At 42.7% G+C, this 66,561-nt stretch overlaps 1 pseudogene; it reads right to left on the reverse strand.

Moving 5' to 3' along the window:
- Positions 1-21,215: 21,215 nt before the first annotated feature.
- LOC119522529 lies at positions 21,216-49,044 on the reverse strand (annotated as a pseudogene).
- Between the last annotated feature and the right edge of the window lie 17,517 nt (positions 49,045-66,561).

A 66,561-nucleotide genomic window follows, 5' to 3' on the forward strand; every position in this document is an offset into this window, starting at 1 on the left:
CAGTTCACCATCCTGTTCATAGTGGATGTAACCTTAGGTCACCTCCGTCCATTGCAAATTGTGAATACTGTGACCATAAACACAAGTGTGCAAATGTCTATTTATGTCTCTGCTCTCAGATATTCCAAGTATATACCCAATAATGAGGTTTCAGGACCATATGACAACCCCATACTTAGCTTCTTGTGGAACCACCACACTGTCCTCCAGATGGGCTTCATCATTCTAATTCCCCACCAACAGTGAATAGGTACATCCCTCTCTCCACATTTTCTCCAGCAATTGCATCCCTCTGTTTACTTTTCCCCTGCAATTTTATAGAGATATATTCACATACCATACAATCATCCATGGTGTACAATTTTTCACAGTATCATCATATAGTTATATATTCATCACCACAAAAAGCATTTGAACATATTCATTACTCCAAAAAATTAAAAAAGAATAATTAAAAAGATAAAAGAAAAAATAAAAATAAAATACAATAATAAAGTCAGACAACACCACCACCACCAAGAATCCCATACCCCTCCTTTATATCCCCCTTTCATAGACATTTAGCTTTGGCATATTGCTTTTGTTATATTTAATGGATGCATACTAAAATGTTACTGTTAACTATAGACTCTAGTTTGCATTGATTATATTTTTCCACAATACCATCCCCTTTTCAATACCTTGCAAGGTTTGCATTCATTTGTTCTCCTACATGTGAAAACATTTTTATATTTGAACATTTAGTCATGATCAGTGACCAATCTAGGTTTCACTAAGTTATACAGTCCCAGTCTTTATTGTCTATCTTTCCTTCTGGTGTCATATATGCCCCTAGCCCTCCTCTTTCAACTTTACTCACAGACATCTTTGTTCAGTGTACTTACAATATTTTTCTACCATCACACAGTATTGTGCTATCCATTACAGGATCTATACAATCAATCCTGTTGAACAATCTATACTTCTGCATTAAATGCCTGATCTCTACCCTCTTTCTATCTCCTGATAACCTGTGTTCTCAGCTTTAGCTCTCAGAGTTTGCTCATTAATGTTAGTTCATATTAGTGAGAACATACAATATTTGTCATTTTGTCTCTGCCTAACTTCACTCAACATAATGTCCTCAAGGTTCATCCATGTTGTTAAATGTTCCATGACTTTGTTTGTCTTACAAATGTATGATATTCCATTGTGTGTATATACCACAGTTTGTTTATCCACTCATCTGTTGATGGATATTTGGGTTGTTTCCATCTCTTGGCAATTGTGAAAAATGCTGCTATAAACATCAGTTTATAAATGTCCATTTGTGTCTTAGCTTTCAGTTCTTCTTAGTATATACTTAGTAATGGAGTTGTTGGATCATATGGCAATTCTATAATTAGCTTCCTGAGGAACCACCACACTGTCTTCCAGAGTGGTTGCACCATTCTACATTCCCACCAGCAATGAATAAGTGTGCCTCTTTCTCCACATCCTCTCCAGCACTTGTGATTTTCTGTTTTTTTGGATAATGGCTATTCTGGTAGGTGTGAGATGTATCTCATTGTGGTTTTGATTTGCATTTCCCTAATAGCCAGTGAAGTTGAGCTTTTTTCCATATATTTTTGAGGCATTTGTATTTCCTCTTTGGAAAAGTGTCTGTCCATGTCTTTTGCCCATTTTTGAATTGGGTTGTTTGTCTTTCTGTTGTTGAGTTGTAGGATCTCTTTATATATTCTGGAAATTAAACCGTTATCTGATATGTGTTTTCCAAATATTGTCTCCCATTGTGTGGGCTGCCTTTTTACTATTCTGACAAAGTCCTTTGATGTACAAAAGTGTTTAATTTTGAGGAGATCCCATTTATCTATTTCTTTTTTCATTGCTTGCACTTTGGGTGCAAGGTCTAGGAAACCACCTCCTATCACAAGATCTTTAAGATATTTCCCTACATTTTCTTCTAACATTCTTATGGTCTTAGCCCTAAGATTTAGGTATTTGGTCCATTTTGGGTTAATTTTTGTATAAGGTTTGAGATAGGAGTCCTCTTTCATTCTTCTGGATATGGATATCCAGTTCTCCAAACACCATTTATTGAAGAGGCTGCTCTGTCCCAGTTGCATTGGCTTGACTGCTGTTCTGGCTTGCTAATGCTGCCAGAATGCAAAACACCAGAGATGGATTGGCTTTTCTAAAAGGGGGTTTATTTGGTTACACAGTTACAGTCTTAAGGCCATCAAGTGTCGAAGGTAACACATCAGCAATCAGGTACCTCGCTGGAGGATGGCCAATGGTGTCCGGGAAACCTCTGTTAGCTGGGAAGCCACGTGGCTGGTGTCTGCTCCAAAGTTCTGGTTTCAAAATGGCTTTCTCCCAGGATGTTCCTCTCTAGGCTGCAGTTCCTCAAAAATGTCACTCTTAGTTGCACTTGGGATATTGGTCCTGTCTCAGCTTCGCTGGAGCAAGAGTCTGCCCTCAAGGGCCATCTTCAAACTGTCTCTCATCTGCAGCTCCTGTGTTTTCTTCAAAGTGTCCCTCTTGGCTGTAGCTCCTCTTCAAAATGTCACTCACAGCTGCACTGAGTTCCTTCTGTTACATCAGCTCCTTTATATGGCTCCACTGATCAACTTAGACCCACCCTGAATGGGCAGAGCAACACCTCCATGGAAATTATCCAATCAGAGTCATCACCCACAGCTGGGTGGGGCACATTCCAAACAATCACTCAAAGAACTACAATCTAATCAACACTGATAACATCTGCCCACACAAGATTACATCAAAGATAATGGCATTTGGGGGACACAATATATTCAAACTAGCACAACTGCCTTATCAAATATCAATTGTTATAGATGATAAGGTCTATTTATGAACACTCAATTAGATTCTGTTGGTCAGTCTATCTATCTTTACACCAGTGCCATGCTGTTTTGACCACTGTAGCTTTGTAGAATGCTTTAAAATCAGGTAGTGTGAAACCACCCACTTCAATCCTCTTTCTCAAGATATTTTTCACTATTTGGGGCACCCTGCCCTTCCAAATAAATTTGGTTATTGCTTTCTCTATTTCTTCAAAGTAAGTTGTTGGGATTTTAATTGGTTTTGCATTGAATCTATAAATCAGTTCAGGTAGAATTGACATCTTAACTACATTTGGTCTTCCAATCCATGAACACAGTATGTCCTTTCATTTTTAAAGGTCCTGTTTGATTTCTTTTAGCAGTTTCTTTCAGTTTTCTGTGTATAGATCTTTTGTGGCCTTGGTTAAGTTTATTCATAAATACTTGATTCTTTTGGTTGCTATTGTAAATGGAATTTTCTTCTTGATTTCCTCCTCCTGTTGGTCATTACTTGTGTATAGCAACACTACTGATTTTTGTATGTTGATCTTTACCCTGACATTTTGCTGTATTCATTTATTAGCTCTAGTTGCTTTACTGTAGAGTTTTCTGGATTTTCTACATATAGGATCATGTCATCTGCAAACAGTAAAAGTTTAATTTCTTCCTCTCCAATGTGGATGCCTTTTATTTCTTGTTCTTGCCTAATTGCTGTAGCTAGAACTTCCAGCACAATGTTGGCTTGACTGTCTTATCAAATATCAATTGTTATAGGTGATAGGGTCTATTGGTGACAGTGGGCATTCCTGTCTTGTTCCTGATCTTAGAGGAAAAACTTTTAGTCTTTATCCACTGAGTATGATGTTAGCTGTGGGTTTTTCATATATTGCCTTTATCATATTGAGAAAGCTCCCTTCTATTCCTAGCCTTTTGAGTACTTCCATCAAGAAAGGATATTGAATCTTATCAAATGCCTTTTCTGCATTGATTGAGATGATCATGTGGTTCTTCTACTTTGATTTATTGATGTGGTATATTACATTAATTTATTTTCTTGTGTTGATCCAGCCTTGCATACCTGGAATAAATCCCACTTGGTCATAGTGTATAATTCTTTTAATGTGCTGCTGGATTCAATTTGTGAGTATTTCATTGAGGATTTTTGCATCTATATTCACTAAAGAGATTGGTCTATAATTTTCTTTCTTGTAGTATCTTTGTGTGACTTTGCTATTAGGGTGATTTTGGCTTCATAGAATGAGTTAGGTAGCATTCCTTCATTTTAAATGTTTTTGAAGAGTTTGAGTTGGTGGAAATATGGGCTCTAAAGATACTTCTGATGAGGCCATAAACAGAAATGATGAATGTGTCATTGCCAACTAGAAGGCCATCCTTATTTGAAAGTGGCAGAGAATTTGGCAAAATTGTGTCCTGGTGTCAGATGGAAGGCAAAATTTGAAAGCGATGAGCTGGGATACTGAGCTGAAGTGATTTCCAAATTAAATATGGAAAATGTAACCTGGTTTCTCCTTGCAATTTATAGTAAAATGTGAGTGGAAAGGGATAAGCTGAGAATTCAATTAATGGGTAAAAAGAAACCAGAAATTGATGATCTGGAAAATTCTGGACTTCCTGAAATTGAGACTCCAGAGGATAGTATCCAACATGAACATTTGACCAGCCAGCCATTTCAGTATGAGACAGGATTGGGAGATGGAGTTATCGAGGAAGTATTTCTGGAAAGTGCTACTGTCTGATAGTTTTGACCCCTGTATGCTCCATGCAAAGCCAACAAAATTTTTGAAAGATCTGTATAAACGGAACCACTGCCAGTCTGGACTGGAAGGGACAGAAAAGGGACAAATTGGGGGAAAGATGATTTCAAAGCAGAACCATTGAAACTAAGCTCTGGAGTCAAGAAATCTCAGGCCAGGGGAGTAGACCTACCCATGCACATGGAAAGGGTGAGTTTGCCCTGGAGGCAGAGGGCAGGTCTTCCACCTCAATGCTATGGAAGAGTGCTGCCACCCCAGGCATCAGAGAGTGTGGAACACATTCCTCAGAGACTGGGGAGAGAGTGGCCACCCCACTACAATTCTGAAGGGGTTTAGCATGTGCCCCAGTGATGGCAGAGATTCTGGGTGCCACCCAGATGTTTGAGGAAGGAAGAGTAGTGAACAAGGTAGTCTCCCCAATGCATGAGTATATTGGAGCAATCACCCCAGTGTTTGGAGAGAGCAAGACCACTGCATAAGCATTTGTAAATGGTGGGACTGCTGCTCTCTAAGGCCCCCAAAACAAAACATCATTCTATACATGACTCTCAGACTTTGAAACCTAATAAAGTTTGCCCTGTGGCTTTTAGTACCTGTTTTGGTACTGTGAACCCTGTTTGAAATTCAGTTTCACCCAATGTCAATGGGAATGTTTATCCTATGACTGTCTGTCCTTTGTATATTGGAAGCAGATAACTTGTTCTCAGTTTCACAGCCAGAGGGGAAATTTGCCTTAAGTCAAACTACACCTGTAACTGATTTTGATAAGACTTTGTACTTATCTATTGTTACTGAAATTATTTAAGCTTTTTTGATATTGTGATGGAATGAATGTATCTTTCCTTTTAGAAAAACATGTCTTTTTGGGGACCAGGAGTTGGAACATGCTGGTTTGAATCTATTATGTCACCCACAAAAGCAATGTTCTTTAATTTAATCTTGTAGGGACAGACTTATTAGTCTTTGATTAGGGTGGAAATTTTTGATTGAATATTTCCATGGAGATGTGACCCACTAAACTGTAGGTGAGACTTCTGTTTAGGTCATTCCCATGGGGGTGTGATCCTGCCCATTCTAGGTGGACCTTAATTAGATCACTGGAATTCTTAAGAGTGCAGAGAGCCCATACAAACCCAAATGCTTGGAAACACTCGGAGATGCAGACAGAATGACCTTTGGAGATGCTTAAGCTAGAGATGAATCCCAGAGTTTGCCCTGGAGAAGCTAAGTGAGGACACCCAGATGCTTAAAGGGAAACAGCCCAGGAGAAGCAAGCAGAGAGCTGAATGGAGCTAAGAGAGATAGAAGCCCAGAGACATTTTGGAGAGAGCCATTTTGAAACTGGAACCTGGAAGCAAAGGACCAGCAGATGCCAGCTATGTGCCTTCCCAGTGGACAGAGGTGTTCTGGATGCCATCGGCTATTCTTCAGTGCAGGTGTCCTCTTGTTGATGCCTTAGTTTGGACACTTATTGCTGTAGAAGTGTATATTTGTAACCTAATAAATCCCTTTTATAAAAGCCAAACCATTTGTGGTTTATTGCAAAATGGCAGCTTTTCCAAGCTGGAAGAGTTGTGCTGTGCTTTTCACCTGGGTTTGTTTTAGGTCACTGCTTTGACAGTTAGGTTCTCTGTATTTCTCAGCTAAAATAGGGTTGGGTTCCCATACAGGGTGTAGAGAACAGCTCCATTGAGTCTGGGATATTGTCTGGAGAGGATCTGAGAAGCCCTGCAATTCCCTTGCACTTTCTGATCTGCCCAGCAGATGGCTCTGTTCCATGACTTTATCATCCTCAGAAGGCTTTTACCTCATGGAGCCGGGGCTGCATCTGATCAGGCAGGACTGGATTACCTCTTGGAGCCCCACCTGTGTGTGACTGGGTGGGGCTGAATTACCTCCTGGAGCCCCACCTGTGTCTGACCAGGCAGGGCTGGATAACCTCCCTCGGCCCAGGCAGCTCTTGTTCATGCAGGGCTGAAATTCCCGGATTCCTGTGTCCTCACTTTGCTGGCCTAAGTTTGACTCAATATGTGGTGTCTCCCCCACTTTATCTGTGGCAGAGGACTCCCCTAGCTGCCACAGATTTTCGGCCAAGGTTTTCCTAGGCAGTCATCAGGCAGCTTGCTGCCTCCCCTCAAGGTTGGATGTTTTGGAACAAGTGCTGCAAACAGAGGCTCTCTCTGTTTTGTCAGACTCTTCAAATCACCCTGATCTGAGCCTTGACATGTCCTCCCATGGCCTCTGGGTGTGCAGATGTTGGGGATCTCTCTCACTGCTGTGAGAGATTTTATATTCTGTGACCAGGTTGTGAGGAGGGAAGACCCCTGGCTTCAGTTTCTGTGCACTTCCAGCACTGTGTGAGACAGAGTGATGGGGAAAGAGGACAGGGCAGTCCAGGATGGGGTTTCCCCACCTGATATTTTTCTCTGTCTTCAATTCAGCATTGATGGGATCCTTCTGCAGTCTAAATTTTCCTCCACAGTTTGGAAGAAGTCAGAATTTTCCTTTTATTCTGCTGAATATCTGTAGAGAAGTTTTCAGTGGCTATTTACTTAACAATGCTGATGACATCAGTCATCATTGCAGGATTTTGAGCAGGGGAGTGGCATGATCTGGCTGAGGTTCATGGATGCTGTTCATATTCTTGTCCCGTTTATTTTAATCTATTTCTTCACTATTGTAAATCAAACTTTTCCTCCCAAATATGTAGTTATGGACCCCAACCCATTTCTGGTATTATTTATTTTCATCCTCTCTCTTTTTTTCTTTGTCAGCCTAGCTTACAGTCTGTCCATTTAATTGATTTTCTCAAAGAACCAACCTCTCGTTTTTTAAATTCTCTACTGTTTTCATGTTTCCAATTTCATTTATTTATGCTGCAATATTTGTTATTTCTATCCTTCTGTTTGCTTTGGGGTTAGTTTGCTGTTGTTTCTCTAGTTTGTTACAACCCACCTTAACCCCCAGACTGAAGAACATGCCAGACACAGAGTTAGCCATGAGTTTAATAGGACATAATTCCAAGAGAAGATTTGTTCCAATGTAGTGGTGGATCAGGAAAGATGAAAGTTCATGTTGTGAAAAAGCAGGGGGTGTCAGGGGGTGATTTATAATGGGTAGGACTGGGAGGGTGTGAGAACACAGTTTTGGCAGGGTCTTATGACACAAGAGATTTGTTTCAACAGTGACCAGGGGAGGGGGAGTTTCATTGCTCCATTTACAATACATTTTTTCCTCCCCTGGGGAGGTCTGATGACTTTTAAGTTCTGCCTAGATCAAGTAGGCAGCTACATGAAATCACAATGGAGGGGAGGGGGCCCAGGCCCTGGGTCCCCACTATCCACCCCCATGTAGCAGACCTCATTGGCCATAGGACAGACATTGAATCCATAGACCACAGAACCCTAGAAGTCCTCCCCACCACAGAGATAACTTCACGGAGAGATGCCACCATGGCCAAGAAAGAGAATTAAACCATTTAGAGAAGGGGTATACTGATAACTGCTGAATTCTGTCAGGCCAGCAGGGTATTCCACACAGTCCAACTCACAGGGGTCACAGTCCAAGAAGGCTGGTAGCACTTGAAGATGGCAAATGCAAGCCAACCTAATATTAGGTTCAATTGTGGGCATGAGTTACTGAAGCCCACTGTAGGAAGGTGTTTGCTAGACCAAAAGAAAAGATGTTTATGGGGAACAAAATGGGGTAATTACACACTAGAGATCTATTGGTTGATAACAAAGTACCAGACATAGGAACATTATGGAGAGGTTTTAAATACCAGATATTCTCCCTCTGCAAATTTTGAGTTTTTTTACTCTTACATTAATTGGTAATCTGAGCATAAATAGGGTCCACAAAGTTATGCATAAGGTTCCTGTGGGAATAGAAGGCCCTGGATTGGTATTAAAGATTTTCACAGGTATTTATGTCTTATCACAATATTTTGGGTAACACATCTCCCACAGGGAGGGTCATAGGATACCTAACCAATGCAGCTGCATAGGCCAGCACCTAGGCCAATCGATCTCGTTTTCCCCCTTTTGTATGGTCTGAGGCACAGGCAGCAAGTTATTGCTGTATTGTTGTATTCTCCATGCTTGCATTGTTCTCCCATTAGCATTTCAATAGGAGCTGGGGCTGCAGCTCTTGGTGTGGAGTTCAGGCTGTTTAGGGCCTGATAAAACCTTTCCCTTGCAGAGATTTTATAGTCCATAGCCCATGTTTGAGTCATTTGTTCAGTGAAAAGGTCCCCCGATCACTGTCTATTTGTGAAAATATGCCACACACAGTGCACACACTTTCCAAACAGCTGATGGTGGTCTGCTGATTCCCCTTCCCCACCGGAAAAACTAATAAAAGTTCTGTATCTGTGTCCAAGCAGTAAAAGCACACCTCAAGAACAGAAGGGGACCAATGTAGTCAATGTGTCCCATCTGGTGTAGTAGCCTATGAAGTTGACCCCGGGAGCATGAAGACTGCTCTTTAGTGATGTCCACTAGCTGCTGGCAATAGTTACCTCTCATCGTTGGCAGGTATCCCAGATGTCTTTCCACAATTCTTGTCATTTCAGCAGCTACCTCAGGTGCAGCATCTTTAGCTATTGAATCCTCTATATAGGCTGAGAATCTCATGCATTTCTGCATTCGGAGGGCTTGTATTGAAAGTGCTACATGGTAGGGGGTAGGCTTTCCATTTAATTAGTATGCTCAGTTGGGTACTGCCAGAACATGGTTTAGTAGCTGCATCAGTTATCCATCCCTGAATAGGGATGGCTATTTCTAGGGTGACTGGGCATCATTGTATGAGTCCCTCCACTTGCAATAAGGCATATGCAGCACACAATTGCTTTTTTAGGAAGCTGTATCTCAGTTCTGCCCTTTTCCATAATGGTGACCAAAGCCAAGGGGCATTGGTTTAGAATGTAGCCTCTGCCACAGACCCCACCCAAAGCCAATATTAGTGCTGGCTACATCCAATTCACAGGGCAGGTCTGGATCTATGCCTCCCAGTGCTTGTGCCTGTGCTATTCCCCTCTTTGCCTTCTTAAACACAATCTAATGGAAGGTGTTCCATTCCCAGTGATAGCTTTTCCTAATCAAGACATACAAAGGTTTTAACATTTGGGCTGAGTGAGGAAAAAATGTCTCCAGGACCCCAACAACCCCAAGAAAGCCATTAGATGCTGTGGCATTTGCAGTGCAGGCAAACATTGCATCTTACAAAGAGTTATTGGTTAGTGAAACAGAGTTGCACTTGTGGGACTTTTTCACTTGGCTCATTTTTTTTTGTCTCAACACTGTGGGAGATGGTTGGGCTATGTACATAGCCTTGGGGAAGCACAGTAAAAGTCCACTTTTGGCCTACTTAAGAGAAGGTGAATGCACACTGGCTTGATGTTCCTAGGGAGATACTAAAAAAAAACATCAGCAAGATCCAATACAAAATGGCACTGACACCATTGCATACTAATTTCTAATAATAAACCAGCAATGTTGAGGACTGCAGCATATAGTGGTGATGTTACCTTGTTTAAACCACACCTCCCCCCTGTCTGCACCCAGCCCTTCCCTCATAGCTGCCATAGGTGCTTAGGCCTTGGCGGCAGGGATAGGTGAGACAGAAAGAAAGAGGCTAATCTTGTTGAACTTGGATTTACAAGTTTTAAATCATTGTGGTGGGATTTGGGAGTTTCGACACCCTACTTTTAATTATTTCCAATTATTAGATCTATTTAACTTAAAGTAGTAATCCCAACAATTGTGAAAGGTCTTTGCTTTTTCCTGATGCTGCCCTTTGGCAGCCTTCTGCTGCCTTAGGAAAATTCCAGGGATGGTTTTTTTTTAATGCCCAGGTTTGTTTACAATAATTACAGAACTAAGGCTTTGAAGACTGCTGCAAAGAGAATTTTTTTTCCTTTTCTCCTTGTGACTCCAGGAGTACTAATATATATATATATATATATATATATATATACATATATATGTGTGTGTGTGTGTGTCCATATATATATATATACACTTATTTACTTTTAAGCAATTCAAATAGAGCTCTTTAAGAATTTTTGACAATTTGTTATTACCATCTGGAGGTATAAGAATATACATTAAACACGTGGAAAAGACAATACATTGAACAGGCAGGCAAGACATAAATAGAAAGTCACAAGAAACAGAAACACAGAAATACTTTTGAGGGGGACAAATGCAGGATTGAATATACATCATTTCATCCCATTTCTACCCCTTTTCAGAACACTTCTAATTATAATAGAATGTTCTTTCCATAGAGTCATTTCTCTCCTGATTTCAAATCCTACTGAGGCAATATTGTGTTAAGAAATAAACTTTTTCTTCTCATAGGCTCATAACCAAAATCTTTCCATTTTAAAATTCAGACAAAACGTTCCCAATCTTCCCCCCTTTCCCCTCCTGAGGAGGAGTCTATGGGGGTTTCCATGCTTTGAGGTCCTTTCCCAGAGTAGCTAAAATTCTCCATACTCAAGCCCAAGGCAACTTACGGCCTTTGACTTAGGCATATCTGCATGCCAGGGTCTCTAGCTGATCATCGACTCAGAGCAGGTGATCAGTCAGAGAGTCTTTCATTTCTGCCCGGGCAAGGTGCATATCTCTTTCTAGTTTTACTTTCTCTTCTAAATGGCATGCAGTAGCTTTCACCAGTTGTTCTGCCTCAGCAGCCATCTGCAAGGCTCCTAAAAGGGGCCATGCCATGGCTGCTGCTATTTGGTGGTCCCTTTTCTTCTTTCTCAAATCTAGTTGTCCTGCTATGTGTTGCAAAACACTTAGCAACTCCACCAGAGTTTTCAGCACATCCCCATACTCTCGTGACTGACCCCATTTGTCCAGGAGGGCAGTCACCCCTCTGCATGTGGATGATATGGGATAATTTGGGATTCCTGCCACAGATATCCCTCCCTAGAATTCATGTCTGCTCTGGCTGGTGGCTTTTCTGTCCTCCTGACTGTGCTTGCCAATTGGTACAACCCAGCTTAGACCCCAGATGAAGAACATGCCAGGCATGGAGGTAGACATGAGTTTAATAGGACTTACAAGAGATGATTTAACCTTGTTTGCAAACTCTCTGTGTCTGTTTATCTGCAAGTATTTTTAACTCTCCCTCATTTTTGAAGGACAGTTTTGCCATATATAGAGTTCTTGGTTAGCAGTTTTTCTCTTTCAGTATCTTAAATATATATCATGCCACCCACTCACCGCAGGGCCTTTGCTCATGCTTTGAGGGCTGCCAATGTAAATGAATAACCCTACTGCAATAAACATAATATATGTATATATATATACAACATATAAAACCCTATGGGATGCAGTGAAGGTTGTACTGAGAGGGAAATTTATAGCTCTAAAGGCCTACACTAAAAAGGAAGAAAGAGCTAAACCAAGGACCTAACTATGCAACTGAAGAAACTAGAGAAAGAGCAGCAAACTAACTCTAAAGCAAGTAGAAGAAAAGAAATCACAAAGATAAACCCAGAAATAAATAAATTAGAGAAGATAAAATATCACAATAGAGAGAATCAATAAAACTAAAAGTTGATTTTTTGAGAAGATCAACAAGATTGACAAACCCTTAGCTAGACTGACAAAGTAAAAAAGAGAGAAGATGCAAATAAATAAAGTCAGAAATGAGAGGAGGGTCGTTACCATGGACCCTAAAGAAATAAAAAATTCATGAGGATAATATGAATAATTGTATGCCAACAAACTAGACAACTTAGATGAAATGGACAATTTCCTAGAAACACATGAACAACCTATACTGACTCAAGAAGAAATAGATGACCTCAGCAAACCAATCACAAGTAAAGAGATTCAGTCCATCATCAAAAAACTCCCTAGAATGAAAAGCCTAGGGAGAGGGCATCACAGGGGAATTTTATAAAACATTTCAAGAAGAATTAAAACCATTTCTGCTCAAACTCTTCCAAAAAAAATTGAAGAAAAAGGAACACTCAGAATTCATTCTGTGAAGCAAACATCACTCTAATACCAAAACCTCATAAAGACACTACAGAAAATGAAAACTGCAGCCCAATCTCTCTAATGAATATAGATGAAAAAATTCTCAACAAAATATTTGCAAATCAGACCCAAGGACACATTAAAAGAATTGTACAACATGACCAAGTGGGGTTTATTCCAGGCATGCAAGGGTGGTTCAACATAAGAAAAATGAATCAGTGTAATACAACACATTAAGAAATTGAAGGGAAAAATCACATGATCATCTCGGTTGATGCAGAAAAGACATTGGACAAAATTCAGCATCCTTTCTTGATAAAAACACTTCAAATGGTAGGAATCAAAGGAAACTTCCTCAGTATAATAAAAGGCATATGTGGAAAAACCCTCAGCCAGCATTGTATTTATTGATGAGAGACTGAAATCCTTCCCCCTCTCATCAGGAATGAGACAAAGTTGCCTTGTGTCACCACTGTTATTCAACATTGTGCTAGAAGTTCTAGTTAGAACAATTAGGCAAGAAAAAGAAATGAGGCATCCAAATAGAGAGGAAGAAGTAAAAACTCTCATTATTGAAGATGACATGATCCTATATTTGGAAAATCCTGAGAAATCTATGACAAAGCTACTTGAGCTAAAAAACAAATTCAGCATAATGGCGGGATACAAGATTAATGCACAAAATTCAGTAGTGTTTCTATACACTAGTAATGACCTAACCAAGGAAGCAATTAAGAAAAAATTCTATTCACAATAGCAACTAAAAGAACCAAGAATCTAAGAACAAACTTAACCAAGGATGTAAAGGACAGAAACCTAAAAAGAATTGCTAAAAGAAATCAAGGAGGACCTACATAGGTGGAAAGATATTCCATGTTCACTGATAGGAAGGCTAAAAGTTGTTAAGATGTCAATTCTACTCAAATTGATCTACAGATTCAAAGCAATACCAATCAAAATTCCAACAATCTACTTTGCAGACTTGGAAAAGTTATTATTAAATTTGTTGGGAAGGGAATGGGGCCTCAAATAGTCAAAGCATCCTAAAAATGAAGAGCAAAGTGGGAAGACTAACACTTCCCAACTTTAAAGCTTATTATGAAGCTATAGTGATCAAAACAGCATGGTACTGGCATAGAGATAGACATATTTATCAATGGAATCAAATTGACCGTTCTGAAATAGACCCTCTGATCTATGGTCAATTGATTTTGACAAGGCCCCCAAATCCACCGAATTGGGACAGAATAGTCTCATCAATAAATGGGTGTAGGAGAATTGGATATCCTATACAAAACTCCACACAAAATGAATAAAAGACCCAAATATAAGAGCCAGTAACATAAACCTCCTAGAAGAAAATATAGGGAAACATCTTGAAGAGCCAGTGATAGGAGGTATCTTCTTAGACCTTACATCTGAAGCACAAGCAATGAAGGAAAAAATAAATGAAAACTCCTCAAGACTGAATACTTCTCTGCTTACAAGTACTTTGTCAAAAAAGGTGAAGAGGCATGCAACTCAATGGGAGAGAAGATTTGGTAACCATATGTCTTATAATGGCTTGATATCCAGTATATATAAAGAAATCCTACAACTCAACAATAAAAGGACAAACAACCCAATTATAAAATGGGCAAAAAATATGAATAGACATTTTTCCAAAGAGGAAATACAAATTACTAAAAAGCACATTAAAAGATGTTCATCTTCATTAATGTTTCAGTTTGCTAAAGCTGCCAGAATGCAATATACCAAAATGAATAGGCTTTTAACAATGGAGCTTTATTACATTACAGTTTATGGCACTTATGCCATGAAAATGTCCAAATTAAGGCATCAATAGGAGGATACCTTCTCTGAAGAAAGGTCGATGGCATCCGGGACAGCTCTGTCACATAGGAAGGCCTATGGCCAGTGTCTGCTAGTGCTTGGCTCATCGGTTCCATTGCTTTCAGGTTCTGACTCCAGTGGTATTCTCTCTCTGCATCTGTGAGTCCTCTCAGCATCTCTGGGGCTATTCTCCTAAACTCTCTGGTGGTTTCTCTCTCTGTGCTCTCATAAAGGATCCCAGTGAAAGGATTAAAACCCACTTTAAATGGGCTGGGTCACATCTCAACTGAGCAAAAAAGTTCCACCCACAATAGGTCTGCACCCACCTGGATGGATTAAAAGAACATGGCATTTTCTGGGGTTTGTAACAGCTTGGAAACAGCACAATTAGCTATTAGGAAAATGCAAATCAAAACCATATGAGATATCATCTGACACCTAATAGAATGACTGCTATTAAACAAACAAGAAACTGTAAGTGTTGGAGAGTGCATTATTCAGGTTTCTCTAGGGAAACAGAAAAACAGGAGATATCCGTAAACATGAGATTTTGTAAAAGTGTCTCACACAATGTCGGGATGCATGAGCCCAAATTCTGAGGGGCAGGCTGGCAGCTGACAATTCCAATGAAGGTGTTCAGTGAATTCCCCAGGAGAGGCTGGCTGGCTGAAATAGGGATGGAAATTCTCTCTTCTGACTGCTGAATTCATCACCTCTCCCTTTTAAAGGCTTCAACTGATTGGATTAAATATCTCTCATTGCGGAAGACAATCCCCTTGGTTTATTATACATACAATCAGCCATAGACATAATCAACATACTGATAATTTATGTCCATGAATTGTCCTCACACTAATAGGCCAGTGCTTGCTTGACCAGATAACTGGGCACCATCACCTGGCCAGGGTGACACATGAACCTAACAATCACAGTCCACCCCTTGTCAACTTGGCACCTATACACATCACCCTAAACCACACTTAATATCTAAATAAAAAATAATATAACAGGCATATGTTTCACTGAACAATACTCTGTTGTCCTGTGTACAACCAAAAATGCACTAAATCTCTCCAGAATAGTGTGCAAGTCCTTGGGTAATATTCACTCTTAAACTTGATATCCTATAATTTAAATACTATGACATGAACAATATGACTTATATGATAAGGGGGTAAGATAGAGAAGAACAAAGGTATTTGTTTTATGTACAAATATAAACCTACTCATAACAAAATAAGGAAGAAATATTCCTACCATTACAGTCCTCATTTCTGTAACTGGTCTCATGGTAGTAGTTCATATTTATCACGACCTTCTTCCACTCCATGTTCCCTTTTCCTTCAGGAAACACTTCAGCTGGCCATGGTTCTTTGCCTAGTGGGGTGACCCAAACCTTCATTCCTGAAGTTTCTGGGCCATTGGTAGTCCTGCCTGGATTGGGTTGTTGCAGTTACCCATTGACTTTAATCACAGGGCATGGTAGTTCTAAGAGATACCCTAGGGGATCTCCTGTATTCCAGGAAAATTCTTCTTTACCTCCATTGTGTAGCTGTAGTGCTATTTCTCCTAGATAGGATCAATCACCCCAGCCAGTACAGTAATCAGCTTCCTTCCCTGTTGATTCAGAGGCATGAGAAGCCCAAAGTGGCCTAGTGGCAGACTTAAGTTACAGTTCAATGAAACCAATTGTTGTGTCTCCTGGTGGGGGCATTTCTCTTTTTGGAACTAAGACTTGTAGACCAGCAGAGCTTAAGCTTGCAGGGACAGGAAGCAAAAATTTACCTAGTGGATCACTGGGAGTGATAGTGAGTGGTGCCACTCCTGTTTCCACCCCTTGATTCCTGGACCAATGAATCCTGGCTATGGGAGAAACAGCACCATAGAGTGGACACTGATTCAGAGCATACACAGCCTCCTGGAGAACACTGCCCCAACCCTGCAAGGTTTTGCCACCTAGTTGGTGCCATAATGGAGTCTTCAACAGGCCATTCCACCGTTGTATCAACCCAGCTGCCTCTGGATGATGGGGAATATGGTAGGACCAGAGAATTCCATAAGCATGTGCCCATTCCCTCACTTCATTTGCTGTGAAGTGGGTTCCTTGGTCAGAAGCAATGCTGTGTGGAATACCATAACAGTGGATAAGGCATTCTGTAAGTCCACGGATGGTAGTTTTGGCAGAAGCATTTCATGCAGGGAAGGAAACCCATATCTGGAGTATGTGTCTATTCCAATAAGAACAAATTGCTGCCCCTTCCATGATGGAAGTGGTCCAATGTAATCAACCTGCCACCAGGTAGCAGGCTGATCACCCTGGGGAATGGTGCCATATCGGGGACTGAGTGAGGGTCTCTGCTGCTGGCAGACTGGGCACTCAGCAGTGGCTTTAGACAGGTCAGCCTTGATAACTGGAAGTCCATGTTGCTGAGCCCATGCATAACCTCCATCCCTACCACAATGACCACTTTGTTCATGAGCCCATTGGGCAATGGCTGGAGTGGCTGGGGAAGGAGGCTGGCTGATATCCACAGAACAGGTAATCTTATCCACTTGATTATTAAAATCTTTGCTGAAATCATCCTGTCATGCATTCATCTCTTTACACCTCAAACCTATGATCTCTGTTAGTGAAGCCTGAGCCTAATCAGGTCATTATTCAATGGGTTGGGGCTTCATCAAGTAACCTCCCACTCAATTAAGAGTATAGGGACAGATAATAGCTTAAAAGTCAGGAGAACTCAAGACAATAATTCACCTTTAACACATTTTCACTAAAGGAGTGCTTAAGGTAAAAGGAACAAGTTTACAATGTAAAAATTAATTGATACATTACCAAGCCTAGGAACCACTGTTCCTCCAGATGCAGCTGGACATGAGATCAGAGAGCTCCCCCTTGTCTCAGTTACAGAGAATTTATAGCAATTTTGATTTACATTCAATCAAATTATATTCTATTTTTACATTAAATTATGCTTTATGAACATGAATGTCTCATGAACCAAAGTGCTTTGATCCATGAGTGGCTCAAGATCAAAGGAGGGTATCCACGTTACCAGAGACTTAGCCTTGAATGCCTGTAAAACTATACTGATAATATTCTTACTAATTAAGCTATGACTTCTGTAAGAGCAATATAACATACTTTTACTTGTATAAAGTCTAAAAATTAGAAAAGAGATTACTATTACTTGTCTCTAGCTTGTTAATATAGTTTTTTCATTTTATTCTATGGTTAGTTTAGCTATGATATATTGATAAACATACATTTGATTTGGACTGTATTCAACCTTGCTACATTTTTTATGACTTATTTATGATTAAAGTAACAGCTGCAGCCCCATTCTGTTTTCACAGAGGACCAGACAATTACATGTTATCTATATCTAAGAAGGTTGAGAAGGCCTTTCTGCGTTCTTTAAAATATTCACAGCTTTTTAAACTATTTAGATTCTCCTTCAGTATAATCTTTTAATATGGGACTTGAAGGATATGAATCATCTGTCCCAGTTATTATAGTAAGGCCTTTCCACTTTTTATAATTTGGAAATTGTACTTGAGTGTTTTTAGGTAAAAGTTCTGTTAAATATGCTTCTATATCAGAAGGAATAACTCATTCCTCACTACCAAAACAGAAAACATCAGGTGGTATATGAGAGCAGCATAGAGAGAAGGAATCAACATTCTCATTATCAGATTCCTCAGTGGAGATATTATTCTGTGATAACCCTCTGGTGAGCATTCACATGGGACACAAATATCTTCATGTTTTTTGCCCACTCAGAAAGTTCTATCCACACACCTCTTCCCCAGGCCTCTTTGTCACTCCAATCATGTTCCTTCCAAGTCCCAGCCAAACCATTAGCAACAGCCCATGAATCCTTCCAAACAAAACAAACAACTAGGTGCACTGCTCAAAGTTCTGCCCACTGGTAGAATTATCCCTCACCATTGTCCTTCAGGAACACCCCAGAAAGGGGCTACAGTGCTGTAACTGTGTCCATTTTTTGGGTAGTACCTACATGTCATGCAGAACTGTATGTAAACCAGACCCAAGTTTTCACTTCTTCAGTCAACTGACTGTAAGGAACTCCCAAAGAGGCCATAGAACTGGGCTGGGAAAGAGAAGGCAATGTAGCAAGAGTGGAGGCCATAGGCTTTTGGGCCACTTCCTCATGTAACTTTCTTGTGCCTTCAGGACACACTTGAGCCCTATGTTGTCTATATCATTTCCATTTTATGATGGAGTGCTGCTGGGCACATCCAACTTTATAGCTTGCTGGATCAGATAACACACAGCTCATGATAGGCAGCTCATGGTAACTTGGTGGCCCATGGTTAAGTGCTCTGTCTCTACCAAGGCCCAGTAGCAGGTCAAAAGCTGTTTCTCAAAAGAAGAGTAGCTATCTGCAGAGAATGGTAAGGCTTTACTCCAAAATCCTAAGGGTCTGCATTTTGATCCTTCTACAGGAGCCAAGGCTCCAAACAGCATCTCTATTTGCCACTGACACTTCCAGCACCATTGGATCAGCTGGATCATATGGTCCAAGTAGCAGAGCAGCTTTCACAGCAGACTGGAATGGTCACAGAGCCTCCTCTTTTTCCAGTCCCCACTCAAAACTAGCAACTTTTCTGGTCACTCGGTAAATGGGCCAGAGTAGCACACCCCAGTGAGGTGTATGTTGCCTCCAAAATCCTAAGTGGCTAACTAGAGGCATTGTGCCACTTTTTTGGTAGTAGGATGGGCCAGATGCAACAGTTTATCCTGTGCCCTAAAAGGGATACCTCAATGTGCCCCACACAACTGGACACCTAGAAATTTCACTGAGGTGGAAGTCCCCTGTATTTTTGTTGGATTTATCTCCTATCCTCTGACACACAATGCCTTACCAACAAGTCTAGAGTAGTTGCTAATTCTTGCTCACTAGGTCCAATCAACATATCATCAATATAATGGACCAGTGTGATGTTTTGTGGGAGGGAGAAATGATCAAGTTCCCTGCAGACAAAATTATGACAAAGGGCTGGAGAGCTGATACACCCCAGAGGTAGGACAGTGGAGGTATATTGCTGGCCTTGCCAGTTGAATGCAAACTGTTTCTGGTGGTCCTTACTAAAAGCTATTGAGAAGAAAGCATTTGCCAGCTCAACAGCTGCATACCGGGTACCAGGTAATATTTTGATATGCTCAAGCAACAATACCATATCTGGAACATCAGCTGCAATTGGAGTCACCATCTGGTTAAGTTTAGGATAATCCAATGTCATCCTCCAAGACCTATCTGTTTTCTGCACAGGCCAAATAGGACAGTTGAATGGGCATGTGGTGGCAATCACCACCCCTCATCCTTCAAGTCCTTAAGAGTGGCATTAATTTCTGCAATCCCTCCAGGAATCCGGTATTGTTTCTGGTTTACTATTTTGCTAGGCAGGGGCAGTTCTAGCGGCTTCCACTTGGCCTTTCCTACAAAAATAGCCCTCAGTCCACAAGTCAGGGAACCAATGTGGGATTCTGCCAGTTGCTGAGTATGTCTATACCAATTATGCATTCTGGAACTGGGGCAATAACCACAGATTGGGTCCAGCAGACCCACTGGACCCACTGTGAGATGGACCTGAGCTAAAACTCCATTGATCACCTGACCTCTATAAGCCCATACTCTGATTGACCAGAGTGATGCTTTGGGTCTCTTGGAGTCAATGTCACTTCAGAGTCAGTGTCTAATAATCCCTAAAATATCTGATCATTTCCTTTTCCCCAATGCACAGTTACCCTGGTAAAAGGCCATAGGTCCCCTTGGGGAAGACTAGAAGGAAGATTAAAGTATAAATTTTTGACAGTGTAACAGAGTCCTTCCCCAAGGGTACCTGGTCTTCCCCTCACTCAAGGGGCTCTGGGTCTGTAAACTGTCTCAAGTCTGGGAATTGGTTAAGGGACCGTGACTCTGTTTTTGTAATTCAAGTTAGACTTTGGTTCTCTTTACCTAGAACTCTTCTCCTTATACAGATCAAACAAGATTTAGCAGACTGCCATCTATGTTACATCTAGTACCCCATGATCTAGTAGCCAATGCCACAGGGCTCTGCAAGTCAGATTATTTTGACTGCTGCTTTCAGTCTGCTACTCATTATGGAAGCCACACCCACCTTGTCTTTGGCAATTAAGAGCTGCCTCGTGGCTTTTGCCAACTCAAGATCCAATTATCCCCACTGAGTTTAAAGTTTCCAGCTCAGTGACAGCAGTTCCCACAGTAATATCTGACCTACAGAGAAGGGCAACAACAGACCTCTTCAGGGATGATGGAGCTAGTCTCACAAATTTATTCCTCACAGTCCTGGTAAAAGGTGTGTCCTCTGGACAATCCAGGGGCGTGTGAGCAGGTCTTCCATGATAAATCCACTCTAACATTCCAATCTCTCTAAGTCTTTGAATCTCCTCCTCTACATTATACCAGGGCAGTTCTGGCATTTCGACCTCTGGTAATGTCGGTCACCTATTGATCCATGTTTCAGCCAACCACCAAAACAAACTGTTAACACCCTTTCTAACCCCTCAAGCAACATTGAATCCAGAATCTCAGCTTGGTGGGCCCATATCAATAAATTCAGCCTGATCCAGCTTTATGTTCCATCATTATCCCACACCCTTAATATTCATTACAACACATATTACCCTGATTTCTGTCTCCATAAATTGGAAAACTCATGCAGTTCTTTTGTAGTATCATGTACTTCTTCATGGGTCACACTTTGTACCTCACATTTCAGGGCTTCTTTGGACCAGTCTAGTTATAGGCCTGGAAGAAAAGAGGGGTATTGGAGGTGGGTCATGAAAAGGGTTAGAAGAGTTTCTCAAGCCAGTTACCTCAGGGTATTCCTTGGCAGTTTCATCTGGTGAAACAGGATTAACCTCTCCAGACAGAAGAGTGAGGGCTTGTTCTTCAGGGGAGGTGATTACAGGTCTAGCAGGTACTGAAGGGTTAATCTCTTTAGGTAGAGGTTGGATGGCAGGTTCCTCAGGGCAGACTGGATGTCAGGAAGCTGTTCCCTCAAAGCAGGCTGCAGGTTGGGTAGTTGTCTCCTCAAGGCAGAATGGAGGTGGGGGGCTGTTTCCTCAGAACTGACCATTACAGGTTTATCTAGCAAAGATTCAGCAGAATCTGGAGTTTTGTAGTCCCCAGTGTCATCATTATCAACCTATATGTCCCCATTCTTTGTACAGGATTCCATTCCTTTCCAATCAGTGCCCACACTTTAACAGTAGACACACTGCAAGGTTGACAATTTAGTTTACGTTTTAAATCTGCTACTCGCACAATGAGACTCTGGGTCTGGTTTTCAGAGATCTCAATCTGTGGCCACAGTAAATAAGATTTTCTTTCAGGGCACACATAGAAACTTTTACATCTTTCATATAGTGCTTAATTGCAAATTTGAAGTCTTCAGCTCATCCCTTTCCTTTATAAGTGTATGCAGCATATCTAGGAACAACCAGCCATCATCATTATGCCTTTTAACTGCACAAAACTCTCTTAAGGTATCAAAAACAATCACCCAGAGCCTTGCCTCAGATAAGCATATGATTAGCAGAATCAAATGGTGATATTTTGTATATCTCTATTGCCAACTCACACCATGGACTGTCAATGCCATCTTGATTATTGGAAATAAGAGTTATTAGTGCCTTTGAAGCTAATCAGAGTAAAAAACCCATTGAAAAATCCCATTTTAAGATTCTGTTTCTCAAGAACCATGCCCAGTACCAAAGCTGCATTAATTGGGGTTCTCTAGGGAAATGGGACAAACAGGAATATCTATAAATATGAGATTTTATTAGTGTCTCACAGAACTGTAGGGATGCACGAGCCCAATTTCTGTAGGGCAGCCTGGAAGCTGGCAACTCTGATGAATTCCCCAGGAGAGGCTGGCTGGCTGAAGTAGAGATGTAAATTCTCTCTTCTGACTGGTGAAGTCATCACCTCTCCCTTTTAAAGGCTTCAACTGCTTGGATTAAATGTCTCTCATCGGGGAAGACACCCCCCTTAGCTGATTATAGATGTAATCAGCCAAGATGCAACAAAAGTAATGATGATTTAAGTCTACGAAATATCCTTGCAGTGTTAGGCCAGTGCTTGCTTGACCAGACAACTGGGCACCGTCACCTGGCCAAGTTGGACATGAACCCAACCATCACAGAGCAGAGGTGGAGAAACAGGAAAATTTATCCACTACTGGTGGAAATGTAAGATGGCATAGACCCTGTGGAATGCATTGGTGGTTCCTCAGAAAACTAAACATTGAGTTGCCCTATGACTCAGCAGTTCCGCTACTCAGTCTATACCCAGATCTGAAAGCAGGGACACAAACAGACATGTACACCAATGTTCATAGTAGCATTATTCAAATTGCCAAAAGATGCAAACAATCCAAGAGTCCATCAACAGATGAGGAGATAAACAAAATGTGGTATATACATACGATGGAATGTTATGCACCAGTTTCGGTGCAGCAGAAATGGATAATCAGAATGAACAAACATACCATACTAATCAATGTGTATCTTCTCTCCACTTGGAACCCCCTCCCCCCATGTAAATGAAAACTTAACATCAGCTAATCTGAACACCTCCTGCGTTTGTTCTTTATCAGCACCCCCTTTCTGCCCCTTTGATGTAGCTGCTTTCCACAAGTGGTTTGGGTGCTGCCTGTTTCATGAACAGCAAACTGTTCAAATAAACTCTGTAAAGTAATATGTTGTATTGTATTTTTTTTCAATTTAGTTGAAATATATTCAGATGCCACAAAAACCAATGAAAGTGTACAATCACTGGCTCACAGTGTCATCACATAGTTGTGCATACATCCCCAAGATCAATTTTAGAACATTTTCATTACTCCAGAACAGAAATAAGAATAAAACATAAATCCAAATCCTCCTATATCTGTCCCCCCCACATTGTTAACCCATAGTATTGGTGTAGTAAATTCATTACTGTTGATGAAAAACTACTAAAATATTTTTATAAGGTATTGCTTATCTGCAATTCTATAGTGGGTGTACAATTGTTTCATTTTCTCAGGAGGCCTCTGCAGGTCAGTTTTTTGTCTTTTGGAAAACACTTTCTCAGAAACGGGTCCCTCCCGGCAATGCCCAATGTGGGCTGCCATTTTATTTTACTTAACAGGAGTAAGAATTACAATTTAAAAGATACTGAACAACAGGAGAAAATCACTTCTTGCTCTCCTCCTAATGGGCATATTTTTTGGTTTTAAATGATTGAGAGCAATTAACTCAGAAAAATTATATTATTTGACATTCCATACAAATGCTAAGCAGCCTCATATTGAATCAAATGTCACCCCCTGAAGACTTCATTATGTTATATGTAAAAAACAAATGCGCATTATAAAAGGCAAGGTGTAAGAATTCCTTACTCAACTTTGGAGATGAATGTAAAATGAAACTTCATACACACACTGAATATTAAAACTTGGGAAGCAAAACATTCTAAGTAATTTACCTCTACAAATAGATGTGAGATATTTAAGCCATAACCAATTACGGTATACAATGCTAATGAAATGCTTTCAGTCAACGCTAAGGGCATGTGTCCTAAATAGTGGACCAAACCCAGCTAAATCATATTTCAATGTCTTTGTAGAAATGACATATTCATGAATCCATGTCTCAGAATTAATGTTTATATATCTTATTCAGTTGTGTTAACAATTTCGAGCAGTTTAATTTATTCCAGAACAAAATCTTAAGTTGCTCGTAGTAAGTTTTATAAGGGAACAGAATAATTTTCCTTTGAAATGTTTTTATTAAAATTGGCTTTCTAGCATAATGAGTATATAAAAAAGGATGTGCATATAAAATAGATTCTGTACCTTATTTTTTTCCCCTTGGGGGGGGCAATGTGACCTTTCAGGCTTGTGTTTTATAACTATTGCAACTCACAGAGATTCACCAGGGCCAAAACCTAAAATTAAATAATCTTTATTGCTAAAAGTCACTTGACAGTGTTAGGGAAAAAAATTTCACCATTACTACCAAAGGGCTGAAAGCTTGACCCATACAAACTTCAGAGTTGCTGCTAGGTACGTAACTGTTTAGGTATTATTTGGGGTATAACAGAAAGGAGATCTTGCAGTTAACAAACAAGGAAACTGATAACAAGATGCAATGTTTAAAGAATTTTGAAACCACTCTAATGTGGTTTAACATAGCTAATGTTATATAGTTATACATGTTACTTAGGTTCAACTGCTTTCTTCAATGAGTTCAGAATGAAAGGGATCCAAGAGACTTCTGAAGAACTGTCATCGCTAGAGTAAAAGGAATTGAAGAGAATTTCGAACAATTGCCACCTCTTGCTGCTGCTGTTACATGAAAGGAGATACTGAACATGTGTTTAATATTTAGATGTGTTATAAGTATTCTGACAACTAAAATATTGCAATGTTTACACTAATCCTTAGTTTTCAATTTTAAATAAATGTACTTACAGTTTCCATCAATATTTTTTTCAGCAACAAAGCCATTTCTCCTTTAAGTTCCCTTTGTGCCTCAGTAAGATGATTTTCATGATCCTTCTCCAAGTCCTCAATACCCTAAAACAGACAGAAAAAGTGTACTTCAGTTACCGAGCACCTCTTTTCATCTCAAGTTCTAAATGCATATGATTACGCTGCCAAAGTAGGAACTTTAAAAGTATTCAAATGATGAGTTATTTCTTCTAGATAAAACTATTCTAAATAATTCTTGAAGACTACAATACCCACTAACGAAATAAGAAATGTCACATTTGGGTCAAAGATTATAAGAGGTACAATAGTAGTATAGTATGCATGAAACAATGGTTTAATGAGTAGTTAAGGTCAAGAGGGAAGAAAACAGAGGAAAAAACTGGGCATCTGAAATCAATAATTGCCACAATTTTGAAAACCTCTGATAAGCTTTCTAAACACAACGCGGTAAACCTGCCTATTATGACTAACAGTCAATATAATATGATTTCATTAGAGGGAATAAAATGATCTGTGATATGTACTTTTCAAGTTATGAAAAACAAGTTTTAAATCTTTACTATTCATTCAACAAATTGTGACCTAGTGCCTACTACATTAAAAAAATACTCTGTTAAGTGCTGTGGTGGGATTAAAGAAGGAAAACATGATCTCTCCTTTATTCCAGTGAAAAAAAGAAAGATACAACCAAAAATAACACAAAAATTTATGATAGGTATGTAAATGCAACTTACTGTGGCTATGTGATGGAAGATAGAGATTAATTCCGATTTAGTTGGCAAAGGAATATGATTTCAACAGGTAAAGAAAAAAAAGGGATTAATAGTATCTAGGGTAAGAGCATAAGCAAAAATGCAGGGATGTATTGGTAAGTCAGTTCAGAGAAGGTAATTAAACTGGAAGGGTGAGAGTAAAGTAAGAATGTAGCGAATGAAGCTCAAAAGGGGGCCATGTTACAGGAAGGATCTTGGCAACCTAAGACTTTACACTGGGAAGCTACTGAGAGTTTTTTCAGGAGGGAGAGATATTTTTCAGGGAGGTAATATGACAGACCTATGAAGGGCGGATTGGAGAACAGAGAAATCAGATGTGGGTTTTAATAGTCCAAAATCAAGGAATGATGAGGTCCTGAACTAGGGCAGAAGCAGGGGCAATTAAAAGAAAGAAAGAAATTAAAGAACTATTTCAGAGGTACAACACATTACCCGGCCTAGTGATGACTGGATGTGACAGGTAAGGGAGACAGAGGAGTCAAAGGTAATACTCAAATTCCTCCTTAAGTGGTAACATTTAGTGATACCATATAGAAGGTGTCTTTTCTAGTACTTTATCAAAACACCATACCAATTAATAACTGGCTCTCAGAGAGCAATGGAGCAAGCCAACAACTTCTCTACTTGAAAACACTATAAAAAAAATAACCGTTGTGTGTGTGTATTATTATTTTAAAGTTCTTTAAAGGATATTTATTTTAAAACTGTTTTGCTAGTTTGTTTATACCATCCTACTTAGTTTATAGGCGTGACCTTTCTCACATGTATTCAAACAAGATAATCTGAAAGAAATCCACAAAAACAAGAAAAAAAGAAGGGGCAGATACAGGATCCCATTAACTTCTATAAATCATTACTAAAAAATAAGTATATGTCTGCATGAACATGAGGCCAATATCACTGACCACAATTTGTTAATGTGCAGACGTGCCAGCAGATAATTCTCAATCCACAAATATTTAATTGGCTTTCTCATTCTACAAGAGCCTGGGTGATCTCTTATGATTGTAAGTTGACCTATAAAGTGTGACATAAAACACTCATACAATACATTTGAAAATAAAAGAGATTGATTCATTGCTTTTGCATACCTACTATTTAACAAACACTGAGGATACAAAGACAGGGAAAGGATGCTGAGAAATGTGTTATAGATTTACTATTTTCAACTGTGTATTTACCACCACTGTCACAAAAAGCTGAAAGGTGAGCAGAAAGCTATGATTAAACTCAGCAATTTTATGCATGATATGCATATTGGTAGGTAAAGTTGCCAATTCACCATTTCCTCTTTTGAGTAACCATTAATGAATCAAAACCATTAATGAATCCCTCTATTTAAACATAGAGTTAGCATTTATGTTCAATCAGGAACAATAAATACAAACAAGAAAACTAAAGAACTGAAAATGTGTAACCAAGATTTCCCTCTGCCCCCATCAATTCAGAAAGAAAAAAAGTAAATTCTACTTCCACATACACATTTATGTTTTGTGAGAAACTACCATGCTACCAAATTCAACAGACCTTTAAGAACTGCTCATACAACTTTCTAATTGCTTTCACTCTCTGGCTCTGAATAATTCTATATTGATGAAAAGCCTTTTGTTGCTGTCAAAACATATCCTACAAATATAAAACAGAGTTTTGAGAAGAACTGGTAGTAAAATTTTAAATTTAGCAAAAGTAATTCTACATTAAGCTTAAAAGGAATAGTTATAAAATCAACGTTGCTAACGTTTTCTGTTTTAAAACTGTTGGCTAAGCTTAAATGCGGGACACTGATTACGCGCTTTAACTTGGCGGGCCTGGGCTGGGGGACCGGATCCACCCCTGGGGAGGGTAGTGGGTACGGGTGAGTGCGCCCTCTACAGCCCCCCGGGCCTGGGAAAGTGAGGCCGGAGGCAGGCCCCATTTCCTCACCCAAAAAATACCAATGTTAGGGGAGGCTTGCCGGAGGGAACCGCCTTTTCCCCACCCCCTTATCTTGCCCGGACACTCCCCGTTGCCAGCGCAACTCCCATCACCACCGGTGCGCATACATTGTCGCCGGACACCGTTACGGGAGCAACTCTCGCCCCTTTTCAATCAACCTCCGCGCCCTCTCAGAACCAATCCAAGCCTTTAACCCCTACAGCTACCCCGCCCTCTAAACGCCCGATATAAGCTTGTACTCTCCCCTAATAAACTCTCTCTCTCTTGGTTTCTTCACCCTAAAAGAACCGTGTCCCGCCTGTTCCTTTCTCGCCGCCCTCCATACTTGCACGCCTCCCGCCGGGGACCTGGCCAAGTCCCCCGCCTCGCCCTCGCCTCCGGGAAAGAGCCCCCGCCGCCCCCGCCGCCGGTACCCTCGGAGCAATCCTGAGAGCCTAGGATTTAGCAACCGGCCGCCACCCTCCCCCAGACAAGTCAACTGCGACCGCAACTGGCGCCCAACGTGGGGCCCCTGGAATTAAAAGTCCTCTCCACGCAGCGGTCCAGTGAAACCACCCGCTCGCCCGGACGCCTCTCCAGCTCCCCTTCTCCTCGCCTGCAAAGTAAGGGCCGCCTCTCCCTCGCCGCCCCGCGGAGCCGCCCCTCCCTCGCCGCTCCACGTCTGGAGCCGCCTCTCCCACGCCGCTCCGCGCCCGGGCCGCTCTTCCTTTCCCGCATTAACCTAACTCTTGCCCCCGACTACCTTTCGTCTTCTCTTCCTATATCCCCCACATTCCTCCTAACACTCTTCCTCCAGTAGCTTTCCCTCTTCCCCTCCATTACTTTGCTGTGGTCCTCTGTGTCTTTGTTTCTTTGTTTCGCGCGGTGTGCCTCTTTGCAACCGCCCCCCCCCCCGCAAACTGCTCTCGCTACTGGAGGCTCCTGCCTTCTATTCTCACCGTCTCCTTCGGCCTCGCTGCCACAGTTTACCTCATTTTCTTTACTCAATAATCAACCCCCCTTTTTTCTCTTTTCTCACTCCGCTATGGGTAATCGTCTATCTGCACGCCAAGCACCCCAAGTTCGCGCTCTGGCGGGTCTCCTAGACACACATCGCTGTAAAGTGTCTGTCCGGCAGCTGCAGGTATACTGGGACCTCCTGCTGCCCTTTAACCCATGGCTCACCACTTGCCATCTTTGGGACCCTGTTACTTATGATCGCCTTATTGATCGGGTCACCAACGCCATGGAACATGAGAGCAAGCGCTTCCCTCCCGGCTTGCTCCCCACCTTAATAACCGTCCGCTCCTGCCTTCAAGGCTCCCTCCCCCCGATCGAGGCCCCATTAAATCCAAGGAGGCCCTATCAACCCAGCCAACAGATTCAGACAGCGATACTAATGTAGACCACGATTCGGACACAGAATCCTTAGTCGAGCAAATTAACAACGCGCTCGAAATCGCCCCCCAAAAACAAAGCAATACTAAGCCTCGCCAAGATGGCGAACTTCCTCCTTCTTCTTCCATCGAGGGGAGGAAGTGCTCCGGCGATGACGTCAGCCCTAAGCTGGGCTGGAAACCGCATGCGCTTTACCCCGCCCTTTCACAGGGCGGAGCTAGTCCACCATCTTATGCCTTAGCCACTCCCACCGCGCCGCCGTCTTGCGACGCTTGGGGCCTCCCACTTCCGCCTCCCCCTCCGGCGAGCTCCCCCTCGGAGCCGCTACCGGCAGCTGCCGCCGCTCCTCCCACCCTGCCGACTAACAACCCCTGGCTGCCTTCTACACCTCAAGGCAACCCTTGGGGCAACGCTCCCCCTACCCCCACTCCCGCGCCAAGCCCTCTGCAAGCGCGTCCTCCTTTCTCTCGTGCCTTTCGCTGCTTTCCTCTTAACCTTACCCCCACACCACAGAAACCGTATGACTGGTATCCCATTGACTCTAATACTATTAAGCAGCTTCGCAGGGCCGTCAAGGAGGACGGGTTGGGTAGCCCATACGCTTCCCAAATACTGCAGGATCTCGGCATGGACTTTTGCATCCCCCAAGACTGGGCCTCGCTTGCCCGTTCCATTCTTAACCCCGGCCAGTTTATTGATTGGCGTGCTCACTTCCAGGCGGAAGCAGCTAAGCAAAGTGAGCAAGACGCAGCCACTGGAGTCTATCATCCCCCCGAAGCCTATTTAGGCACGGGAGCGTTTCTAAACGCGTCTGCTTATATTAATGTCCCTGCCACCTTCTGGACTATCCTCAGAGGCATCGCCCTACGCGCGTTTGCCAACTGCTCTGCCCGTCGACCTGACAGCTTTACCAAGCTCCTCCAGGAGCCAAACGAACCTTTCGCCACCTTCGTATCCAGAGTCGAAGAAACCTGCGCTAGAAAAGTTAGCAACCCCCAAGCCCAGCTAGCTCTCACCCGAGAACTCATTCTAGAAGGGGCTAACCCCCCCTGTAAGCAAGCCATTCTCCCCTTGAGGGAAAAAAGTCTAGATGACTGGGTTCTCGCCTGCAGCGCCTTTGACCCAGCTGCCGTGTCCCTAGCCCAGGCTGTCTCTGGCGCTGTCACTGCCGCCTTAGCCGCCACCACCGGTTGTTTTAAGTGCGGGCAGAGCGGTCATTTTGCACGGGAGTGCCCCAATGCAGAAATCAACCGCCTACCTTTCATGCAGCGTAATGGGCGCCCCCCTCCCACTCCTTGCCCACGCTGCCAGCGTGGCTATCACTGGGCGCGCGACTGCAAGAGCAGCCCCAGAGATCTTAGCAAGAATAGCTTAAAAAACCTCTGCTATCCCTGGTGCCCTGACGGCAGTCAGCGCCAGGGCACTGAGCAAGCTTTAAACTCCAAGCGGGGCAAGCCTCAGCCCCGCCCCTAAGAGGCAGCGTGCCGGCCGGTTCTAATAAAACTAATCACTTCACCGGCAGTAAAATGCTTCTCTGGACAGTCCCTATCACCCCAGAAAAGCCTACTCGTAAGTTAAGAATAGAGGGGCAATGGTACATGGGCACGCTCGATTCAGGGGCAGAGGTCTCTTGCATGCCCGCTCAGTATGCCACCATGTGCATGGTTCTCGATGGTCCCTCGGTAGTGGGAGCCACTGGTACCTCCACCTCTCTTCAGGCCAGGCCATAGGGCCCATTAAGTGGGAGGATGAAGAGGGCCACTCAGGCACCTTCCGCCCGTTATTTCTACACACCATAGACCAAATTTTATGGGGCCGTGACATCCTCGCCGCCTCTGGGGCAGTGCTTACCACGCAGCCCCCCCAATAATGTGCGCCACTGCTCGTTTAACACCTCCAGCGCCCGTTCCTCTGCAGTGGGATACTGAGGAACCTATATGGGTGGAGCAGTGGCCCCTTCCCACGCATAAATTAGTAACACTCCAAGCCCTTGTCCAAGAACAATTGGACGCTGGCCACATAGAGCCTTCTACTAGTCCCTATAATTCGCCAGTGTTTGTTATTCATAAAAAAACCCCTCTGCCATTGGTCCCAATAAAGTCATTAACCCCCTTTTTCCACAGCTCTCCAGCCGCACCTCAGCTCCAACCAGCCGCACCTCAGCTGCAAACGGCGCGTTGCCAACACCACCACCCCAACCTCGTCCACCCCCCGCCCGTTACTCCTCTCCCCTCCTCAGCCTTATCCAAGCGGCCTTCACCTCAGTGAATTCCTCCAACCCCAATCTTACCTCCTCTTGTTGGCTTTGCCTCTCCACTTCCTCCCCCCTGTATGAGCCAGTTGCCTCCAACCTCTCCTTTTCAGAAAACACAGAGGACAGCCCCTCGGAATGCAATTGGAATACCTCTGCCGTCCCCCTAACCTTTCATTCAGTCTCCTTTACAGGAAAGTACATCCGCCCTCGCTCAAGTATCTCTCCCAACCTCACAGCTTGTGCCGACTACTCATCTCCCAGCAGCTCTGCAAAATTTCTCATCCCTCATAACTCCTCCCAATGGCTCTGCTCCTCTACAGGGCTTACCCCCTGCCTTAACGTGCAAACCCTCAATACAACTAATGAAACTTGCCTCCTAATTGTCCTCATCCCTAGGGTCCTATACCACAGCGAGGAAGACTTCTTCCTCCGCCTGGAAACAACTGCAGCTTCTGCCCCACTGCAAAAGCGAGAGCCCATCACCGTCCTCACGATTGCCTCCCTCCTAGGTCTTGCAGGCGCTGGCACCGGAATCGCTGCATTAGCCAGTCAAGGCTCCGCCCTAACTCACCTCCGGGCGGCTGTTGACGAGGACATTCGTCACCTACAAAACGCTATTTCCCATCTTAAAAATTCTGTCAATTCCCTCTCTGAAGTCGTGCTCCAAAACCGCCGAGGTCTCGACCTTCTCCTCCTCAAAGAAGGAGGCCTCTGCGCCGCCCTAGGAGAAGAGTGCTGTGTATATGCCAATTCCACAGGTCTCGCCGAAGACAGCCTAAAAAAGGTCCGAGAGGGACTGGAACAACACAAAAGAGACCGTGAAGCCACCAGCTATTGGTCCCACATCTTTACCCCCCTCCTCCCATACCTCCTCCCTCTCCTCGGCCCCCTACTAATGATTATTCTAGCTCTCACCTTAGGACCCTGCATTATCCGCAGAATTGTCCAGCTAATAAGGAAACAAACGGATGCTATTTTTTCCTCGTTCATGCAAGTCCAGTACCAGCGACTCGCCACCTCTGACGCTCCCTACTCCGAGATGACAACCAACCCTCCGCGACCTCACCACCACCGGTCAACCCGCCGACCGCGAGGCCCTTCTCGATCGCCTGAACATCGCACCAACCTCGAGCTCCAGCTTCTCTGAACCTCCAACTTTAAACCCCCCACCCTCGTCCATCCCGCAAGCAGCAAGGCCCCTGTCGAGCGCCCGGGCGCCACACCAACGCCGAGCTCCAGCCTCGCTGAGCCACCATCAACCCCTTTTCCCCTCCCCGACCTCCCCCTTCCCTCATCCCTTAGCGGACCTCTCCGGTAAGCTTCTTCCTTTAATTAGAAAAGAAGGGGGAAATGCGGGACACTGATTACGCGCTTTAACTTGGCGGGCCTGGGCTGGGGGACCGGATCCACCCCTGGGGAGGGTAGTGGGTACGGGTGAGTGCGCCCTCTACAGCCCCCCGGGCCTGGGAAAGTGAGGCCGGAGGCAGGCCCCATTTCCTCACCCAAAAAATACCAATGTTAGGGGAGGCTTGCCGGAGGGAACCGCCTTTTCCCCACCCCCTTATCTTGCCCGGACACTCCCCGTTGCCAGCGCAACTCCCATCACCACCGGTGCGCATACATTGTCGCCGGACACCGTTACGGGAGCAACTCTCGCCCCTTTTCAATCAACCTCCGCGCCCTCTCAGAACCAATCCAAGCCTTTAACCCCTACAGCTACCCCGCCCTCTAAACGCCCGATATAAGCTTGTACTCTCCCCTAATAAACTCTCTCTCTCTTGGTTTCTTCACCCTAAAAGAACCGTGTCCCGCCTGTTCCTTTCTCGCCGCCCTCCATACTTGCACGCCTCCCGCCGGGGACCTGGCCAAGTCCCCCGCCTCGCCCTCGCCTCCGGGAAAGAGCCCCCGCCGCCCCCGCCGCCGGTACCCTCGGAGCAATCCTGAGAGCCTAGGATTTAGCAACCGGCCGCCACCCTCCCCCAGACAAGTCAACTGCGACCGCACTTAAATAATTTTTGTTCACCACAAATATATAAAAGCAATTTAACAGTCCTATCTACCACTCACCAAGAAGGAAATTTTGTTTCTTAAGAATATTAAAAGCCCGTGTCAATTCTTGGTGATTGCAATAGCCACATATAATCCCACAAAAATGCTGTGTTCACTGCAAACACGCAAAAACAAAACCATAGCCTTACTGAACAGTATTTAAGGAGTAAATATTCTTTCCATATCGCAAAATCTTAATTCTTGGTGATTTCAATACCCACACAGATTATCTTTCCAATAATGCTGGTCTTCCCATCTACTTTAGCTGCTCAGATACATTGTCATGCCCCAGATTTTGTCATTACCAATAATTGTAACCTCTACCAAATATTTACAAGCAAAGACTTACACAGTAGCGATCTGTCTGAACCATTTAAAATAAAATAAACTTACTTTGCATGAACTCACTTAATTGTCCAAATAAGCCTATAAGGTTCTCTAGTGTTCCCTTTCACAGATGAGGATGCCAAGGCACAAGAAGAAATAATCTGCCTTGGGTTTCACAGTTAGCAATTGATCTCACCAGAATTGGATGCCGAAGAGCACAGTCCAGAGTCCAGGCTCTTAACCATTATACTTTTCCGTATATGTTTTCCGTATATCCCAAAATTCGACCACAACCTCCTACCTTTCTAAGCTTGCTAACTTCAGTGCTATAGTTTGATAAACTTTGAGGACCTAAAATCCACTGATCCTACGACTTTTCACCATCCCTTTGTGCACCCCATGCCCTCACTTTCCTCCTTCACAACTGGTCAAAAATTATAACTATCCCCCTTCCCCTTGCATATATATGCTGGCCCCTTTTCACTTTGTCAGGCTTGCCTGGCTAAACCCCGACCCTGGAAAACCTAACTCTCCCACCCCTCCCATGCAGACTGCTCTCACTTCAAATTCATGATCACTGTGATCACTAACCTAAACTTGGCCCTTAGTGCTGCTTGGCAACTATATTTCCCTTGTTCATTCACTGGCCCACCCCAAGGAATCTACCTAATACCTTCTCCTCTGTCTTTTAAAGGAAACACCTCCTCCACCCAGCTTTTCTCTTTACTGATGACCTTATGATTTCATGTCCACATGTGCTCACACACTCTGCCTTCTCCCCTGTGCTTATGGATGTACTACCCCTCCTTGCTAAGGCCCATCACCTGTCCACTAGGGTCCTTCTGTTCTCAAGAACTTTGCTTAGCAATTGCCCCTCCTCTTTCCAACTGGTAGTAAGGATGGGCCTGCAGGAATCTATCTGGATTACCATACTGAGAGGGCTAAGGATGGGAGCAGAGCCTTGATGTCACCACATGAGCAACCTTTCTCCACCCCCATCCAGCTCATCGTGAAGCCCAACTCCCCTCTTTTTTGTACTTTTCAAAGTCATGTCACGGGAACCCCACGAACACAAACCAATATCAGAAGCAAAGACCAAGGGCTTTTCTGAAAATGGCATGAGCCTATGTTTCTCTGGCTTACAGTCATCAGGGCAGAAACATATAGGCAGTAATGTGAAGGGGAACTGGCTCAATTCCATGGGCCTACTACAAGGCCAGTCTCTTCATTCTTACTTGAGACTAGGTTACAATAGATTAGTTATAAAGCTAAGCCCAATACCAACACGCAGTTTTTCTTCTTGTTCCCCAGCTTTCTGCAAATCTTTATCCCACTGCTGAAACAAAATTGAAAACTGCTGAGACTATGAGAATAGTCATAATTAAGATTCTTCCTGCAAAACAGAAGAGTAAACACTGTCACATTTCACAATGATATGAAAAAGTCAATGTATTCAAAACAAATATGAGTTGACATAATTCATACTATAAAAGAAGAAGGAAATAATAGCAGCCTAAATCTTTTGAGGGAAAAGGGAGAAGTCAAATGGATGACTGATTCTGACTCCAGAAGCATCTTTTTAAAGAGGCTAACAGAGCTGGTAACTCACATACTTTAAATTTTAGCTCTTGAAAACTAAGGTAGTTTTATTGTAAGTAAAAATGTTCCAGAAAAAAACTCATTTTACCTACGAGGAGACTCTCTTTTTCATTTTCTCTTACTGAATGGCATATAGGTTCTGATAGGATAAACAGATTCACTGAGGAAAGCATATCTATTTATCACATAGGATTTCAAAACAGCAATATTTTGCCTAACTTTTTCCCTGCTTTGGGACAACAAAGACTTTGAACAAAAGAACAGTGAACCCAATTTGGCTGAAATATAAAAATATAAAAATTCATTATCGGAGGCGGGGCAAGATGGCAGACTGGTGAGCTGTATGTTTTAGTTACTCCTCCAGAAAAGTAGGTAAAAAGCCAGGAACTGCGTGGACTGGACACCACAGAGCAATCTGTCTTTGGGCATACTTCATACAACACTCATGAAAACGTGGAACTGCTGAGATCAGCGAAATCTGTAAGTTTTTGCGGCCAGGGGACCCGCGCCCCTCCCTGCCAGGCTCAGTCCCGGGGGAGGAGGGGCTGTCAGCTCCAGGAAGGAGAAGGGAGAATTGCAGTGGCTGCTCTCATCGGAAACTCATTCTACTGATTCAAACTCCAACCATAGATAGACTGAGGCCAGACACCAGAGACTCTGAGAGCAGCCAGCCCAGCAGAGAGGAGACGGGCATAGAAGGAAAACAACACGAGAAGCTCCAAAGTAAAAGCAGAGGATTTTTGGAGTTCTGGTGAACACAGAAAGGGGAAGGGCGGAGATCAGGCCTTGAGGCGCATATGCAAATCCCGAAGCAAGGCTGATCTCTCTGCCCAGGGCACCTTTCCTTAATGGCCCTGGTTGCTTTGTCTATTAGCATTTCAATAACCCATTAGATCTCTGAGGAGGGCCGTTTTTTTTTTTGTTTTTTTTGTTTTTTTTTTTTTAAATCCTTTTTGCTTTTTCTAAAACAATTACTCTAAGAAGCTCAATACAGAAAGCTTCAAAGAATTGAAATTTGGGCACGTCAAGTCAAGAGCAGAACTAAGAGAGCTCTGAGACAAAAGGCAATAATCCAGTGGCTGAGAAAATTCACTAAACAACACAACTTCCCAAGAAAAGGGGGGTGTCCGCTCACAGCCACCATCCTGGTGGACAGGAAACACTCCTGCCCATCGCCAGCCCCATAGCCCAGAGCTGCCCCAGACAACCCAGTGTGACGGAAGTGCTTCAAATAACAGGCACACACCACAAAACTGGGCGTGGACATTAGCCTTCCCTGCAACCTCAGCTGAATGTCCCAGAGCTGGGAAGGGGGAGCAGTGTGAATTAACAGAGCCCCATTCAGCCATCATTTGAACAGACTGGGAGCCTCCCAACACAGCCCAGCAGCCCAGAACTGCCCTGGGGGGACGGCACTCACCTGTGACATAGCACAGTCATCCCTCAACAGAGGACCCGGGGTGCACAGCCTGGAAGAGGGGCCCACTTGCAAGTCTCAGGAGCCATACGCCAATACCAAAGACTTGTGGGTCAGTGGCAGAGACAAACTGTGGCAGGACTGAACTGAAGGATTAGACTATTGCAGTAGCTTTAAAACTCTAGGATCATCAGGGAGATTTGATTGTTAGGGCCACCCCCCCTCCCCGACTGCCCAGAAACACGCCCCACATACAGGGCAGGCAACACCAACTACACACGCAAGCTTGGGACACCAATTGGGCCCCACAAGACTCACTCCCCCACTCACCAAAAAGGCTAAGCAGGGGAGATCTGGCTTGTGGAGAACAGGTGGCTCGTGGACGCCACCTGCTGGTTAGTTAGAGAAAGTGTACTCCACGAAGCTGTAGATCTGATAAATTAGAGATAAGGACTTCAACTGGTCTACAAACCCTAAAAGAACCCTATCAAGGACAGCAAATGCCACGAGGCCAAAAACAACAGAAAATTATAAAGCATATGAAAAAACCAGACGATATGGATAACCCAAGCCCAAGCACCCAAATCAAAAGACCAGAAGAGACACACCTAGAGCAGCTACTCAAAGAACTAAAGATGAACAATGAGACCCTAGTACGGGATATGAAGGAAATCAAGAAGACCCTAGAAGAGCATAAAGAAGACATTGCAAGACTAAATAAAAAAATGGATGATCTTATGGAAATTAAAGAAACTGTTGACCAAATTAAAAAGATTCTGGACACTCATAGTACAAGACTAGAGGAAGTTGAACAACGAATCCGTGACCTGGAAGATGACAGAATGGAAAATGAAAGCATAAAAGAAAGAATGGGGAAAAAAATTGAAAAACTCGAAATGGACCTCAGGGATATGATAGATAATATGAAGCGTCCGAATATAAGACTCATTGGTGTCCCAGAAGGGGAAGAAAAGGGTAAAGGTCTAGGAAGAGTATTCAAAGAAATTGTTGGGGAAAACTTCCCAAATCTTCTAAACAACATAAATACACAAATCATAAATGCTCAGCGAACTCCAAATAGAATAAATCCAAAAAAACCCACTCCGAGACATATACTGATCACACTGTCAAACATAGAAGAGAAGGAGCAAGTTCTGAAAGCAGCAAGAGAAAAGCAATTCACCACATACAAAGGAAACAGCATAAGACTAAGTAGTGACTACTCAGCAGCCACCATGGAGGCGAGAAGGCAATGGCACGATATATTTAAAATTCTGAGAGAGAGGAATTTCCAGCCAAGAATACTTTATCCAGCAAAGCTCTCCTTCAAATTTGAGGGAGAGCTTAAATTTTTCACAGACAAAGAAATGCTGAGAGAATTTGCTAACAAGAGACCTGCCCTACTGGAGATACTAAAGGGAGCCCTACAGACAGAGAAACAAAGACAGGACAGAGAGACTTGGAGAAAGGTTCAGTACTAAAGAGATTCGGTATGGGTACAATAAAGGATATTAATAGAGAGAGGGAAAAATATGGCAAACATAATCCAAAGGATAAGATGGCCGATTCAAGAAATGCCTTCACGGTTTTAACGTTGAATGTAAATGGATTAAACTCCCCAATTAAAAGATATAGATTTGCAGAATGGATCAAAAAAAATGAACCATCAATATGTTGCATACAAGAGACTCATCTTAGACACAGGGACACAAAGAAATTGAAAGTGAAAGGATGGAAAAAAATATTTCATGCAAGCTACAGCCAAAAGAAAGCAGGTGTAGCAATATTAATCTCAGATAAAATAGACTTCAAATGCAGGGATGTTTTGAGAGACAAAGAAGGCCACTACATACTAATAAAAGGGGCAATTCAGCAAGAAGAAATAACAATCGTAAATGTCTATGCACCCAATCAAGGTGCCACAAAATACATGAGAGAAACATTGGCAAAACTAAAGGAAGCAATTGATGTTTCCACAATAATTGTGGGAGACTTCAACACATCACTCTCTCCTATAGATAGATCAACCAGACAGAAGACCAATAAGGAAATTGAAAACCTAAACAATCTGATAAATGAATTAGATTTAACAGACATCTACAGGACATTACATCCCAAATCACCAGGATACACATACTTTTCTAGTGCTCACGGAACTTTCTCCAGAATAGATCATATGCTGGGACATAAAACAAGCCTCAATAAATTTAAAAAGATTGAAATTATTCAAAGCACATTCTCTGACCACAATGGAATACAATTAGAAGTCAATAACCATCAGAGACTTAGAAAATTCACAAATACCTGGAGGTTAAACAACACACTCCTAAACAATCAGTGGGTTAAAGAAGAAATAGCAAGAGAAATTGCTAAATATATAGAGACGAATGAAAATGAGAACACAACATACCAAAACCTATGGGATGCAGCAAAAGCAGTGCTAAGGGGGAAATTTATAGCACTAAACGCATATATTAAAAAGGAAGAAAGAGCCAAAATCAAAGAACTAATGGATCAACTGAAGAAGCTAGAAAATGAACAGCAAACCAATCCTAAACCAAGTAGAAGAAAAGAAATAACAAGGATTAAAGCAGAAATAAATGACATAGAGAACAAAAAAACAATAGAAAGGATAAATATCACCAAAAGTTGGTTCTTTGAGAAGATCAACAAGATTGACAAGCCCCTAGCTAGACTGACAAAATCAAAAAGAGAGAAGACCCATATAAACAAAATAATGAATGAAAAAGGTGACATAACTGCAGATCCTGAAGAAATTAAAAAAATTATAAGAGGATATTATGAACAACTGTATGGCAACAAACTGGATAATGTAGAAGAAATGGACAATTTCCTGGAAACATATGAACAACCTAGACTGACCAGAGAAGAAATAGAAGACCTCAACCAACCCATCACAAGCAAAGAGATCCAATCAGTCATCAAAAATCTTCCCACAAATAAATGCCCAGGGCCAGATGGCTTCACAGGGGAATTCTACCAAACTTTCCAGAAAGAACTGACACCAATCTTACTCAAACTCTTTCAAAAACATTGAAAAAAATGGAACACTACCTAACTCATTTTATGAAGCTAACATCAATCTAATACCAAAACCAGGCAAAGATGCTACAAAAAGGAAAACTACCGGCCAATCTCCCTAATGAATATAGATGCAAAAATCCTCAACAAAATACTTGCAAATCGAATCCAAAGACACATTAAAAAAATCATACACCATGACCAAGTGGGGTTCATTCCAGGCATGCAAGGATGGTTCAACATCAGAAAAACAATCAATGTATTACAACACATTAAAAACTCGAAAGGAAAAAATCAATTGATCATCTCAATAGATGCTGAAAAGCATTTGACAAAATCCAACATCCCTTTTTGATAAAAACACTTCAAAAGGTAGGAATTGAAGGAAACTTCCTCAACATGATAAAGAGCATATATGAAAAACCCACAGCCAGCATAGTACTCAATGGTGAGAGACTGAAAGCCCTCCCTCTAAGATCAGGAACAAGACAAGGATGCCCGCTGTCACCACTGTTATTCAACATTGTGCTGGAAGTGCTAGCCAGGGCAATCCGGCAAGACAAAGAAATAAAAGGCATCCAAATTGGAAAAGAAGAAGTAAAACTGTCATTGTTTGCAGATGATATGATCTTATATCTAGAAAACCCTGAGAAATCAACGATACACCTACTAGAGCTAATAAACAAATTTAGCAAAGTAGCGGGATACAAGATTAATGCACATAAGTCAGTAATGTTTCTATATGCTAGAAATGAACAAACTGAAGAGACACTCAAGAAAAAGATACCATTTTCAATAGCAACTAAAAAAATCAAGTACCTAGGAATCAACTTAACCAAAGATGTAAAAGACCTATACAAAGAAAACTACATAACTCTACTAAAAGAAATAGAAGGGGACCTTAAAAGATGGAAAAATATTCCATGTTCATGGATAGGAAGGCTAAATGTCATTAAGATGTCAATTCTACCCAAACTCATCTACAGATTCAATGCAATCCCAATCAAAATTCCAACAACCTACTTTGCAGACTTGGAAAAGCTAGTTATCAAATTTATTTGGAAAGGGAAGATGCCTCGAATTGCTAAAGACACTCTAAAAAAGAAAAACGAAGTGGGAGGACTTACACTCCCTGACTTTGAAGCTTATTATAAAGCCACAGTTGCCAAGACAGCATGGTACTGGCACAAAGATAGACATATAGATCAATGGAATCGAATTGAGAATTCAGAGATAGACCCTCAGATCTATGGCCGACTGATCTTTGATAAGGCCCCCAAAGTCACCGAACTGAGCCATAATGGTCTTTTCAACAAATGGGGCTGGGAGAGTTGGATATCCATATCCAAAAGAATGAAAGAGGACCCCTACCCTCACCCCCTACACAAAAATTAACTCAAAATGGACCAAAGATCTCAATATAAAAGAAAGTACCATAAAACTCCTAGAAGATAATGTAGGAAAACATCTTCAAGACCTTGTATTAGGAGGCCACTTCCTAGACTTTACACCCAAAGCACAAGCAACAAAAGAGAAAATAGATAAATGGGAACTCCTCAAGCTTAGAAGTTTCTGCACCTCAAAGGAATTTCTCAAAAAGGTAAAGAGGCAGCCAACTCAATGGGAAAAAATTTTTGGAAACCATGTATCTGACAAAAGACTGATATCTTGCATATACAAAGAAATCCTACAACTCAATGACAATAGTACAGACAGCCCAATTATAAAATGGGCAAAAGATATGAAAAGACAGTTCTCTGAAGAGGAAATACAAATGGCCAAGAAACACATGAAAAAATGTTCAGCTTCACTAGCTATTAGAGAGATGCAAATTAAGACCACAATGAGATACCATCTAACACCGGTTAGAATGGCTGCCATTAAACAAACAGGAAACTACAAATGCTGGAGGGGATGTGGAGAAATTGGAACTCTTATTCATTGTTGGTGGGACTGTATAATGGTTCAGCCACTCTGGAAGTCAGTCTGGCAGTTCCTTAGAAAACTAGATATAGAGCTACCATTCGATCCAGCGATTGCACTCCTCGGTATATACCCGGAAGATCGGAAAGCAGTGACACGAACAGATATCTGCACGCCAATGTTCATAGCAGCATTATTCACAATTGCCAAGAGATGGAAAACAACCCAAATGTCCTTCAACAGATGAGTGGATAAATAAAATGTGGTATATACACACGATGGAATACTACGCGGCAGTAAGAAGGAACGATCTGGTGAAACATATGACAACATGGATGAACCTTGAAGACATAATGCTGAGCGAAATAAGCCAGGCACAAAAAGAGAAATATTATATGCTACCACTAATGTGAACTTTGAAAAATGCAAAACAAATGGTTTATAATGTAGAATGTAGGGGAACTAGCAGTAGAGAGCAATTAAGGAAGGGGGAACAATAATCCAGGAAGAACAGATAAGCTATTTAACGTTCCGGGGATGCCCAGAAATGACTATGGTCTGTTAATTTCTGATGGTTGTAGTAGGAACAAGTTCACTGAAATGTTGCTATATTATGTAACTTTCTTGGGGTAAAGTAGGAACATGTTGGAAGTTAAGCAGTTATCTTAGGTTAGTTGTCTTTTTCTTACTCCCTTGCTATGGTCTCTTTGAAATGCTCTTTTATTGTATGTTTGTTTTCTTTTTAACTTTTTTTTTCATACAGGTGATTTGAAAAAAGAAGGGAAAGTTAAAAAAAAAAAAAAATAAAAAAAAAAATAAAAAAAAAAAAAGAAAAAAGACAAACAAGGGAAAAAAAAAAAAAAAAAGATGTAGTGCCCCCTTGAGGAGCCTGTGGAGAATGCAGGGGTATTCGCCTACCCCACCTCCATGGTTGCTAACATGACCACAGACATAGGGGACTGGTGGTTTGATGGGTTGAGCCCTCTACCATAAGTTTTACCCTTGGGAAGACGGTTGCTGCAAAGGAGAGGCTAGGCCTCCCTGTATTTGTGCCTAAGAGTCTCCTCCTGAATGCCTCTTTGTTGCTCAGATGTGGCCCTCTCTCTCTGGCTAAGCCAACTTGAAAGGTGAAATCACTGCCCTCCCCCCCTACGTGGGATCAGACACCCAGGGAAGTGAATCTCCCTGGCAACGTGGAATATGACTCCCAGGGAGGAATGTAGACCTGGCACCGTGGGACGGAGAACATCTTCTTGACCAAAAGGGGGATGTGAAAGGAAATGAAATAAGCTTCAGTGGCAGAGAGATTCCAAAAGGAGCCGAGAGGTCACTCTGGTGGGCACTCTTATGCACACTTTAGACAACCCTTTTTAGGTTCTAAAGAATTGGGGTAGCTGGTGGTGGATACCTGAAACTATCAAACTACAACCCAGAACCCATGAATCTCGAAGACAGTTGTATAAAAATGTAGCTTATGAGGGGTGACAATGGGATTGGGAAAGCCATAAGGACCAAACACCACTTTGTCTAGTTTATGGATGGATGTGTAGAAAAGTAGGGGAAGGAAACAAACAGACAAAGGTACCCAGTGTTCTTTTTTACTTCAATTGCTCTTTTTCACTCTAATTATTATTCTTGTTATTTTTGTGTGTGTGCTAATGAAGGTGTCAGGGATTGATTTAGGTGATGAATGTACAACTATGTAATGGTACTGTAAACAATCGAAAGTACAATTTGTTTTGTATGACTGCGTGGTATGTGAATATATCTCAATAAAATGATTATTAAAAAAAAAAAAAAAAAAAAAAAAAAATTCATTATCTACAATGGTTTCAAATTGCTTTACAGTAAGAAAACTCATTGTTATTAAAAAAGGGAGGAAAGTTAATCGTTACTGACTGACCTCTCTCTATATAGATCCTTTCATAGAAGGAGTGAGTAGAGGAACTATATGCTTGCTGAAAAATCAAGGCAAACACACTTTTCACTAAAGACTCCAATAAATAGAAAGTAACAGTACTTTTCCTTGCACCTAAGAAATACTAACAAGTGATACAAATGTGGTGGTCTAAACTTTACCTTTGTTCATGTTGTGCTTTCCAAACATGCTCAAATTTCCGGTTACTGGTATTCAGCGAAGCATTGGTATTCATTTCAAATCTTTTTCTCTTCGCAAGAAGAGACTTTGTAATGTCATCTATACAGAAAACAGATATTTATTAAGATACAATATTGAGATACAAGGGCAGGAGAAACAGAAGAGTCTTTTTTTTTTTCAGGGGGAAATAAAGAAAGCAGAAGCATTTGTGCATACTACCGAATAGAAAGCTAACACAAGCCTAGCACAAGACATACGCTGAGAAAGACCTGAAAAGACCCTAAATGTTTATCTCAGGCTGATCAATAGGCTCAGTATAAGGTGGGTTAAGGTTTGAAGGAGAGCCTCAAAGACAGTCAATTTACACTATAGCCTTTAATAATAAAATCAAACAATCAAAACAAAGTAAAGAAGAAAAAAAATTAACTAACAAAGAAAAAAAGCAAGCAAACAAACAAACAAAAAAAAACAAAACAAATCTCAGCAAATACTGGGGACAAGGGGGAATGTAGCTTCCAGTGATAACATATAATATTCCAATGTCCAAAATTCAATTTAAAATAAAACACGAGGCATGGAAAGACACAGGGAGAGATGGCCCATTTAATGGAACAAAATGAAGGAACAGAAACTGTCCCTGAGAGAGCCCAGGCATTGGAATTACAAATCAAAGATGCTAAGTCAACTCTCTACATAAGTTTGACAATGTAAAGGAAAACATGTCAAGGAATTAAGGGAAATTAGGAAAATGACACATTAATAAAAGTAGCCATTCAAAAAAGAGACAGAAATTTTTAAAAAGCAAGCAAACACACATTGTGGTGCTGAGAAGTATAACAAATGAAATAAAGAATTGACTATAGGTATTCAAGTGCAGATGTGAGCAGAAAGAAGAAAGACTCTGCAAACCTGAAGGTAGGACAATTAGAATTACCCAATCTTAGGAGCAGAAAGATAAAATAATGGAAAAAAGTCAACAAAGCCTAAGGGACCCGTGGGAAACCAAATCAAAGAAAATCACAAGGAGACACATTACAGTCAAACTGTCAAGCCCAAAGACAAAGAGAGAATCCTAAAATAAGGAAAAGAGAAGTGACTTGTTACGTACAAGGGATCCTCAATAATATTAAGTGCCAATCTGTCATCAGGAACCATGAAGGCCAGAAACCAGGGGGGTGACATATTTAAAGTGGGGAAAGAAAAAAAAAATACCTGGAACCAAGATTTCTATATTCAGACAAGAAAGAGAGATCAAAACATTCCCAGACAAGCAAAGCTGACAGAGTCTGTTACCACTACACCTGCCCTACGAGAAATGTTAAAGGGAGGCCTACAAGAAGAAAGAGAGTATACTAGGCAGTAACTTGCAGCCATGTGAAGACAAAAGGCATCCATGAGAAGGTAACTGTACAGGTAAATATAAACGCCAGTATTACTGTATTCTTGCCTTGTAACTCTATTTTTCTTACACGACCCAAAATACAAACATAGATGATAATCATAATTCCATATAACTGATAGGCATGCAGAATATAAAGATGTAATTTGTGACATAAAGGAGGGAAGACAGGATATAGGAGCAGGACTTGTGTATGCTGTTAAAGTTAGGCTGATATCAGTACAAACAAGGCTGTTACAGATTTAGGATGTTAAATGTAAACCTCAAAATAACCATAAAGGAAATGTTTAAAATTATAGAGAGAAGGAAAAGACAAGGGAATCAAAATATTTCACTATAAAAGATAAACACAATACAAAAGAAGGCAGCAAAGGAATAAATGAGGGTCAAAAAAAGTATAAGAATTACAAAAGGCAGATGTCAAAATGGCTGAAGTAAATCCTGCCGTATCAATAATTACTTTGAACGTAAATGGAGTAAACTATCCAATCAAAGGGCAGAACTTGGCAGAATGGATTTTTAAAAAGGGCATGATCCAACTACATGCTGTTTACAAGAGATTCGCATTTGGTCCAAAGACACTAACAAGTTGAAAATGAAAGGAGGGGAAAAAAGAACATTCCATGCAAACAGTAGCCCTAAAGAGAGATCGGGTGGCTAGAGTAATATAAAAAAAAAATAGACTTTGTGCCAAAAACTGTTACAAGAGACAAAGAACGACATTTTATATTGATAAAAGGGTCAATCAATCAAGAAGATATAACAAGTCTACATATGTGTACCTAAGAGCAGAGCCCCAAAACATATGAAGCAAACATCGACAGAAGTGAAGGGAAAAATAGGGAGTTCTACAAAAGTAGTTGGAGACATCAATACACCACTTTCAATACTGGACAGAACATCTCCATGGATGACTGATAAGGAAGCACAGAATCTGAGCAACACTAGAAGCCAACCAGACCAAATATAGAAAAAAAAAATGTCACTGAAAAACAGCAGAATTTACCTTCTTCTCAGGGGCAGATGGATCAGTCTTCAGGATAGGCCATATATATTTGGGCACAAGTTTCAAAAAACTGAAAAAAGATTGAACTCATAAGACACATCTTCTCTGACCACAGTGGAATGAAGCTAGAAGTCCAACACAGGAGAAAAACTGGAAAATTCACAAATATTTGGAAACTAAACAACACTCTTAAGAACCAATGGGCCATAGAAGAAATAAGAAAGGAAACTGGAGAATACTAAGAGACGAATGGAAATGAAAACACAGCATACCAAAACTTATACGATGCAGCAAAGGTAGCCCTCAGAGGGACATTCATAGGTGTACATGCCTGCATTAAAATAGAAGAACGCTCTCACACCAATCACCTCCCTTTAAATCTTCAGATAAAGGAGAGAAAACTAAATCTAAACTTAGCAGAAGAAAGGAAATAAAGATTAGAGTGGAGATAAATGAAATAGAGAATACAGAACCAGTTCAGAGAATCAATGTAACCAAAACGTGGTTGTCTGAAAAGGTTAATAAAATTGACAAACTTTTAGCCACACTGACAAATGGGGGGCGGGGGGACAGAGAGGAAACACAAATGACCAACTTCAGAAATAAAAGTGATTTTACAGAAATGAAAAGGATTATAAGAGAATACTATGAATAACTGTATGCTGACAAATTAGATAAACTAGGTGAAATGGACAAATGGTTAAACTGACTCAGAAGAAACAGAGGATCTTAGCAGATCTATTAACAGGTAAAGAGACTAAATCAGTAATGAAACCCCTCCCAACAAAGAGAAGTTGAGGAACAGATGGCTTCACTTGTGTACTCTTCCAAAAATTCAAAGAATTAACGGCAATCGCTCTCAAACTCTCCCGAAAAATCAGAGTCAGGAACACTAGCTCATTCAATAAGGCCAGTTTTACCCCAATACCAAAGTCAGATAAGGATATCACATAAAAAGAAAATGATAGACCAATTTCCCTTATAAATGTAGATGCAAATATCCTCGACAAAATACTGACAAACAAATCCAAGAGCATATGAAGAGGATTATATATACCATGAGTGTGTGGGATTTCCCTGGAGCTTTTTATAACACATTTCTCTCCCTAAGTGCTGAATGTCATAACATTTTTAATCCTCTAAACAACGCTTTGCTAAGAATATGATTGTATGTCATGGGTCTCCCATCAATACTTATTTTCCAGTAGCTGCACTCTTAGGCAAATATTCTGTACTTCCAGTATCCATCCCAAGTAGTCGATTTACAAGAGAGCTCACAAACCCAGCCCTTTTCACCATCAAATAGACAAAGCTTTCAAAAATATTGCCTGAATGACTGATCCATATAGAGGAGCAAAAACTGAGTCTGCCTCTCATTATTTTAAGAGCACTGTCTTTTAACATGGCTCGTGCAACTGATACTTTGCATGGCATTTGGAAACTTAAGATTTCTGTGTTTTGGACATGATTATATGTCTCTCACTAGCCAGCAAAGCTGCCTTTAGTTGTCTGTACCACATAGTTTATTAGTGGAAAAATCACAACAAAGAGTTATTCTGGAGGCTTACATTTACACTACCCTCCCTCAATGAAAAGAACATTGGAAAGTCCTAGAAAATAACAAAATTGAAAAAATACAAAATTGATGGGAAAAACCAGATGTACCACCTAGTCTGTGAACACAAAGGGGGAAGAAACATCTCCCATTCATTTCTTCTTCTGTATCCCACAGTCTGTGAAGTGCGCATGTGCATTAGATAAAGGCATCATTATTACCTCCCCATTGTCAGTGCCATTCTCACTCTTCACATCAACAATTTAAACAGGTTAAGTAGGGAAATCTATGAAGATGCATCCCAATAAATACTCATGCAAAATCCTATACATGAGAACAAGTCATGAAATTACAGTCCTGTCAGCCACTGAGTGACATTTCCTATTATACAAGTTACAGTGTGTAAAACAACTTTCCTTAAATACAAATATCTCCTCAAACATACCTCCCAATTTTTCCAACATACTGTGTACTTCACCCCTGTAAAGAAATTACATTAAAAGATTTTAGTTCAGGATATGTAAAATACCACGTGTATTTTGGAAGAAATAAGTCCTATCAAGTGTTGCATGTACAATATTCGTTACACGAGCCAAAGGAGACTTTTCTTGAAGTACTTTACCCGACAGGCAAAAATTACTTTAAACACATTACCCCACTTCTTCCTCAATTGTCCGTGCAGACGGTCTTTTTTTACCATGCCTATCAGTTACTGGAGTCTTTCCTGCATTGAGAATAAAAAAGGAAAACATTTGTAAGTTAAGTGTGCTACTTTGCTAATTTTTAATGGAGCAGACTCTTTCATTTTGGAGTCTTTTAGGCTTTATTATTATTATTATCAACAAAAGATTTTCCAGCAGACCTAGGAATGTAGTCCTTCCCCTGCTGGTCAGAGGAAGGCAGCCCAGGACCATTTTAGAGAGACAAATTCTGCAGGTCATTGAAAGGTTAAGGTCCCAGTAAACCATGCATCCTACATCAGATATTTGGGAAATCACGACTGTAAAAGGCAGGAAGACATGCTACAGAAGCTTCTGTCACAAGGATCGAGTGAGAAACAAGGTGCATGTTAAGGTTTCCCAAATGTGAGGTTCTGATCGCTGTTCAAAGCGCTGTGGGTTCAAAAGAAAAGGGCTGTGGGAGACCGTCTGTGCCGTGAGCGCACTATTTGCAAAGGTCTGGGGCCCACGGTACCTTCCATGCCATCCTCCTCGGCGCCACTCAGATCCCTCCTCTCTCCTCTCCTGCAGTCAGGGGCTCCTGGGACCACCTCCTCCTCCTCCGAGGGCCTCCCGGATTTCCGCAGACGCTTTCTTCCAAAGGGCGCCATGGCGGGGCGTCTGCTCACTTTGATAAGAGATCTAACCCCCCGAGTCCCAACTCACGTCGAAGTAAAGGGGTCGCGGCCACCCGGAGACATCGAGGCGGGCTTCTCGGGCTTACAGGACAGCTCCGCGCCGCCCTCCCCGCCCCGCGGCCTCCCCAAGTGTCCGCGCCCTCGGGGGCTCCGCACCTCAGGCCCCAGGAGACCCGCGGCTGTGCAGGACGGCGCCGAGCAGGCCCGAGGCCGCAGGGGCGAAGGGAGCGGGAACGAGCGCTGGGCACCCGCGCCCGGGATGGCGGCCGCGGCGGGGGCCGGGGGGCCACAGCCCCGACAGGGCGCCCCGCAGCCCTTCCTCCCTGCCCGGGGCGGGCCGAGGGGACCCGCGAGCAGGCCCGCCGGCGGAAGGGAAGCTCCCTCACCCCGCGCCACCGCCGCGTCCCGCGCCCGCCCGTCGGGGCGCCCCCCTTCCCCTCAGAGGCCGCTCGGCCCAGGGGAGGCCGCAGCTCACCGCCCTCCCGGCCTCGGCCGCGATCCCGCGCCGCGCGGACAGCTCCCCTCCTCAGGCCCGCGAAGCTGCACCCCAGGGCCGCGGACCGCCGCGCTCCCGCCGCTCCCCGCCCGTCCTCACCTGAGGCAGCCGCTTCCTCACAGCGCGACGCTCCTCTGAGGTACCTCAGGGTCCAGCCAGCCTTGCCGAAGCGGGAGCGACGCTGATTGGTGGGCGCGGCGCGCAGGCGCGAGGCGGGGCCTCGGGGAGCTCCGCCCCCTACGGTGGCTGTCCCCTGACATGGGCCTGCCGCTTGGCGCTTGCCTTCGCAAGGTCGGGTCCTGGACCGTACCAGCCTGGCACCTTGCCAGCGCACGTGAGCGTTGTGGACCGTGGGACGAACCCGTCGCCCAACTGAGGGGTCCAGCCTTCCCAGCGGCCACGAAATGCCCTCCTGTGGAGTGGGGGCAGCACCCCCGCTCCCCTCTCCCGGCCACACGTACAACCCTTATCCTGAATGTTGCACGTAGCCCACGCCTCCTCCCATTGATTTTAAAAGCACATCTGTGTGTGTCCCGTCGCAGTGTCGCTGCATTTCCTTTGTGCCTGTACCCGGATTCTCCGTAGCATGCTGCCGCTCGCTGACGTCGCTAAGGGAATCCGTGTTGGTACCAGCAGCCCCCACCCTTCCTTGGCACTGCTGTACCATTCCACGTGGGACGACTCCACGGTCGAGTCTTCATTTTTCATGTCCCCGGCCAGCCGTGACCTCTCCAGTGTAGGCCCGGAGTAAACTGGGCTGCTGTGGACCGGTAACCTCCGGCATGTGTGCTGATGTCCTTCAGAGTCTACAGAAGTGGAGAGGCTGGGTCCATTATTAAGTAATGGGGACTTGTTTCCCTATTCACGCTCGCACTAGCAGATGGAGTTCCCGTTGGGATAGGTGCTCGCCATCACTCCACGGGGTCTACTTCCTAAAATCTCCAGGATGTGAAAGGATGTTTCTGTGGGACCTTCTTTTACGTTTCTGCCAGCACTAATGAGATGGGGATCTTTTTATCTGATGGGCCGTGTGCATTCCCTTTTGCTCAACAGAGCTGCTTCTCCTCTGGCCCTCTTTCCATGGCGTACCATATCTTTCTTGTGGATTTAGAGGAGTACTTGTGAGATCCCAGATATTCGTCCTCATGGCCGTGGTTTTCCCATGTCTCTTACAACTCACCTTTACATTGAGGTCACGGTTTGTTTCCTCCATCTATCTGTTCCAGTTTGCTAATGCTGCTGTTATGCAAAATACCAGTGGTTTAGCTTTTATAAAGGGGGTTTATTTGGTTAAAAAATGTTTTAAAGCCATAAAACCAAACCAAACCAAAGCATCAACAAATGCTAAAGAAAAGCCAATGGTGTCTGGAGCACCTCTGTCTGCTGGGAAAGCACGTGGCTGGCATCTGCTGTTCCTTTGCTCCTGGGTTGCATTTCAAAAAGGCATTCTCCAGAATGTCTCTGGGGTTGTCTCTCTTAGCTTCTCCAGAGCAAACTCTGGGCTAGCATCTCTTAGCTAAGCATCTCCAAACACACTTCTGTCTGCATCTCTAAGCATCAGCATCAGCCAGTGTCTGGGCCTGTGTGACTCTTTTAAATGGACAAATGGACTCCAGTAAACTAATCAAGACCCTCTCTGAATGGGCAGGGCCAAATCTCCATGGAAACATTTAATCAAGAGGCCACACCCTAATCAAAAGGTTAATCAATCTGCCACCAAAAGATTGCGTTAAAGAATATGGCTTTTTCTAGGGAACATAATGCATCCAAAATGGCACATTCCACCCCCTGGACCCCAAAAAGACATTTTGTTTCCAAACACAAAATACATTCATCCCATCGCAATATCACAAAAGCTTAAATCCTTTCAGTAACAATAGGTAGGTAAAAGATCTCATGAAAACCAGTTACAAGCGTGGTCTGTCCTAAGGCAAAACTCCCCTCTAGCTGGGGACCTGTGAAACTTAGAACGAGTTATCTGCCGCCAGTATACAAAGGAGGGACAGTCATAGGATATATGTTCCCATTGCCATAAGGAGAAACTGAAAGGAAAACAGGGTTCACGGGACCAAAACAATTCCAAAAACCTGCAGGACAAACTCCATTAGATTTCAAACTCTGAGACTCATTTATAAAGTGACGTTTTTTCCTCGAGGTTTGGGAGAGCGGCTGGGCCACCCTTTCCAAGGGCCGTCCCAGCAGCACTTTTCTCTCCAAATGCTGGGGTGAGTGCTCCAACATATCCATGCCCTGGGGAGACCAACTTCTTCTCAGCCCCACCCCCCTCAAATATCGGGGTGCCACCGGACTCTGCCTCTCCGGAGCAAAGGCTCTCCCCTCTCTGAACAGTGGGGGTGGCAGCCAGGCTCTCCCCAATCCCCGGGGAATGTGCTCCACCCTCTCTGGGGCCTGGGGTGGCAGCACTCCGCCTGAGCATGGAGGTGGAAGGCCCGCCCTCTGCCTCCGGGGCAAACTCACCCTTTCCAACTGCATGGGTTGCTCTGATCTCCTTGACCGAGATTCCTTGACTCCAGACATCAATTTCCATGGTTCTGTCTTTGAAGAACTTTTTCCATCAATTTGTTCCTTCTCCATTCCCTTCAGTCCAGACCGGCAGTGGTTCGGTTTATATAGATCTTGCAAAAAACTGGTTGCCTTGGCATGCAGCTTACAGGGGTCAAAGCCTTCAGACAAGAGGACTTGCCACAAATCCTTTCTGGGTAACTCCATCTCCAATCCTGGCTTGTACTGAAATGGCTGTCTGGTTCCAAGTTTCATTAAATCCTCACGAGGGGCTGTAGCCTTTGGGGTTTCACTTTCTGGAAGCCCACTGTTTTCCAGGCCAGCAATTTCTGGTTTCTTTGAACCAAAGAGTTCATTTCTCAGCTTATCCCTCTTCTCTTGCATTTTACTAGAAGCTGCGAGGAGAAACCAGGCTACATCTCCCACATGTAGTTTGGAGATCTCTTCAGCTAAGTATTCCAGGTCGTTGCTTTCAAATTCTGCCTTCCATCTGACACCAGGACTCAATTTTGCCAAATTCTCTGCCACTTTAAAACAAGGATCACCTTTCTGCCAGTTGGCAATGACACATTCATCATTTCTGTTTAAGGCCTCATCAGAAGTATCTTTAGAGCCCATATTTCTAACAACAGTCTCTTCAAAACAGTCTAGGCCTTTTCTATCAAGCTCCTCACAGGTCTTCCAGAATCTTCCCCTTATCCAGTTAAAAAGTGCTTCCAACACGTTTGGTATTTGCAAATTAAGCAGCACCCCGCTTCTCTGGTACCAAAATCTGTTCCAGTTTGCTAATGCTGCTGTTATGCAAAATACCAGTTGACTTCTATAAAGGGGGTTTATTTGGTTAAAAAAGGTTCTGAGGCCACGAAAGTGTCCAAACTTAGGCATCCACAAGGGATACCCCCCCAATTATGCCACTTCTGTCATGGGTCAGAATTTCTGGATGTTCCTGAGTCCACTTCTGTAGCCTCTTCCTCAGGTAGATTTTTTATTTCTGTGCCCAAACCAGTTTTCATCACACTACCTATATTGAAACTTTGGGATCTGATATGGCAAGGCTCATGCATAATTTTCTTTGAGAGTAATCCTGGGTCCTCTTCAACTGTTGATTTTCAAAGAAATCTCAGAATAAGATTTCCAAGTTCCAAGAGAACAAAACAACAGGCACCACACACGTGAAAAAAAAACTGTTGAAAAATGATGGGAATTTCACTGAATGTCTATTGTACCTGGTACTGAACAAACATGTGGTTATCTGCCTGATGCACACAACAGCAAAACCACGACACTGGGGTTTCAAAAGAGAAAGAGTTCATTGCTACGTACGAAGCAGGAGAACAGAAGGAGTATCGGCCCAAAATCTGTCTCCCCAAGTCGAAGGAGTTCAGGGTTTTTATGGTGACTCTTGTTACCACTACAAGAGTAAGTATAAATAGGGCTGAGACTAGGCTAGAAAAACCATTACAAGGGTACCTGCAAACACGGCTGAGACTAGTTGAGTTTCAGGCATTTCAGGTATTAACTTCTGCCTATTCTACAATTTATAAGGAAGTAAGCATCTATATAGTTATTCAGCAATCACAATCATTTCTTTAACCTTAATTTCTCGGTTACATACCTTTGGTTCTGGTTTGCTAAAGCAGCCATTACGCAGAATACCAGAAATGTATAGGCTTTTTTTTTTTTTTTTTTTTTTTGGCTTTTATAAAGGGGTTTTATTTGGTTACAAATTTACAGTTCTAAGGCCATAGAAGTATCAAAACTAATACATTAACAAAAGGATACCTTCACTGAAGAAAGACATCCAGAACACCTGTGTCAACTGGGAAGGCATGTGGCTGGCATCTGCTGGTCCTTTGCTCTCGGGTTTTGGTTTCAAAATGGCTTTCTCAAAATTTGTCTCTGGGCTTCTGTCTCTCTTGGTTCTCTCTCTCAGCTCCTGTGCATCTTTGCTTATTCTCCCAAGGCGTTTCTCTCTAAGCATCTGTGGGTTCTCTCTTAGGTTCTCCAGGGAAAACTGTGGACTTCATCTCGTAGCTTAGCATCTCCAAACATCTTTCTGTCTGCATCTCCAAGTGTCTGGGTGTGTTTCAGCCCCTGAGCTCTCTCTCTCTTTTTTTTTTTTTTAATGATCATCATTTATTTTTATTTTTTTTATTTGTTTTATTGAGATATATTCATATACCATGCAGTCATACAAAACAAAGCATACATTCAATTGTTTACAGTACCATTATATAGTTGTGCATTCATCACCAAAATTAATTTTTGAACATTTTCATTACCACACACACAAAAATAATAAAAATAAAAATTAAAGTGAAAAAGAACAATTAAAGTAAAAAACAAGACTGGGTGCCTTTGTTTGTTTGTTTGTTTGTTTGTTTGTTTCCTTCCCCCATTTTTCTACTCATCCATCCATAAACTAGACAAAGGGGAGTGTGGTCCATATGGCTTTCCCAATCACATTGTCACCCCTCATAAGCTACATTTTTGTACAATTGTCTACAAGATTCATGGGTCCTGGGTTATAGTTTGATAGTTTCAGGTATTTACTGCTAGCTATTCCAATTCATTGGAACCTAAAAAGGGTTGTTCATATTGTGCATAAGAGTGCCCACCAGAGTGGCCTCTCGGCTCCTTTTGGAATCTCTCTGCCGCTGAAGCTTATTTCATTTCCTTTCACGTCCCCCTCTTGGTCAAGAAGATGTTCTCCATCCCACGATGCCAGGTCTAAATTCCTCCCCGGGAGTCATATTCCACGTTGCCAGGGAGATTCACTCCCCTGGGTGTCAGATCCCACTATAGCGGGGAGGGCAGTGATTTCACCTGCCAAGTTGGCTTAGCTAGAGAGAGAGGGCCACATCTGAGCAACAAAGAGGCATTCAGGAGGAGGCTCTCAGGCACAATTATAAGCAGGTTTAGCCTCTCCTTTGCAGCAGCAGTCTTCCCAAGGGCAAGTCCCATGGCAGAGGGCTCAGCCCATCAAACCATGAGTCCCCCATGTCAGTGAGCACATCAGCAACCATCGAGGTGGGGAAGCCCAACACCCCTGCACTCTCCACCAGCTCCTCAAGGGGGCCCTGCATATTTTTTTCATTGTCTTTTTTTTAATTAACTCTTTTTTTTAAATCAACTATATCAAAAAAATTTAAAATAACATACAATAAAAAAAAAAAACGTTTCAAACAAACCCTAACAAAGGAGTAAAAAAAGACAACTAACCTAAGGTAGCTACTTTACTTCCAACATGTTCCTACTCTACCCCAAGAAAGTAACCTAATATAGCAACATTTCTGTGAACTTGTTCCTACTATGTCCATCAGAAATTAACAGACCATAGTCATACCTGGGCATTCCCAGAACGTTAAATTTACCCACAATGGCTTATCTGTTCTTATTGGATTATCATTCCCCCTTCCTTAATTGCTCTCTATCACTAGTTCCCCTACATTCTACATTGTAAACCATTTGTTTTACATTTTTCAATGTTCATATTAGTGGTAGCATATAATATTTCTCTTTTTGTGCCTGGCTTATTTCGCTCAGCATTATGTCTTCAAGGTTCATCCATGTTGTCATATGTTTCACGACATTGTTCCTTCTTACATCCGTGTAGTATTCCATCGTGTGTATATACCACATTTTATTTATCCATTCATTTGTTGGAGGACATTTGGGTTGTTTCCATCTGTTGGCAATTGTGAATAATGCTGCTATGAACATTGTTGTGCAGATATCTGTTTGTGTCACTGCTTTCAGATCTTCCAGGTATACACCGAGAAGTGCAATCACTGGATTGAAGGGTAACTCTGTATCTAGTTTTCTAAGGAAGTGCCAGACTGACTTCCAGAGTGGCTGAACCATTATGCAGTCCCACCAACAATGAACAAGAGTTCCAGTTTCTCCAAATCCTCTCCAGCATTTGTAGTTTCCTGTTTATTTAATGGCAGCCATTCTAATTGGTGTGAGATGGTATCTCATTGTGGTCTTAATTTGCATCTCTCTAATAGCTAGTGAAGCTGAACATTTTTTCATGTGTTTCTTGGCCATTTGTATTTCCTCTTCAGAGAACTGTCTTTTCTTATCTTTTGCCCATTTTATAATTGGGTTGTCTGCACTATTGTCATTGAGTTGTAGGATTTCTTTATATATGCAAGATATCAGTCTTTTGTCAGATACATGGTTTCCAAAAATTTTTTTCCCATTTTTTTTTTTGGCTGCCTCTTCACCTTTTTGACAAATTCCTTTGAGGTACAGGAACTTCTAAGCTTGAGGATTTCCCATTTATCTATTTTTCCTTTTGTTGCTTGTGCTTTGGGTGTAAGGTCTAGGAAGTGGCCTCCTAATACAAGGTCTTGATGATGTTTCCCTACATTATCTTCTAAGAGTTGGTACTCTTTTATATTGAGATCTTTGATCCACTTTGAGTGAATTTTTGTGTAGGGTGTGAGGTAGGGGTCCTCTTTCATTCTTTTGGATATGGATATCCAACTCTCCCAGCCCCATTGGTTGAAAAGACTATGTCCCAGTTCAGTGGCTTTGGGGGCCTTATCAAAGATAAGCTGGCCGTAGATCTGGGGGTCTATCTCAGAATTCTCAATTCTATTCCATTGATCAATATGTCTTTGTGCCAGTACCATGCTGTTTTGACAACTGTGGCTTTATAATAAGCTTCAAAGTCAGGGAGTGTAAGTCCTCCCACTTCGTTTTTCTTTTTCACAGTGTCTCTAGCAATTCAAGGCATCTTCCCTTTCCAAATAAATTTGATAACTAGCTTTTCCAAGTCTGCAAAGTAGGTTGTTGGAATTTTGATTGGGATTGCATTGAATCTGTAGATGAGTTTGGGTAGAATTGACATCTTAATGACATTTAGCCTTCCTATCCATGAACATGGAATATTTTTCCATCTTTTAAGGTCCCCTTCTAGTTCTTTTAATAGAGTTATGCAGTTTTCTTTGTATAGGTCTTTTACATCTTTGGTTAAGTTTATTCCTAGGTACTTGATGTTTTTAGTTCCTATTGAAAATGGTATCTTTTCCTTGAGTGTCTCCTCAGTTTGTTCATTTCTAGCATATAGAAATATAACTGACTTATGTGCATTAACGTTGTATCCCGCTACTTTGCTAAATTTGTTTATTAGCTCTAGTAGCTGTATCGTTGATTTGTCAGTGTTTTCTCGATATAAGATCATATCATCTGCAAACAATGACTGTTTTACTTCTTCCTTTCCAATTTGGATGCCTTTTATTTCTTTGTCTTGCTGGATTGCCCTGGCTAGCACTTCCAGCACAATGTTGAATAACAGTGGTGACAGCGGGCATCCTTGTCTTGTTCCTGATCTTAGAGGAAAGGCTTTCAGTCTCTCACCATTGAGTACTATGCTGGCTGTGGGTTTTTCATATATGCTCTTTATCATATTGAGGAAATTTCCTTCAATTCCTACCTTTTGAAGTGCTTTTATCAAAAAGGGATATTGGATTTTGTTGAATGCTTTTTCAGCATCTATTGAGATGATCATTTGATTTTTCTCTTTTGATTTGTTAATGCGTTGTAATTCTTGGATTGATTTTCTTATGTTGAACCATCCTTGCATGCCTGGAATGAACCCCACTTGGGGTTCATGGTGTATGATTTTTTTAATGTGTCTCCGGATTTGATTTGCAAGTATTTTGTTGAGAATTTTTGCATCTGTATTCATTAGGGAGATAGGCTGGTAATTTTCCTTTTTTGTAGCATCTTTGCCTGGTTTTGGTATTAGATTGATGTTAGCTTCATAAAATGAGTTAGGTAGTGTTCCGTTTTCTTCGATGTTTTGAAAGAGTTTAAGTAAGATTGGTGTCATTTCTTTTTGGAAAGTTTGGTAGAACTCCCTGTGAAGCCATCTGGCCCTGAGCATTTATTTGTGGGAAGCTTTTGATGACTGATTGGATCTCTTTGCTTGTGATGGGTTGGTTGAGGTCTCTGTTTCCTCTCTGGTCAGGGTGTGGGAAAGGCTAACGTCCATGCCCAATTTTGTGGTGTGTGTGTGTGTTGTTGGAAACACTTCCCATCACACTGGGTTGTTTGGGGTAGCTCTGGGCTGTGGAGCCAGCACTGGGCAGGAGCGTTCCCTGCCCACTGGGAAGATGGCTGTAAGGGAACGCCCCCCTTTTCTTGGGAAGATGTGGTGTTTAGCGAATTTTCTCAGCCACTGTACTTATTGCTTTATGTCTCAGAGCTCTCTTAGCTCTGCTCTTATCTGGGCCCAAATTGCAAGTCTTTGAGGCTTTCTGTAATGGGCTTCTTAGAGTAATTGTTTTAGAAAAAGAGAAAAAGATAAAAAAAAAAAAAAAAGGAAGGGCCCTCCTTGCAGATCTAATGGGCTATTGAAATGCCAAGAGACAAGCAGATTAGGGCCATTAAGGAATGATAAGGGAGCAGAGAAACCAGCTCTTCAGACAAAGAATTCGCCTTCTGGATTTGCATATGAGCATGACTCTGCCTGAGCCCTGCCCTTCCCCGTTCTATGTTCACCAGAACTCCAAAAAGTCTCCACTTTATTTTTGGGTTTCCTTGCTGTTTTTGCTATCCCTATCTCCACTCTGCCGTGCTGACTACTCCCGGATTCTCCGGTGTCTGGTCTCAGTTTACCTGGCTTTCTACCTATTGCCCTGGAGGAGTAACTAAAACCTACACCTCACCACTCCACATCTTGCCCCTCCCTCAAATTGGCTTTTATAAGGGGATTTATTAGGTTCTAAATTTGCAGTCCATAAAAGTGCCCAAAATAAGGCATCAACAGGAGGATATCTTCAATGAATAAAGGCTGATGGCGTCTGGAACACCTGTCAGCTGGGAAGGCACATGGCTGACATCTGCTTTTTCTTTGCTCCTGGGTTCTGGTTTCAAAATGGCTTTCTCCAAAATGTCTCTGGGCTTCTGTACTCTCTCTCTTTCAGTTCCTGTGCATCCTTGCTTGTTCTCCAAGGGCTTTTGTCTCTAAGCAGCTGGGGGTCCTCTCTTAGCTTCTCCAGGGCAAACTCTGGGCTTCATCTCTTAGCTTAGCATCTCCAAACTTCCTTCTGTCTGGATCTCCAAGCGTCGGGTCTGTGTTGGCTCTTTGCTTCTCCTGGAGGTAAACACTGGGTTACATATCTTAGCTTCTGCCCGAAATGTCTCTCAGCTTCACTGAGCTCCTTTTCTCTGTGAGCTGACTTAAAGTACTCCAGGGAACTCATCACTGGATGAGTAGAATCACACCTCCATGGAAATGATCTAATCAAAAGGTCTCACCTACTATTGGGTGGGTCACATTTCCGTGGAAACAAACTAATCAAAAGGTCCCACCCTAATCAAAAGACTAATAAGTCTGCCCCCACAAGAATGCATTAAAGAACATGGCTTTTGTGGGGGACATAATAGATTCAACCCAGCACACCTTCTATTCTTACTTTACTACATGGTGTTGTTGCTGTTTGCTTGTTTGTTTCATTTTGTGTGTTTTAATTTACAGATGACTACTGTGTTTTATTCAACTCATTTTCTTTATCTATTCAGATTATCATACACTTTTTCTCTTTAATTTGTTAATGTGGTGAGAAAGATTTTTATATTTGTCTAATGTTAAAACAAACTTGCCTTCCTGTGAAAAACCCAGCTTGATCACAATGGTTTAACTTTTTTTTAAAACTCAATTTTATTGAGATATATTCACATACCATGCAGTCATACAAAGCATACATTCAGTTGTTCACAGTACCATTATATAGTTGTGCATTCATCACCAGAATTAATTTTTGAACATTTTCATTACCACACACACAAAATAATAATAAGAATAAAATTAAAGTGAAAAAGAACAATTAAAGTAAAAAACAACACTGGGTGCCTTTTTTTTTTTTCTTCCCCCATTTTTCTACTCATTCCATTCATAACTAGACAAAGGGGAGTGTGGTCCGTATGGCTTTCCCAATCACATTGCCACCACTCATAAGCTACATTTTATACATTGTCTTCAAGATTCATGGGTTCTGGGTTGGCAGTTTGATAGTTTCAGGTATTTACTGCTAGCTATTCCAATTCACTAGAACCTAAAAAGGGTTGTCTATATTGTGCATTAAGAGTGGTCACCAGAGTGACCTCTCAGCTTCATTTGGAATGTCTGAGCCATTGAAACTTTATTTCCTTTCATTTCACATCCCCCTTTTGGTCAGAAGATTGTTCTTCATCCCACGATGCCAGTCTAGATTTCCTTCCCCAGAGTCATATTCCACGTTTGCCAGAGGAGATTCACTCCCTGGGTGTCAGATCCACGTAGGGGGGAGGGCAGTGAGTTCATCTGCCAAGTTGGCTTAGCTAGAGACAGAGGCCACATCTGAGCAACAGAGAGGCACTAAGGGGGAGACTCTTAGGCACAATTATAGGCAGGCCTAGATGATGGCTTAACTTTTTAAACATATTTCTGGGCTTGGTTTCTTCCGCATTTTGTATCCATTTTCATAACTGAGATGGGCTTGTATTTGCCTTATCTCATTCTGGCCTTATAGGATTTGGAATCATGCTTACGCATGTGGCCCAATTCCTCACCTCCTTCAAGACTTTGCTCAAATGCCACAGCCCAGCTCAACGAGGCCTTCCCTGCCCAGAATCTTAAACACCGTCATCACGAGCTTTCCACTTATTCTTCACTTTCCCTCTTGCCCTGCCCCACCATACCTTTCTCCAAAGAACTCATTGCTCTGTTGTGATACTGTGTGGGGGCATTTACTTTCTGTCTCTCCATTGCTCCGGCAAAGAATCTCGACTTGCAGGGCAAATGGAATCGTGTTACAGTGTGAGGAATGGAGCTAATTTCATGTTTTTCCAAATGGCTGTCCAGTTATCCCAACGACATCTCCTGAAAAGTCCATCTCTCACCCCACTTAGGAGTGTACACCACGTGACATGTCCACGGGCAGGTGGGTCTACTTCTGGAAAGTCTATTGCATCCCATTGTCCCGAGCAATTCATGCTCCAGTGCCAAAGGCTTAGGGTGTATTTTGGCTATCTGGTAGACCAGTTCCCCCCTCACAGCTGTTGCTAAAACATGATTTGATTTAGTATTTTTGTTTCCTCCCTTATTAACTTCTGCTTCTTTGGTATTTCATGATTTGTACTTTCTTCTGGCTTTCCTTTGTTGTTTTATATCTAGCTTTCTGAGTTGAACATATCATTCACTGATTTTATTCTTTCATTTTTCTCTGATCACTACCTTAAGTGCATCTCATAGATTCTGAATTGTGGTGTTCTTATTTATAATCTATCACAGAGTCAACCATCTCTGCTTAGATTTCTCCTTTCACCCAGGAGTTGTGGGATAGAAGGATTGAGGATTTCTAGGTGGAAGAACCATTGGGTTTTGAGTTTCTCATATGACTGTACTAGGCCCAGAGAGGTGTGGTTTCTGTATCTGTATTTTGTTGAGTGTACTGACGTTTCTTTGTGCCCTAAAATATAATCACTTTGTGTATGCATTCCTTATGTGCTTGAGAAGAAGGTGTGTGTCCTACTATCCGGCTGCAGATCTGAGACATTTTCCTTAGATCTACCTTTCCAATTGTATTGTTTGAAACATCATACTGTATTTCTTTTTGGCTCCTTAACTTGTTATGGCAGGGTGCGTGTTCTGACGATGGCCTCAACAACAGCTCCTGTCCCACATGCCCTTCTTACAACGCGACCTTGGGCCATGCTTCCATGGGGTGGTAGAGGCCATATTTCCTTCTCCCTGCATTTAGGCAGCCTGGGAAATGGTGTCCGCCTGGAGAATGCAGCAGAAGCGATGCTCTGTGTTTCCAAGACGACCTCGCAGAGATGATGTGAGCCCCCTGCCTTGCTCTGTGGGGATGTGTTGTTTCTTGGGGCCCATCAGCAAGCTCTGAGGACACCCAAGAAGACCAGGGAGAGGCCCGTGGGCAGGAACAGAGGTCCCCATCGCACAGCCCGGGCTGAGTGCCCGGCCAAGCCCAGCACCAACTTGCCTGCCAAGTGAGCCTGCACGTTGACAGTGGCTCCTCCACGTTCAAGTTGAGGCAGCTGCAGGTGACTTTGTATGCTGCAAACCTGAGTCATCCCACCAAGCCCTGAACAAATAAAGGATGATCTTTAGTTTAAGAGCCATGAGGTTTGGGGGGAGGTGGCCTGTGAGGCAGCAATAGAGACCTGCAGCACCTCATGTGCATGGGAACAGTGTGTAAGATCTCCTATAATTAGTGACCTTCTTTGGCTCCCTCCAGCTACTCTAGTCTCTGTTTTCTATAGGCAATTGCTCTGTTATTTTGTGCATGTGACTTTGACATCTTCACTGGGAGCTGTGACTTTGAGCAGAATTGTAAAGTGTCCTTCTTTGTGTAATTTAAGGTGATGGGTCATGACGTTTTTCTTTGTTGGGTACCAGGATGGTGAACCCAGCTTTCCTGTTATTGTCATTTGCCCATCATACATTTGTCAAATCCTTTATTTTTGCCTTTATGATTCAACAGGGTTGAAGATGTGGGTGTTGGATGTCGTTTGGAGCTGGGCGTGCTTTGTGAACCTATTTGAAAGCCAGCTTGCCTTACTTAAAATAAACTGTTACTATACCATATACCCCCAAGTGTGTAGGATGGCTCAAAACTCAGTTCACTGATTTTTCCTGTCTCAGTTCTGGGCAGGTGAGTGGGTTCTCGAGGAGGCCATCTTCCCTGCAGCCATTCAGCGACCCAGGCTAATGGAAAATCTGGCCACTACTTACAACACGTGCTTCCACGGTTGCCCTGGAGGCCTCCGTTCCAGGCAGCTGGAAGAGCAAAAGAGCGTGGAGGAGTTACAGGTGGGAGGTTCTTTGGGCGAGGCTGGAGGTGGCACCCATTCTTTCCACTCAGGATCCATTGGCTGCAGCTCAGCCCCTGGCCACCCCTAACCTTGTGGAAGGATGTCACCTAACCGCGGGCCCGCGAAGAAGACAATGAGGATGCAGGTGACTCCGCAGAGCTTCGGTGTCCTTTCTTCACTACCACAATGCTCGTAACAGTGGTATTCATCTCAGGGTAGAGTGGACGAAATGTAGTGAGGTGATGCCTGGAAGGCTGTGTAGGCACGTGGTGACACACATCAAGAGCTCCAACGTGGATCGTGTTAGCATATAATGGTGTTGGTGTTTACCATCATTATCATGGCCATAACTGTAACTGCACTGGTGTTATACTGTGATTAGAGCGGGCTCTTGTGCAGCTGTGTCCTTGAGCTGTGGGGCCTGCTCTGCGTTGCCTCTCCCTGCCGCTCATCTCCAGATAACAGTAACCCCACATTTATTTTTGCTCCTGATTATCTAGCACACGAATGCTCACAGTTCCAGACATCTTCAGTAGCATAGAAACAACAAACTCAATCTTCTTCAAATCACATTCCATGTTTTAATAGTAAATGTGAATTTTGAATGGGAAATGTAGCAGTTCTTTCTAAGATTAGTATTTAGAATATGTCAAGTGTTACGGGCATTTTTGAGTTTCTAACAAAGTATTTCTCAAACAGGTCTTTATCAAATAAGCATAAAATGAAAGTTCCTTTAACAAAGTTTCTGATTGTTGTTATTGCCTGTTTGGGAGGGGTTGATTCGGGTGTCACCCATTGTTCTAGTTTGCTAATGCTGCCAGAATGCAAAACACCAGAGATGGATTGGCTTTTATAAAAGGGGGTTTATTTGGTTACACAGTTACAATCTTAAGGCCAAAAAGTGTCCAAGGTAACACATCAGCAATCGGGTACCTTCAATGGAGGATGGCCAATGGTGTCCGGAAAACCTGTTAGCTGGGAAGGCACATCGCTGGCGTCTGCTCCAAAGTTCTGGTTTCAAAATGGCTTTCTCCCAGGACATTCCTCTCTAGGCTGCAGTTCCTCAAAAATGTCACTCTTAGTTGCACTTGGGGTATTTGTCCTCTCTTATCTTGTCCAGAGCAAGAGGCTGCTTTCAATGGCCGTCTTCAAACTGTCTCTCATCTGCAGCTCCTGTGCTTTCTTCAAAGTGTCCCTCTTGGCTGTAGCTCCTCTTCAAAACATCACTCACAGCTGCACTTGCACTGAGTTCCCTCTGCCCGTCAGCTCATTTATATGGCTCCATGATCAAGGCCCACCCAATGGGCGGGCCAACACTCCATGGAAATTATCCAATTAGAGTCATCAACCCACAGTTGGGTGGGGTGCATTCCAAAGAAACACTCAAGAATTACAATCTAATCAACACTGATAACATCTGCCCACACAAGATTACAGCAAAGATAATGGTGTTTGGGGGACACAATATATTCAAATGGGCACACCCATATTTATGATTCTCTTTTGTTTCAGACAAAAGGCCCAGCATCTAAAGGATGCAGTGTTGTGTTCTTTTTCACCCTACGTGCTTAGGAAAGAGCAGGACTAGGTAAAGGAATCTTAGGTCTCTTGTTCCCAATCCCATATGCTGCCCTCCTAGACTGAGCCCCTGCCAGCCCCATTCTGCCTACTGGGAGTCTGCCAGCCCCATTCTGCCTACCAGGCCCCTGCCAGCCCCATTCTGCCTACCGGGCCCCTGCCAGCCCCATTCTGCCTACCAGGCCCCTGCCAGCCCCATTCTGCCTACCGGGCCCCTGCCAGCCCCATTCTTGCCTTTACCAAGTGGCTCCCTGTTAGGGGCTTCCGGTCGGGGTCTCCAGAGGGAGACAGGAGGTCTGCAGGGAGGAGCAGCAGCCATGCCTTCCTCTCTGGCCCTGCTCCCCTGGGTCACCCCAATGAAGGCCCAGCACACAAGCGGGGCCATGTGATTTCAGGAGGGGCAGATGGTCCATCATCTTGATCTCCTCCAAATTCCAATGACTGTCCTCAGAAAGACCAGCCACCAGCAGACGGTGACCTCTCCCTCCTCAGGGCTCTGGGTCCCGTCTGTGAGGGTGGCTGCCTCTGAGATCCTGAACCTCCCCCAAGAGCTCACCCGTTCACCATCATCCTCAGAGGGGTCTCAGGTTCCTGGGGTCCCTTCCCCGACACCTCGAGAAACATCATCTACCTGGGTGGCCAGGCCACCTTTCCTCAGAAGTCTGCCTCCAGCTCTGAGGGGACCCTCCTCCCAGCTCACGGGGTCTCAGAACCACCTCATCATTCCTTGGTTTTCTCCAGACCTAGGAGTGCTTTGCTTCCTTCCTCCCACCATTGCTCTCTCCTTGTGACCTCTGTGCTCCCCTTTTGCCTTTTTCAGGCTCCAAATAATCCTATCAAGTTCTCTCCAATTAATCATGTTAATCATGTTTGTTTATCTGTCTTCTGCTTAAGGGTTTTTCTTTGAGTTGGGTTTCTAGACCTTTTGCTCTGATGGGCCTATGTCTGTGTGTAAGTCTCTCTCTCTCTCTCCTCTGCTCTCTCTCTCTCTCTCTCTGTGTGTGTGTGTGTGTGGTGTGTGTGTGTGGGTGTTGAATGTGTTTCACTTGAATCTAACCATGGTAAAGCACGGTTGAATATGCCACTTGAGATTTTTCTTGATGTTGGAAAGTGCTCAGCTATGATACCTTGAAATGTTCTGCTTCCCCAGTCTTTATTCCTGGACTACAATTGAATATCTCATATGTTGTTTATGCATACAGATTTAAATAATGACTATTTCCTGGATCAATATAAAATATTCCCCAAAGCACTTTTCAAAGACATTCTCATTATGTTCTAGTTTCATATGGTGTCATTTTTCGATTCCTGCATTTTGTTCCCTCTCTTTTCACCTATATTTCATTTTGCATCAGAGTCCCTACAAAGTGATACTTTGGTGCACCCATGGCTATAGATGTGTCCTCCATGTATTACTTGACCATATGACAGTGAAAAATAAAGTCTGCTCTCACTACCTGTTTCCATCCTTATTCCTGTTTTCTTTTTAGTGTAACCATGTCAGGAGATTTCTGTCTAACACTCAAGACTTTTTCCCTTGTGCTTTCATGTCTTTTTACCCTAAGATAAAAAATATATGATATTGTTTTCCATGTGAATGCTTGTGCCTAATTTTCCCGACTGCTGAAGCAAATACCACACAATGGGTTGGCTGAAACTACAGGAATTTGCTGGCTCATGGTTTGCAGCTAGGAGAAGTTCCAAAATCAAGGTGTCTGGTTCCGTTAACTTCCAGCTTCTGGCCGGTGCCTCTCGTGGCTTTCTCCCTCTGTGAGGCCCCCTATAATGCCTTCGGTCATAGATGAAGACACATCCCAACTCAGCTGGGTCCCACCTTAACTGAAGTCACTTCATCAAATGGTCCTATTACAAGGGGTCACACCCACAGAAATGGATTATGGTAAGAATATGTTTGAAGTTCCTTGAGCTTCTCTGAGGTGTTTATTCATGTGTTTTGTCAAATTGGAGAATTTTTTTCAGACTTTACTTCTCAAATATACTTTCTGCCCCTTCTCTTTCTCTCTGAGACTTCCCTTCTGGGACTCCCACAATGCATTATTGTT

Source organism: Choloepus didactylus, chromosome X (genome assembly GCF_015220235.1).
Source record: "Choloepus didactylus isolate mChoDid1 chromosome X, mChoDid1.pri, whole genome shotgun sequence".
Taxonomy (NCBI): Eukaryota; Metazoa; Chordata; class Mammalia; order Pilosa; family Megalonychidae; genus Choloepus; species Choloepus didactylus.